Here is a 72089-nt window from a genome sequence, read left to right as displayed (position 1 = left end):
GCCGTGAGGGAAGGAAAACAGAAGAAAAAATAGCAGAGGAGCTAAGTTAAAAAATTGCGAACAAGAGCTCGTGTTAATACTCAGTTTTTAATTGAAATTCCATAAAGTAAGCCCAGAGCCGTCTCTACAGCGCCATAGTTTTCTGACCCCCCCCCCCCTCCTTCATCTTGCTATAAATGCCTGCCCACAAATTCCACGCTTTCTCTCCAACATTTTAACCACATAGAATTGTCACATGAGGCCTCAACGGCACTTGAAGCTCACGAGCAGTGGCATCTGAGTCCTCGAGCAAAATGATTTTTCGGCCCGCCCCCTCCCGACCTAAAAATACCTGCCTACCACTTACCATAGATATTATCGAAAATTGCAAACAGACCTAATAATTGTTATAAGACCCCAGGTCACGCGTAAGGGTTAAAAGTGAAAGGGACGGGGAGAAGAACAAAAATCCCTTGAATGCTTAGTGCAGGGCCACACAGGGACGTAGCCAGAAATTTCGTTCGGAGGGGACCACTTTCATTTCGGGGGGGGGGGGAGGGGACCAAAGTGATAGAGCAATAGATTTGGCCATCTTTTTCCTTTTTTCGGTCATTTTCTCACATTTCGGGGAACCAGGACCTCAGTCCCCCCCCCCTCGCTATGCCCTTGCGGCCGCAACTAGGGGTAGGGGGCGCAGGCGGATCTCGTGCCCCGGTCACTGGACCAGAGGAGGCGCAAATTTTATTCTCAAACCTCTCCTTCAACATTATAAGGGGGCGTCAAAATGCGCACTTGCCCCGGGTGATCGAACATCTAGTTGCGGTCCTGGTTTAGGGCCTTCGTATAGGTTAATCCGGCCCTGAGTATAGAGAGAAAAATCTGCATTTTCCCACAAAATCTGACAAACAACCCCTTCCATTGTTGATGCATTGATTACATTGCTTTCATTATTTTTGAAATTGACTGTATTATATTTATTTATATTATTGATGGATGAAATTTCGATATGGTGGATAATGCATCACCATCAGTGCGCACTATACTGTGATTTTTTTCTCCGCGAAGTAGCAGAAATCGCATCTACATATTACGAGCAGGAAATCACGGTGTGTGTGCAAGGATTAATTACTTTAACAAACTCGTGTTCACACTTCAGCCATGCATTGGCAGCATTCGCGATGCCATATAAAATATATTAAATCCACCAATCACTTCAAGGAGAGTGAAAGGACATTACACTCATTGTGTTGTACAATAAGACAAGATAACCATAAGTATCCTTTATGGGCATTGTATATAATATTCTAACATGTATACATGATTGTTTGTAATTGCATTTTTAATTGGGTTGCTGTATTTTTGAAATTTATGACCCATCCGTATTTATTATGGGCATCTTTTTCTCAGTCACCTTGTTGGGCATTTGCCTGTTGGGGCGTTGTATTTGTATTTGTACGAAAAGGGAGGGTTTTTGAGTTCTAGCCCCCGTCCCCCCAGCCGAGATTATAACGTTATTTCGCAGGAAAAAACGTATACCTCCCCCCTACCCTCTTAAGGAATTTTTTTTTAATTTCCCCCTCGTGAAAATTCTGGTGTACGCCTATTATTACAGTATTCAAAAACTACTTTTATGGCTCTTAACACCAACTAAATGAAATTTCAGATTTTTCATCACATTCTGGTCGTTCTTCATTCCTTTGAAAACCAAGTCATTGCGCATAAAATAGTTGTGCAAACTATTGTGCTTTTCCCGTTACTGGTTTCATGGAAATATCAGGGAAATTTGCTATTAAAATCGAAAATTCGAAGTAATAAAGGTAGGGATCAAACAAGAGTTGGTCTGGTTTGACAGAAAAATATCATGACAATAGCTGTCCAGCAGCAATGAAAGCAATCGTTAGAATTATTATAATCCAGCTTCTATCCGTATTTCAAATGCACTCAAGTGCTCATGTGCGCGTTAACTATCAGAGACATGGACATGAAGGAAACATTGGTGCGAGGGGGAGGACTGAAAGTTGCTAATCGTCCTGCATATATGGGACTCGAACGCGTACGCAGGAGAAGGAGGGTGCATTGCATTGTTTTTTTCAGAAATTATCGAAGGAAGGGGCTCTCAAATGGCCTCAGCGCCCTAGGTTTCGGCGCCTATGTTAACTATATTCCCAGCGATGCTTTTTTTTTTTTTGGGGGGGGGGGCAGACTCTTTCATCCCATAACACACATTAAAGAAATATGCAATCTCATTGTGTATTCTTATCAATATAGGGGAAGAGGGATTGGGCCTCCTGCATCCCCCTTCCACTTTCTACACCCCTGCACATTCGATGTAAGTTTATATTTTTGTGAGTGGGGTAAGTTGCATAGCATTCCCTTATATGTAATGGTTCACGACATGTTTTCAAAATATACCTCGTTTCAAAACGTTTTCCTTTGAATTAGCGTACTCCACGAACACCACCTATAGAACAAGGCCTCCGCACGAAGCTTGTGATGTCAATGAAGGCCATTTGTCCTGTTGCTATTGGATATACTGCAAAAAAATGGCCTTCAGTTATGTGACGAGCTTCGTGCGGAGGCCTTGTTCTGTAGGGGGTATTGACTCCACACCTGTTTTTTTCCACCTGTGATCCATGGAACCCTGGGAGTCCGTGAGCACCTTATTGGGGGGGGGGGAATTTTCACGGGATCTTATTTTTTTTTTCATTCACTACCATTGCATGCAAGACACATTTGGTGCTACGAAATTGTAACTTGGTACTACAATTTTTTATGACATGCGAACTGTAAAAAACACTAAATTTTGGATTTAATGGGAGGTGGGCGTCGAAATTAATCTTCGGATTCTACGGGGAGTCGGCGGTGCATTGACCTTCACGACAAGAAACGTGATAACAAACAGTTTTGGAAACACGTCTCTGCACGTTCTAGTTGGTTTCTTTTTACTCTGCAGACCATTTTTTCCAAAATAGAATTCACAGAAACATAAGTTAATTCGCGACCGGTGAACAATGTGTTTATAAAAGTGAATTGAGTCTTAATGGACACCTACTAGTCGGGCTGGGTTTATCTCATTAAACGCAAATCCCACAGTTAACCAACACAATACAACCTTTCAATACACAGTTTCGGTTAATAATTGAATAGTAATGGTTTAAATTGGGTATGGTTTTGTAATATTTGTATTTTTCTGCCCAAAATGAATTCACAAGTGTATCAATAAGCAACTCTCATTTGAAGCTCCGTTTTCCGTATGTTTTAAAATGAAAATTTAACGACAATATCATAAAACTAATCATGAAATATAAATGTTAATGAACACATTTATTAAAAGGCTTTTGATAAATCTGTATGCTGGAGGTAAAGGGCACTACGTGCATTTCCGCCAATTTTAAAATAACGCCGTTAATGATTGGCAGTACTTTTGTAACGATAAACATAGGTACAGGGCACTAAGTTCTATTTTAATTAATAACAGAGCTATAATATTCTATTTTAATTAATAACAGAGCTATAATATTCTATTTTAATTAATAACAGAGCTATAATATTCTATTTTAATTAATAACAGAGCTATAATATTCTATTTTAATTAATAACAGAGCTATAATATTCTATTTTAATTAATAACAGAGCTATAATATTCTATTTTAATTAATAACAGCCTTCATAAAACAAACGATCTCCATATAAAGACACACTAAAAAAACTTTAAAGGGCTCTTCTGCAAAATTCCCCTTTTATGTGAGTGTGACATGGTGCCCTTTACCTCCGGCATACCGAAATAACAATGACATTTTACCCAAGTTTTTTTTTTTTTTGGTTCGCCAATGGTTATCTGCAATTGAAATTTACCAAGTTAATACTTATCCTGAATTCATATTAATTAGCGAATAAAGGGCATTTCTAATGATCAACAATTAGTAATAAACATACAGCCAACGTTGTACGTGCACATAATTACGTCGAATCTCGATTTAAACGCGTCAATGCACTGCTATGTACATGTGCGAAGAATTTTTAAAAATCGTATTACTGTTAATATTTTTAGTTGAATTTATAATTTTACTCATATTTTCGAGGGGTACTTTCGATACCGGTACTTTCATATCATGAATATATATATATATGTACATATATATTTACAGTTTCTCTTTTACCAGTTATTAAGTTTTACCTCTTAATGGATTTATCCTCTTTTATCTCTTTAATGGAAAGAATAATGATAGAATAGAGAAATGAAATAAATATTTGAGCATTTAAGAGATAATTGCAGAAGCTTGTTCGCAGAACTAGTGCGCTAAAAAGTGTTTGACGGTATATCGAATAATGAGTAATCGAATTTCAATCTCTGTACAGTATACAAGAAAAATGTGTTTCCTGAAATGTTATGGAACTGAGTGGGGTTTGCGCTATTTCGAGGTTCGACTGCATTTGTACGATATGAAACTAATAAACGAGGGTACTTACCATTTCAGAAGAATCTTGTCCCAGCAACCTGATCTGCTCTTCTTCGTCCAGCACAAGCTAAGCAACTCCTAGGACACTACTTCTACAACGTTAGTATGAGAAAAAGACCGACTTTATATACCCCCATTTGTTATTGTCGGTGCTCCATAGAAGAATTTGTCAAGTATGTGACAACTTATCGGCATCACCATACTACTACTTCTGTAGTTGAACGGGTTTTCGGAGCCTATCAAAAGACTTTCTAGGAAGGTGGAAGTTCGATCAGCTATATAGTGTCTAGACATGTGTGCGTTTTTGCCATGTATATGTCACTAATGTATGTATAATTCAGCTTATATTTAATGCCATCTGCAACGTTATGTATCTTCTGGAAAAAAAATACTCTCTTGGAAATCCACAAACACATTAAATAATTCGAAGATACATATAAAATATATGCTATTGCCAAAGCTCCAAGTTGGCCACCTCGTGAACTGGCCGGCCCAGTTGATCTGGCCAATGTCCGAAAATCGAGCTTTCGCCGGCGCTTATAATATAAGCGATATATTATATCGAGCCCTATACATCCCTACATATGGATCACTGACATATCGATATTCAGATTCTTTGATATTTTGGGTTGTCACAGCTACCCATAATAAATATTGTTAGCTATGGCTTATTACAAATAGCCGTAATCATCACAAAAAATAAGTCAATGCGGTGATTACCCCGAATTATATAAATACTCCGATATGTAGGGCTGGCCAAAGACCCAATTTCGGGCATTGGCTGGGTTAACTGGGCTGGCCAGTTAGCGAAGTTGCTAACTTCGAGCTCTGGCAGTAACATATATCAGCGTAGGTTTACAATTATCTGATTTTGAATGATTTCAAAATTTTATCGTTTTAGTAGTCATGTTTACACATTGCAGAATAAAAGGTTATTAGTAGAGCCTGGATTATAAGCAAATGCATATGCACATATGCATTTGCATATTTTGGCCTTTTTGAGCATTTATGCACATACGGTGTAAATGCATAAAATCAAAGAATTTTCAGTATAAGTTCATATTTCGGAAGGTTTATTTAAGCTCACTCATTTTCGTATAATCTTTCAAATAAATATTGTTAATAATATTTTCAAAATATCGTTTTTTTTCCCCGCTGGTTAAATTTAGTGAATTAATACATATTTATAAAGTATTTTACGAATATTAATCGTTTTATTGTAAGTCTATTTCTAGAGATGTATCAGTGTTAAATTTTTTTTTATAAATAGTGTCGAAATTCTTTTGTTACTGGTATTTTTTGTTATTGAGCAGCTACAACAAACTGAAAATTAAAAAATGCCTGAATAAAAAATATGTAGAAGTTATTTGCATATGCGGTATATATATATATGAGGGGATATTTTTTTGTAAATGAAATACATACGCACGAAGAAATAGAAAAGATGCATTTTCTGTACACATCTGTTTTTTTTTTTTTTTTTGCATGGTAATTTTTTTATGCGTATTTTCTCATTTTTTGTACATATTTCGGAATTTTTAACTTTTCAAGATTTTTAGTTTAAATGCATATTTTGGCATTTTAAGAGCTTAAGTGCATGCACATTTTGGTATTTTAAGTGCACTATTTGTATTGTACGCGCTTAATTTTGCATTTTTAAGTGCATATTTGCATATTTTTAGAACATATTTGGCCACTTTTTTAGTGCATATAATCCGGGCTCTAGTTATTAGCCTTTTGCATGGAGGTAGTGAGGCGAAAACTACATCAGGTTTTTTCTTTTTTTTAACACGTTAACTGGTGAAGTTTTTTACCACACCAGTAAAGAGAAAAAATGTTCATTCATGAGCTGTGACCAGTTGTTTGTTTTAGGCAATCATTCCACACTGTTGGACACCAATTCTTCAAAGTGGCCAACTAGTTTGAATTTCTTATAAAATGGCCTGAACTACATGTCTCTCATTCATACAAGCAACTGTAAAAAACAATTTATACATATTAAGATAGCAATTTCAGCAAAATTCGTCAAAAGTTCTATGATAGAGTTATTTGATAGCGTATGATGCGAAAATAAACGCTGTATATTAATGAAGATACATTCGTAATTAGCATAATGCAAGGGCCGTCGTCAGAAATTTCGTTAGGAGAGCAACAATTAATGTTTCGTGTGGGGGGGGGGGGGATAAAAGTGATAAAAAATCGGCCTAACCATGTTCTTTCATGTATATCAATCATTTTTTCTCATTCCGGGGGCGCCGGCACTGCGGCATTGGTACTGCATAATGCATATAGGCATATTCACGCCACATACAACATGCCCAATGCCTTTTAAACATTTTGGTTGCCTAAAAAATTTCCATGCATTCATGGGAGAGAGCACCAGAGTCGCCATTCGAACAGGGAGTGCAACATGTAGCCGTTGAAATGCCCAAGCAAACATTGGCCCAGCGTGAATTCAACCAACTTGAGTTCCAAACCCATTAAATCTCAAACCCATCCTATTCAGGGGGGCAGGGCTGCAACTGGGAGCAGGCGGTTCTGGGGCCCCGGGTGATGAACCAGAAGGGGGCGTTGAATTCCTCCTTTAACTGCTTTTCTGCATTACAAGGGGCGCCAAAATGCCGACTTGCCCCGGGTGACAAAATATCTAGTTATGGCCCTGGGGGGGGGGACTATTGTCGTGGGTGGGAGCTAGAGAGGGTGGCCAATTTTAAAGGAAACAAAAAATCCCTGTCTTATAACATGACTGACCATATACGAAAAAATAACGTTTGCCTTCCCTGAAATAATGTTCTAGTTAAGGTCTGACCTGTCATCCACAAATATATTTAACTTCCGATAATACCCGACAGACCAGACAAGACCCAGGCTCTGTCCCTCCCGGGATATAAGCCTTTTACCCTTGCGGGTTGGGTCGCGCTGGGGAGAATAATACCCGGCGCTGCCCGGGTTTTCTTCAATGAGGCTTTTTGTATCACGTGATACCTTTCTGAGGGGCATACAAACCGTATCGAAAATAACCAATACGGCGTCCTCCGCGACTCATGAAATACAGAAATCTAGATTTAAAGAAATGGCGCGTACCATTGAATATTCGTAAATTTTTGGGAGGACTCTTCCCCCCCCCCCCCCCACAAAAATTTATTGGTAGAAGGCTGAAATGACATCAGCTCCCAGATTTCAGTGCCTATGTATTTTATCATTGTTCCATGAAATTTATATTTACATATACCAGTGAGAGAATAAAATCAAGTTGGTATACCAAAGCCATGTTTTATATCAGTCGTTCTCAACCGGGGGTCATATGGCTCCCCTAGTGGTACTGGGATACTTCAAGGTGGCCACGGAAGAAAATTTAGAAAGGGGCCGTGACAGGTGGTTTGGAGGGCTGCAGAGAGCTGAGAATAAAAATTAAAGTGTGAAGAAATAATGCTTTTATATTGACTATACACTTATATACAGAATCCAACAAAACCAGGGCCGTCTTAGGGCATGGACCCACCCGGGTCTCACCGCCCACATTTTGCAGCAGGTTCCCTAGGATGGGGTTTTTCGTAGGCCCCGGCTAGATTTTTCACAGCCCCCTCCTCTATATTAAATTTAGTGGGAAAAACTAAAAATTATGGAAACCATATCAGGCCCCGGGCTGCAGCTCTGTCAGTCCCACTCTTGTCAGGGGTCATGCCCGGGGGTCTCATGTCCACAATTGACTCCACCTTATGATATTTTGTATAGTACAATCAATTTTGAAAATAAGTAGGAAATATATAGGCTGTTTATTTCCGGCTAAGTATAGGACTACCATAGCATCACTTTGCCTGAGGGGTCCATGATGTTGAGACGGTCCTGAATAGAACTCGGATTAGTGGGCAGCTCAATAAATTCTAGGCCAGTGGTCTGGAGGCCAATCTTATTTGCAAAAATTTTCATTCAGTATAAATTCACTGAAAAAATCAATTCAATACGTATAAAGGATCTTGCTTCTAGATGAGGGTCGAAGACTCAGGGGAGCCACGAGAAAAAAATATGCTTCAAAGGGGGTCACAGGCAAAAAAAGGAAAAAGAAACACTGCTTTATATAATAACATGCGCACAAAAAGTGCATAACCAGTAAGAGTTCTTTTGTGTAGCTTATATAGAGTGTAGAAAGAGTAGCTTTTTGTTTGCAGGCCTTTATGTTTTTTGTTAGGTTTTTTACAGTTCACCACGGCAACTTTACTCACAACAGAACCATTCAGTGCTTAAAAACAGTTTTAATCGCCCTATGTTGTTTGTTCACTACATCTTTACCGCGGGATCTTTATTATATACCGCGGGATATGTGATTGTGGTATTTCTCATGTGGGCAATTTCTCGGACACAAGACCAGACGCATGGAAACGCAAAGGTGTCAAAAAAGAAAAAGAAAACGCTCCTCTGTGCCTGCCACCCGTGTTTTTGTGCACTCATTCGCCATATGAATATGCATCTTCTTTGCGTCGTCACTCGTCATATTCCCACAATAAGCCGGAGAGCTTTCATGTCGTTTTCTTCGTCCCCACATAAGTAGTTAAATATACTGTGTCAAGTATCTCATCACAACAGTTAAAAATCCCTGGGAACCTTTCATTAGTCTAGACTAGCGTCCCTCAGTCGGCATCTACACAAGCACCCCATGTTAAAACCTCCATGGGATAAAGAACTACTGAAGGTAGGACAAAAGCAAATATTTACAATGGCTCCGTACCAGGGACCATTCCTATGCTCTTTCCCCCTTTGAAGCCAGTTTTTGATTTTTACAAAAGGCTTCGAGTTTGAAGTCTGGTCGGTTCCCCAAGGGGTTTCGTCGATTAATTTGTCTCGAGAGAATTCCCAAAATATAAACGTCTTGATCAGAAATTTAAGCTCATCTGTCCCTAAGTAAAAAAATACATTAAACCAATATGCAGTGTCTGTTAGGGTAAATTTCATATATGCGTTGATTATGCATAATCGCCGACCATTTTGATGAGTTTGATAAATTTCGTTCAAACATGTATTCTGAATTTATCACATTCACCGTAACACATACATCAGGGGCATAGCCAGAAATTTCGTTCGCGGGGAGGACCACTTTCATTTCGGAGGGGGGACCAAAGCGACAGAACAATGGATTTGGCCATCTTCTTCCCTTTTTTCGGTCATTTTCTCACATTTTTTCACATTGGGGGGGGGGGGAAACCAGACCCCCCAAGTCCCCCCCCCTCGCTACGCCCTTGACATACATACTGTAACATTTTAACTTTAAACGTTCCTATTCAGCACGGATGGAATATATTAGAATTCTACATCAACAACAAGAACTACACTTAGTCGAAAATTCCAATTCATTGCTTCAAATGTAATTTGCTAAATACTGCTAAAATTGCTGAATGGTGTGGAAATAAAGGGCTGCTGCAAATCACAGTAAACAAAAATGTATTTCACGATAAATACATAAATCAAATCAAATCATAAAATAGATCAAATACATATTTGAATAAAAAAATATTCAAATATGACCTGATGATCATATTTCATTGAGAAAAATAAAATTCGGTATAAACTGGCATCTTAAATAATAATCTGTACAAAACGGGACATCATCAATTGCCATCAGAAACATTGTCCGAAGTAGGCATAATCATCGATCGTAATTAAAATTCCAAAAACATTGCTACAAAAAATTAAACCTGATTTATGTCGGCATTACACTATAAACGTTTTGTAAAAGTGCTTGTATAAAACTCGAAAAATACAACGAATAAGCTGATCGATTACATTCGAGCAAATGCAATCGATCAGTTTATTGGTTGTATTTTTCAAGTTTTATAAAAGCACTTTTACAAAACTTTTATAGTGTAATACTGGCCTTTTATGTATAAACCTGACAAATATGTCAGACATGGCAAGGCTCCAGCCCTGGGGCCCGGGATGATTTTCATTATTTTTTTTTGTTTCTCACGCTATAAATCCACCATAAAAGGAGAAAAAGCCCGTGAAAGTCTGGTCGGGGGGCCCGCAAAAGATCCCAGCCTAGGGGCCCTACTCTAGGATGTGGGGGCCATGATGTAAGATAAATATTTACAAGTTTTTTCCATAATTATCGTAATATAGTTTAATATAATGAAAACACTGTGTGTGTGTGTCCACGACTTTAGTAAATATTAAAAATTCAAATTAGTATCGTTGATAAAAACGGGACAAATGTATAACGAAAAATCTAAACAAAGAGAATTACAGAGATGTCCCATAGTACGGGACACAATTGGTCCGTAAATTTGTTTCGGACATTTTACTGGTCCTTGTTTTCAGAAAGGTTGGAAAAAAACTGCGATGGAGAATATTTTCTGTGGGATCGTTCCAAACGTTTCAAACCTAACCAGAATGAAATTTTGCCTCCCGGTACTGGCCCTTACGGGTCAACCGTGGGCTTACAAATTGTAGCTTCGTGGAGACTACGTGTGAGGAGAAAGGCAAGTGAGTACTTGTGTGTGTGTGTTTTGTGAGTGCGGTTGTGTAAATGAGAAAAATTTTGTCAAATCCGGGTAACTGTCTGGTACTGTTACTTTTTAACACAATTTTGCAGATAAAACGTTCCACAACCTTCTGTTAAAAATGTTTACACTTGGAAGAGAATAGAGAAAAAAGCTGTCGAAAAGACAATTGGAGACAGTTTCTATCATTTACTCACTAATGCGAGCTTCAACAAGTTTTTTTTCTGGTCATTTTCAGGAAATAGAAGAAAAAGTGGGAGGTGGGTGGATATATAGGAGGAAAATTTGGTTAGTTATTGTTAGTGGGGGAAGATGATGTCAAGGGAGGGGGTGAAAATTTTGCCAGTGACAAATCAAAAGTAACAAAAAATTATGCGCTTTTGCTTCAAAAATATTTAATGAAGTAGAAATTTATGATATCATGGTTCAATGATGTCGGCCTTTTGGGGCAATATTGTTTAACAGAATAAAAAATTTTATATACATGTTGAGCAAAATTAAACAAATTCCTGGATAAAATAATTTCAATCTTGATTAAGCATATATTTACAATAGGAGAGAACTGTTTCTCATTCTGCAGCGTCCTCTGACGCGGAAGAGTGCTTGAATTGTTGGTCTCGGTGGGAGAGCCATCCACGGATGACAACATTACAACTTAAGCCTTTTTACTTAAGCCTTTTTTGGTGCATCGAGGGAAAGCCATGGATACTGTCATGCCTAGGGGTCTTACAAGAAAGAACTGATCGAGAAAAAAGAGACTGCGGGGGAGTGAATTCTTGTTGGGGGGCCCGGAGAAACAGAAAAGAAGAGACGTAGGGGGGGGGCGCATCTCTGGTGACGAAGTGCCGGAAGGTTTTTCTTTTTTATGTATTATGTGTGTGCTCGAGAGAGAGAGAATGTGGTTTTCTTGTACTCTCAGTTGGTAATTAAATATATTGTTTGTTTTCACAAATATGAGTGGAGTTATATGAGTGGAGTTACTTTCATTCGAGGAGATGTTGGTAGTTGATGGAGAAAGGGAGTTCTCATAGATACTATTGTTGTAAACTAAATAATGCTGTATTGTAAACTAATAAGGAGAGATATCGATGATTCCATAATGGAAGAGAGATTTTGGTGATTCCATGACAGAGGAGAAATAATGGCAATTCCATAATGGAGGGAAGATATCGGTAATTCCATAATGAAGAGGAGATATCGGTGATTCCATAATCGAGGAGAAATAATAATTCATGATTGCAATTTTTTTGCATTCTCCCTCGATGATGTGGGGGAACCTCGGTACGAAGGTATAATTTTATTTGAAGCCGTATTATTATTATTAACGTCTATTTCAAAGGGTGAATAATTTTATCGAGTGTCCATGCTGACCACTTATGCCATCGTCGCGGACCAGAGGTTGAGAAATACTGCTATATTGTATTCGTAGCTATGAACACCCCACTGATACGTTTCATAACCCCCCCCCCCTCCCGTCACTTCATGGGAAGGGGGTATCATCCACTCATGGAGAAACTGGTCAAAAATGCCAACAAAAATAAGAATATAAAAAGATAGAGTGAATCTGCGGAAAAATTCCTGAAAAATAAAAAAATGCAGTCGATCCCGCTTATACCATTCCAACTTACAATTTTCTACCGCTTCGTACGACTTATTTTCGTGGTATTAACATTAAGTAATTCTCGTGAAGATTTTTCCTGTTTAAAGCGTTTCTTCACTTACAACGTTTTCTCATGACGGTTTTTTGAAAAACGTTATAAGCGGGATCAACTGTAAAAACAAATTCTGAATGATTTGACGACTTGTAAAATGGAATAAAATTCAAGTTATGAAAGAAATTTCAATAGAAAAAAACAAATATGTGAGATATTGTAGGGGTGAAATGGGATATTGTGTAAAACTGTGATTTTAAAAATTGTGAGTGAAATATAAGTATAATTAAGCATGAAACTTGAAGACAATGACAGAAATTTCATTGAAAATTATATGTGGAATTGTGACTAAAAAAATTATGAGTATGAAATTGTAATACAAATTATATATATACATATGAAATTTCAATTAAAAATCACGATTAAAATTTCAATTAAAAAAATCACGATTCAAATTTCAATTTAAAAAAATCACGATTCAAATTTCAATTAAAAAAATCACGATTCAAATTTCAATTAAAAAAATCACGATTCAAATTTCAATTAAAAAAAATCACGATTCAAATTTCAATTAAAAAAAATCACGATTCAAATTTCAATTAAAAATTATGCAAGGGCCGCTGGGTTGCACAACCGTACGACCACAGGAGGCGCCGCTCTAAGAGGACGCCAAATCAGAGGTGAAAGAGCGAAAAAAAATTCATATTGATCAAGAGAAAAATTAGGGAAAACGATTTCTGTCAGCTCTCTAAGAGGGGCAACAAAACCGAGGTGAAGAGCAGGGCCGTTTTGAGAGCATCTTGGTACTCCCACCCCAATGCAGAGCAATAACTAGATACCTTTTGAGCCGGGACAAGCTCACATTTCTGTGCCTCCGTGTAATGTAGAAGGAGCAGTTAAAAGGTGGATTCGGCTTCCCCACTAATCTAGCACCCGGGCACCACACCCGCCTACTCCCCCTCCCCTTTGTTGCGGCCCTTCGCTTGCCTACGCCTACTCTTAAAAAATGTAACATCTCATTTTCATGAGACTTCCTCTGAGGGACCTCACAACACCCCCCTCGGCGACGTTCCCGGGTAGGCCCGTGCGTAAGACTGCACTGGTGAATAGGCAAATAATAATAAGGAAAAAGATTTTGTGTCCCCTCCAAAAGGCGCACCATATCCAAGGTGAGAGGGAATATTTAAAAAAAAACAAAAAAGAAGAAAATGATCTCTGTCCACTCTAGGAGGGGCGCCGAAATCGTGAAGAAAGAGCAAAAAAAAGTTTATTGACTGCAAAAAAAATTAGGGAAAATTGTTTCTGTCCGCTTAGGTGGGGCACCAAATCCGAGGTGCAAGGGTGCAATTTTAAAGAACGACGCAAAAAATTTGGGGAAATGATTTCTGTCCGCTGTAAGGGGAGGGGGGGGGGAGACAAAACCGAGGTGGAAGAATGGAAAAAAAATTAAAGAACCACAAAAAATGAAGGAAAACGATTTCTGTCTGTTCTTAGGAAAGGCATCAAATCCGAAGTGAAAAAGTCGAAAAAAATTAGGGAAATGATTTTTTGAGGGGCGAAAAATCCGTGATGAGAGATAGGGCAAAATAAAGAAAATCTTATTATTCAAAGAAAAGTTAGGGAAAATGGATTCACTCCGCTCTAGGACAAAGGCCACATCTCTCCGAGGTGAGAAGGCGAGAAAAAAATTTTTAAATTACCAAAGAAAGAAAAATTTAAAGAAAATTATTTCTATCCTTTCGAGGAGGGGCGCCAAATCCGCGGTGGAAGAGCTAAAAAAAAAATTAATATTGATCAAAAGGGAGAAAAATTGGGGAAAATGATTTCTATCAGCTCAAGAAGGGTAACAAATACGAGGTGAACAGCAGGGCCATATTGACAGCAATCCTGGGACCCCCACCCCAATCCAGGGACGCAATTAGAACTTTTTGAGCCGGGTCAAGCTCGCATTTCTGCGCCCCCGTGTAATGTAGAAGGAGCAGTTAAAAGGGTGCATCCGCCTCCCTCACTAGTCCAGCGCCCGGGCACCAGACCCACCTACTGCCCCGCCTAGTTGCGGCCCGGCTCTATCGGGCTAAAAATTCCTCAAAACTTTTGCAAATTTTATTATCTCATTCTCACGAGGCCTGTACTTCTGAGATCCTCCGGGGATCGCCCCATAAGACTGCACTGGTTAACAATTAAAATAACAATAATAATAAGGAAAATAATTCCGTCCCCTTTCCAACAGGTTTCACCCAGTCCGAGGTGAAAGAGCAAAAAAAAAGAAAAACGTAAAAAAATAAAAATGTAACAAGCAAAAGGGGGGGGGGGGGGAGAAAGAGTCGCCAACGCGTTCTTACTTCTTAGAGGGGAAGGTGTGGCACATGCATGGAGGAAAGAATAACCTCCATGTGGTTCTAACAATTACAGAAGGCCTTTTAACAAGACACAGCTCATTTGAATTTTCACGGTTCATTTGTAGCCAATAGCAGCAGGCAACACAAGCGAAAAAAGAAGCGATTCACGGCTCATTTTCGACCAATTACAGGAGGCGTTTTAACGGGCAACGGTTCACTTTCATTTCTGCGGCTCACGGCTCTTCACGGTTCATTTGTAGCCAATAGGAGCAGGCAACACATGCGAAAAAAGAAGCGATTCACGGGTCATTTCTGACCAATTACGAGAAGCGTTTCAACAGGAAACGGTTCACTTTCATTTCTGCGGCTCTCGGCTTGTCACGGTTCGTTTGTAGCCAATAGGAGTCGGCAATATGAGCCGTCAGCCGTCACGGTTCTTTTCACAACGTTTTCAAAAGCCTGCTTGTTCTTGGTAGTTTCTTGTATGCGATGGAAGTGTAAGAGCCGCGGCTCTTTTTTCAAGAACCGTGGCTCACTCACTCTTTGAAAAGAGCCGCTCTTCTGGACGGTTCATGAGCGGATCGCCCATCTCTACCCCCCAACATCTCCGTCGGAAGATCACGTGAGTTGGTGAAAACAAACACGATCCCCATAGAGATCAATGTTAAAATTGCCGATTTTAGCGTAGAAATGCGGAAATTTAGTGGGGTTTTCCACCACATCAATAATTTTAAAAATTGAGTTGGATTTTTTTTATTTTCGAAATATTGAGTTCGCTTAGAAATACGAAGCCCAGAAAGTTAAATATAAAATAACGAGCCAGACCCACTTTTGAGGTGGATATCCATGCATTAATTAATGTTCTCGAGCACGAAAATGAAAATTAATGTCTCCGTATTGTCTTGCATCAATCCATATAGTTTGGGATGTTTGAAATTAATTATGGGCCCATATAAATTACATCGAAGAAATTCCGCAGCTTTCATCAAGCATTTTTTGATGCAAAAACAGGCAGATCGATTCATTTCTATGTTTCTTTAATTTAGATTTGTTCATTGTGATGAGTCACATGTGGCATTTCTTTCATGAGAGCAATTAAAGGTAATTCCAAAATTAACGAAAGAGATATTTTCAGCTTTGACGAAATTGATAATTTAAAAATTAATGAAAGTGATAATTCCGGAATTAATAAAAGATAATTCTGGAATTAATGAATGAAAATTCAAGAATTGATGAAAGAAATTTTTCAGCATTAACGGTAAAAAATATTCCAGCATTAATGAAAAAAATAATTTAATCTTTTTTCATCTTTAGATGAGTTCTCTACATCTTTTTTAAAACTCTTTCTGAAGCGCATTTCTATGGGAAAACGAGCTTTGTTTTCACCGAGTCACGTGATTTCCTTTCATTTGATGTCTAAAACCGGGTTTTATTAGGAGCAGGTTATCTGCACCCGGCGCTAAAATTCTATTTCTAGGAAAACCCGGCTTAAGCCGTCGCTGCAGTTGGATGCAGTCGAATGACACGGAGAGATGAATTTTTGAAAGGAAAATTCTACAGGCCCCTCTTGCGGGAAATTGAATAACTGAGCCTCGCGATCAGGGGATCGAGTGTTATGCCTTGAAAAACTTTTTCCTTTAAGAGATAACGTGAAACAAAATGCGTTTCACATTGCCGTACGACGATATTTCCATATTGATCGAGTTATTAAATTCTAAAGTTTTAGAAAATATTCAGAAGTGGTTCACAAATGAAACAGCAAAACAGTTGAATTTTTTAGTAAATTGTTTACCGTATAATGAGACACCGGTTTTAAACAAATATTTGCTGACGATATGTTGAATGACTGCGATTGATGTTCCACTGTTTCGAAAAAGATTTCGTCAACAAAGTTTGATAAATTACTTCCTTGCAAACACTTAATTAATTTTAGTCATTAATTTCGGCGTACAAAATATACAGTAAAATTATTAGAAATTTTTTCACTTACTAGTAAGTCACAAACCACCGGGTGACATTAGCCTTTTAAGTGCCATTGACGAGATATCTTGCCTCCTTCAAAGCCTCTTATTTTAACATTAACAAGCCCAGATATTTTGTAAAAGTGATTTCTCAGTGGAACACTTTTCCATAAACCCCATAGTTTGCACCTGCTGAAAATCAGAAGAGAGACTTCATTAAAAAGATATGGCATTTTTTAAAAGGGCTTTAGTGTTTTCTGCTTTTGTTAAAGGGAAAAAGTCAACCCAAAATTATTCCAATTTATGTTTTTGCAACCACCCTCAATGACAGCTGAAAAAATGTCTTCTCAGCACAAAAAAATTATAAGGAAAAAATCAAACTTGGAAATTGAATGTCTCGCTCAATTTTGGTATCACGGTGATAAAAATTGTTTTGTTTCTCATATTGCAAGGAAAAACATTCTTGAGTCAGGGGCGTAGGGATCTGGGAAAAATATTTGGGATTTTTTGAAATAATAAATTTATTCATGCAAAAGTACCAATTATTAATATTTAATTCATTTGAAACATTTATGCAGTTGGAAGTTTTTGACTATGACGAAGGTTGAGAAAAAATGCTTGGGTTAGGACTTCTTGGACACACTGTATAACTTACTAGGGATATGTAGTGTGTTGCGTGTTTTAAATATGTGAATTACTTCATTCCTAAATCGATTCCATTTCATCTAAAATTACTATGAATGTTATTACTACGATTTTTTATCTTCATCGCTCACCCTTTCCAGTCATATCCCCACTATAGAGCAACTTTCTGCCGATTGAATAGAGTAGAAATTATTTTTCTGTTTAGACTCTAGAGAAAGCATCTCTGTATGGAGTAGCAAATCTAGGACTGCTGGCAATCGTTATAAGTGAGCAAGCAGCATCAATTATTATTGTATATAAAGGGGAGTTCCTCACTTTTCCTCTCTTCCAGATGCATTTCTTTATCGAAACTTATCACTTCCACGAGAGTATAAATTACGTAACTCATGGTTATCTAAAAACTCTGATGCCTGCAGTCATTATTCATTTTCCATTGTTCAGAAACATTATTTTCCGTTATCATTCATTCTTTCATTCCTTTTTACGTTATCTTTGTAAAACAATGATCTTCAAAATCTTATCGAAACGTGAATCGTTAGATTCACTAGGCACAGGCCACAAAACAACTGTATTTTCATAAAACTCTTATTAGTTCTAGTCATCGAAGCAGATCTTATTCTGTTACGTATCAGTGTAACGTATGTAAAAAAAAAAATCTTCTCAAACCCCTCAATGTATGGCGGACCTAAATATTCGACTTACTTCAGCATCTTAATTTGGAAACTCTCAATCGTGATGTTTTGATCTGATAAGTTTTATTTTAGATTAGGATATTTTTGAAACAAGTATGGAAAACGTCGAGCGTTCAAATCCGTTGGGTTCGAATTTTGTCAATTTTGGTGAAGAACAAAACGTAGGGGCAACACTAGATGACTCGGAGCTTGAAGCTAGTTCAGTCCAAAGTATGGAAATAAACTTGGAAAAAGAGACAGGAAAAGAAGTCAGTATGCGAAGTCTTACTTCAGAGAAGTCATCCCGCGATGGCAAAACGTATGCGATTAAAAGAATCAGAAGAATGTACTGGGTAGCACTGGCCGCATTGATGAACGCCTTTTGCATGGGATTCGGTGGTACATATACGGCTACCGCAACTAGTGATATGGAGAGACGCGAAAGCATCATTCGACCGAATTCGGATCAAATCGGCTGGATAGGAAGCCTCTTGCCATTAGGTGCTCTATTCGGAGGACTAATTGCAGGTAAGATATTACAAAGCGTATGTATAATCAGAGGCGGCTCGTAGCCGAACATTTAGGGGCGGGTTCAAATCATTGTAACATTCATACGGCCAGCACATACGGCCTATACATTTAGCCAATGGCGTAGCCGAGGGATCAATGGCTTCCCCAATCAAAATTTTGCCTACATTGACGCCTATTCTCCTAAGTGCTTTTTGATCTCTCTCAAAGAAAAAAAAAAAATAAATAATATTGGATATTCATGCGCTTAATTTTCTGTTTTCATCAATTAAAAGAAGTGAAAAATAAAATCAAGAACTACCCTTTATATGCGCCTTTTGGGGCCAACTGTGGCCACTGCTGCGCAAATGAAAAGTTTCAGCTGAACAGATGTTTGATCAAAAACCTTACTCAATGTAGCAAGCCTTTTTTTAACACGTTGAAGAGGAAAAATGTTCCCTCGTGGGCTATGACCTATTGTTTTTCTGTCAACGATAATGACTCCCACCACGATACTGGTTGCCCTTTCTTAGAAGTAGCCCACCAGTTTGAATTTTACATAAAATGACCTTCAATGCAGCCTGGATCCTAGACTCTTCCACAAAGCTGGGCTGGGAGAGATCTCGGCAACGGTGTAAGTTCGGCATTCCTTTATTCAGCATAGATGCAGGGCCATCAAAAAAGCAAAATTAGCCTCCGGCCAAATAATGTGTTTGGGATCCTACCTGGCGAGAAGTTTCTATTTAGTACGAATTTCACTTCCACTCACTAAAAAAATCTTACCACATCACATTACCACGAGGTCACGGTTCGTGTCCGAGTTATGGACCTATACGTCAAGCTGGCACTGCCCGGGAAAACTACTCGGGGCCTATGTGATGACCCCTGTCTTCTTGGTTTTGGAAAGGTTCCTCTCCGGCAAGTGTTTTCAAACAGAGAAAGAATTATAATAAAGGTCCAGATCTTAGGTTAATTATGTATTCGTACTTTCATTATTATTGTTTCCCCACTTTGTTGTGCAATTTAGCGGTTGCGGTCTTGGAGCTTGTAATACAGTATATACACGAAATATTATTTAAACTTTTGAAATTTTTAAAAAAGTTAAAATTAATCAAATAATTTAATTTCTACAGAGCAACTGAAAATGGGAAATAAATTTATTTTTTATCGAAATTTCAAGTACTTTATAAATTTGCTCGCAAACAGGGGCAGAAAGAAGGCTTCTTTCCCAATTCCGCTCCCCCACTCACAACCACTGCATTTAGCCCGATGGGGTCATTCATGACCGATCCAATTCCCCGAGCTAGGCCATTACCTCCTAGAAATGCAAAGCCAGTCAACCATCACCTCGTAGAAATAGAAAGTCTTTGCGCACGGGTTGCCAAGTTCATCTGTAACGTCATTAAGACTGCCTAGCAAGTTTGCCACATTTTGAACCACGCCATGCTATATAGGAATCGTCAATTCTGAGCCTGATCATTTCTTTTCCGCACAACGATGATACTGGCACGAGCAGGGAATTTTTTTCCCGGAATGTTCTGATGAAAACTGGACTAGTTGCTTGCTGGTGCTCAGTCAACCAGCACCCCCTAGAGGTAGAAGACCTCCATAAGCTGCTCGTGACGTCAGCAAGTAGTCCGTTTTCCCTCAGATTATTCGGAGGAAAAAATTCCCCGCTAGTTCCACGTGGAAAAGAAATGATCGGGCTCAGAGTTGACGATGCCCTATCACGATGCGGTATTTGTGAGCCAACGAAGATGCTGTGATTCAAAATGTGGAAAACTTGCTAGGCAGTCTTGATGACGTCACAGACGAACTTGGCAACCAGTAACGAGTTCTTCTATCTCTAGGAGGTGCTGAATCAACACCTATTTGTGACGTCACTATATTAGGTGGTTCTTCGTCAGTGAACCCCCTGTACGTTTTTTTTCTTCATACAAGTGTTTGGGGAACAAGCATAGCTTCCTTTTCTTATCAATTCGGATTTGTAATTGATATATTCGTCAGCGGATTATCACAACTGATTAGAATTTTTTTTATGTAATTTTCAAAATAAAAGCAAATTTATTTCTGAGAAATTGAATTTCTTCGATGTTATGTATATATATCCTCGATACTGATATTTGGAAAGAACAGTGATTTTTCTCGTCTGGGAATCGGACCCGAGTCCCCTTGCATACCGGGCAAGTGAGCTAACCCATACACAAGAGAGTAATATTTCAATTCCTTATAACATGCATTAGTAGCGTTAAGCGCTGAGTGGAGACAACAGACCCCCCCCCCCCTTTAACTACTTTACTCGCTTTTCTTTCCAAATATTAGTTTCGGCATAACATCCAGAAAATTCAATTTCTCTGTATATTTCGGGCCGAAAAAAACCATCTCTTGATACAAATTTATTTCATTATGAAATTTGGACCGATTTTTCGTTCCCTGGTGACACTTCTATTTATGCGAGTGCTGCTTTCACTGATAAGACAATTTCTCCAGCTGCTTTTCTTGTTTCAATTTTTTTTCAGGCTTCATTTTGATAGAATTCACCCGACCCTTATTTTTCATCATGCGAAAATGATTCAGGTTCGAATCCCTGAAAAATTAAAAGAAATCTAAAACAAAGAAAAAAAGTGAGAGGTGATGATTTTTACATACCGTATATACTCGTGTATAAGCCGACTCCCCACTTCAGGACCACCAAAACCGTGTACTGTATAAGCCGACCCCATAAAATCCACAAATTTGAGAGAAAAAAAAAATTCTTATATTTTCATGCAAAATGAATAGCTTGCAGAAATTTACAATAGAAAACGATTCAAACTTATTAATCTGTTTCTTCTGAGTCTGCAAGCACATCTTAATCCATCAGATCATCATAGGGGGTGCGGCATCTTCGTTTTTGTCCTCATCTGGGCTGTCATCGCCATTGTCACTTTCAAAGAGCATATCGCGTTCAGTTCCGTCCATCTTTTGAAGGATCGGATGATAATTTCGGCGGAAACAGAATTCCACGCCTCATGTACCCATTGGCACACTAAGCCAATGTCAAGTTTCTTCAAGGCATCACTTTTTGTAGTTTCTTTATCATCGGAACTCATCCATTCGGTCCACAAATTCCTTAAATAGGCTTTGAGAGGCTTGTAGATGCTCATATCTAAAGGCTGTACAATCGACGTTAGCCCACCTGGTTTCGATTTCTTTGCCTCGGTTGACATTATCGGTTCTGTGGGGTTTGAACATATCCCATACCAATAATGCCGGTTTCTCGAACTCTGCTACAAAAATGACTACTGATTTCGGGGGTCAATATTTTTTCATCGAAACCTGACCCGAGTATAAGCCGATCCCCCTACTTTGGGAACAAATTTTTCCGCAAAAAAACTCGGCTTATACACGAGTATATACGGTATATGTTTTGATTCCAACCTTTGTGTTTCTCTTTGAATATTAATGGTACACAATATTTAAGTAAATGACCAATTTCAAATCGAATTTTTTGAATTTCAGTGAAAGAAAATCAATTTTTCTGAACAATCTTTTTCTGTAATTAAATATTCAACGAATGCCTAGAAAACAGATTGTTTATTTTTCTTCAGCCATCCAAAAAAAAACCAAAAAACATTAAGCATCTGCAATCCTTGTCAAACAATGTTTTGGACGCTAACATTGATATCGTATCTCGAGATAAGCATTTCTGTTTCTTTACAATGAAGAAAATAACAAATGACACACAATAAAAACTGAATTTTCTTTTATTTAACAAAAGATATCCTCTTGATCTAATTTGAGCCATGGTTTGAAACAATGAAAAATTTAGAAATGAATGCGAAAACATACAATATCTTCTGTACAACAGCTTTAATTACTTCGGCAAAGTTTTTCATTTCCTTTCTTTAGCTTTCGTATGAGCTAAATGAGAAATTTGATCGTTTCTTTTCTTACAGTAATTGTTGAGAAGAACATTAGAGTCATTTTTTCAGCAATCAGCCGAAACAGAATTTGGGTGAAGAAAAACATCGAAGTCCTCTGTTGAGAAAAAAACTTTTGGTACAAGTTGTCCGGATTATATCTAATATATTAGTACTGCCAAAGCCCGAAGTTGGCCAGTTCGTGAACTGGCCGGCCCAGTTGATCCGGCCAATGTCCGAAATTCGGTCTTTAGCCGGACCCTATATGTCGATTACTATGATTCGGGGTGATCGCCGCGTTGGCGTATTTTTTGTGAAAATTATGGCCATTTATGGTAGATTAGTCATTGCTAACCATAATTATTATGTATATTTATGGCAACTCTAATGATAGAAGGAATCTATAAGGATATATGGGGATGACATATAGGGGCCAGCGAAAGGCCAAAATTCGGACATTGACCGGATCAACTTTGGTGAGGTCACTCACAAAGTGGCAAACTTCGAGCTTTGCCAGTAACACATATAGTACATGCATACTTCTATTTTGATTTTGATGGGCATTTTTGTTTTGTTTTTTGGAAATAACATGTTTTGTTCGAACAAGTGAGCATTTGTCTCTCAAAAATTCCTCATATTTTTAGTTGTTTTGTTTATCTTTTTGTTGTTAATTTTGTTGAATATGCAACACATTCTTTTAACACATTTATTGCAGGTCATTTAACTCAGTCGCTTGGAAGGAAAGAAACTCTCCTATTGTGCAATGTACCGTTCACGGCCGGATGGTTGTTGATAGCTTATGCAACATCTTTACCGTATATATACATTGGTCGATTCATCATAGGTTGCTGTTGTGGAATTGTTTCTGTGACTACACCTATGTATTTAGTTGAGATCTCCACTCCTGATGTAAGAGGTTCGCTGGGAGCATCGTTTCAGCTTTTTGTTACGATAGGCATCTTAGTGGTTGCTTGTTTAGGATCTTCGCAGCATTGGATGTGGTTAGCATTTATTGGAGCTGGTTTTTCAGTTCTTACAATCATTGTCATTACACTTATTCCAGAATCACCGAGATGGCTTTTGGCGAAAAACAAAAGAAAAGAAGCCGTTTATGCTTTTAAATATATCCAAGGCGATTTTTTAGATGCCGAACAGGAGTGCCAATCTATACAAGATGATATAAAGAAACAGCCAACCGGAAACTTTCAATTGCTTGAACTCGGTGCTCCAGAAGCATATAAGCCCGCTATCATCTCATTTTCACTAATGTTCTTTCAACAGTGTAGTGGCGTCAATGCTATATTATTTTATTCAGGCGATATATTCAAGAATGCTGGAAGTACGATATCCTCTAACCTATGCACTATAATAGTGGCTCTCATGCAAATGTTTGCAACCGCAATAAGTAACATTCTGATAGATAAAACTGGTCGAAAAATACTTTTATTAGTGTCTGGAATTTTTATGGGCATCAGTCTTTCTATTTTTGCTATATTTGACTTGGTTGCAGTAAAAAATGGAGATATGGAAAAAGATATCCGTACCAATTATGGTTGGTTATCACTTTTTTCGTTAATTATGTTTATAGTAGCTTTCTCCTTAGGATTTGGGCCGATTCCATGGTTAATGGTATCGGAAATGACCACACCAAGACTCCGAAGTGCAACGAGTGGTGCGGCCACAGCTCTCAACTGGTTGTTTGCATTTGCCGTAACAAACTCTTATAATAATTTAGTCGGTGGAATGGAAGTCTACGGAACTTATTTATTTTACTCTTCAATTTGTTTTGCAAGCTGTCTGTTCACGTTTTACTTTGTTCCTGAAACAAAAGGTAAAGACATGGAAGATATACGAGAATATTTCCTGCAAAAGAAACATGGTTCAATTAGAATGGTAGAAGAAGCATTTCACGAACCTAAGAAACAAATAAAAATTGAAAAACAATCAAAACGTTATTAGTCGGAACTGATTTTCAACAGCAGTGGAACTATTTTTGAATTTACGTTTGAATTGTGTATGTTGTGGAAGCTGCTTGCAACATTGCTCTTTTGTATACTTAGGGCATTAAAAAGATCAATATAACACACACACAATGTTTCTTCTCAACATTTTTTTTCAAGATTCGCAGACTTTTGTATTTCTTTATAAACACAGCACAGAAACATGCAATCAAACCAACTGAGAAAAAACACAAAATGACATAACGATGACACTTGTGACCCCCGGGTACTGAGAGCCTTTCCAATGATTCAATATGAATTTAATTAAAGAGTTAATTAGATTATGCAACAGACTTATTAAAGAACTAATTGGTTAATATTTTGTAAAATCACATATAAATATTTTTCTTAACATTTTCAACTGAACGAAGAAAACATGCATATACATATTTAACTACAATCATATAAAATTAGGTTGTTGACAAAATTCACGACAATCGTTTTAATCACATTTTCAGTTGATTTACAGGAACGCGGTTAAATTTTTGAAATTTTTAGAATGAATTTGTTGTTTTTGTGTCCCTTTAAGATCTGTTATTTTTGCTGTAATACGGATTCTAGACTAGTGTTTATTGAGAATTTTTTATAAAATTGCGATTTGATCTTAACATTATGTTGCTAAAGGTCTACGTACTTTTTTTAGTTTAGACATTTCCTCGAATTTCTAGAAAAATACTGGGTAAATCGTTCTGAAATTTCGGTCGTGTGAACCTTATGCTTGTAGTCACAATCTCCAGTAAAAGTTTAGTCACACGTGCATTTAGGACACCAAAGAAAATTAAATAAAAAAAGGTTTTTGATTAACATTGTTTGATAAAAACTGCAAATTATTTGTAACTTTCATAAAATATTGTACTAACTTTGTGCGATACTTCTATGCATTTTCGTGGGAATAGCACGTATATTCGCGAAGATATAAAGGTTTCTTATAAAAATTCCAGTTTTTATCTCTTGCGGTTTCCAACAATTTTACGAAATTCACAGAAAACATGACGCTAAACATGAGACATTCTGTGTCGAAATTTAAAATGTGACAATTCATTATTCAATAAAATATGAGTATATTTAGTAAATGACTATTAATTGCGCTTCTGCAACGAATATAAATTTTATTCTTTCATAATTTGATTCCCAGATAATACTTAGTGCAACTTATATGAAGGTTCCAGCTGACTGTCATAAAAATTCAGAACACGATATTGTAAGCTGTAATTTCGAAACTTGCTGAAAGTAACTGAATGATTAAGGATTTTAGACAAATATTGGTACACGATTATTTTCTGTTATTTCATTTTTGACTTTAGTTTGTTTATTTTGATATCATAGACGTGTTATGCTAAAATACTTCTCTTGCATTGCATCAGACGCGAGTCTTTGCTCATTTGCGTAACGCTGTGCGCTTATTCTCGAAATAATCAAATAACAGATAATAATCGTGTACCAATTTGTGGAAAACCCGTTATTTTTCAGCACGTTTTGAAATTACAGTTCACAATATTACGTATATCTTTCTCAATTCCCATGGCATTCAGCTGGAATTTTCATATAAGTTGCACTATGTATTTGGAAATCAAATTATGAGAAATAGAACGCATTTCTTGCGCGTGGGGAATTAATAATCATTTAGTAAAAATACTCATATCTTATTTTAAAATACTCGTAACGTGTCACGTTTTAAATTTCTACACTGTATGTTTCATGTATAGCGTTACGTGTTCTGTGTGAATTTCGTAAAAATCAGTTGGAAACTCCGCATGTTATGAGCGAAAAACATGCGGAGAAAATTGGAATATTTATTAGAAAACATTTATATCTTCTCGTTAATATAACGCGCTATTTTTGTAAAGTTGCAAATCATTTGCAGGTATTTCTTATACAGGTTTGATCAAAAACGTTTTTCCCTTATTTAATTTTTTGTAGATCCCCTAAATGCACTCGTTACTGAATTTTTACTGTAAATTATGAACACAGAAGCATAGAGTTCACGCGACCGAAATTTCAGAAGTATTTGCCCAATATTTTTCTAGTAATTGGAAAAAATGTCTAAACTCCAAAAAGGACACCGACTTTTGGCAATATAGTGTATTCGAATGATTAATTGCGTGATACAGTATATCTATCACTCTTTTTGGAATGGCGTTTTACTTGTTTTCTCTCTCGGTTAGTTATTTAATATAGATCAGGTTCTATTTTGTTTCGTTTCCAACTATTTATTGTTCAAAGAATGAAAATTTTACCTACTCTGTAATTATGAAATCACAAACTCGAAATGCCAAACTCGTTGCCTCTCCACGCAACGGAAATTGGTTAAGATTTTGGTTAAAATTTTAATTTCACTCCTGAATATATCGGGAACCGTTTAACCCATCAGGACCAAGTTATGTATATGTACCGAGAGGTATGTGCATGTAAATATCACCAGTACACTCTCAACACACGGGGTCCGGGTACCCAGGGTCGGACATTGGACAGATACCTTCATGAGGAAGTTGACAGGTTTCATTTCGAGGCGTCCCTCACTAATATTGCTTATCAAAATGAATTTCATATTTACATACTCTCCAGGTCATTCTCGTGGTCACTCACTCACCTGGCTCCTCTCTCTCTCTCTCTCTCTATGTCATTCACATACTGTATTTTGATGGACGTGGGTGATTATTGCTTTGCTTCATTTATTTTATATATATATATATATATATATATATATATGTATATAATTTTATGATAATATAATTATATCATCGAGAAATATACCGTGAAAAAAAATCTCGCGAAAAAATATAGCTGTAGTTTGAATTATCGTTATATCGAGTATCGTTAGAGCGAGGTTTCACTGTATACTACACTTGGATTTCTAATTGAATCCAATTGATTGGTTGGAAGCCGACGAAATTGCATTGTTTTCTTTCAAGGAAAAACGCCACTCAAGTCATCTCGTAATGTGAATTTTCAAGTCCAACAAATAAATTTTTCATTTTTCGTATTTTCTACTCGTAATGGCGAGTAAAAAATACGATCATCCGATGCTTAAGAAGTGGGTCTCCCCTATCCGTCATCCGAATATTCGGAGAAATACGATGCTTGTTTTCGGAGGGAGAATGGCGCTAGTACGGAAATTTCCCTTTCATGCTTATATTGTCATAATCGGCGCGGATACGGATCGGATTCCTGATAAGCATGAGGAGATAGTACAGCCCCAGGTTCTTTGAACGAAGTGGTGGAGGGAGCGAATCACCGAAGGTGTGTCTAGTGAACGGGGGTGAGGAGGAGAATGTTGTTCATCTCTATAATAATTTTAATTTTTATGAGCAGGGGGGGGGGGTATTGCCCTGTACAAGAACAATATTCTGAATTCTGTGGTTAGTGCTTAAAATTGAGTGGACAGTAACTCAGGTTTGGCTAGAGCAGCGGTTCTCTTTTCTGACTTGCGGAGCCTTTGTTAGTGAATAATTTCCATGGCGAAGGCCTGCTTAACTGGAGGAGCCCTTTTTAGTATATTATTTATATGGCGGTATCTTTTAGGCCTCTTTTTTTTTTTTGTTTATCATATTTATTGATTTATATTTTATTCTCGAGTGGCCGCGGAGCCCCTGTGAAGTGCACATGGAGCCCCAAGGGCTCCGCGGAGCACCTGTTGAGAACCGCTGATTTAGGGAAAGGGAGGTCCTCAAATTTGAACGAAATGTTTCCACTTCGACCCTATTCATGTAGGCCAATGGTCATTGCCAACGCCTCGTCAAGCGAGAGTTAGGAATCGAATTTCAGTGTTTTCTGTCGCTGCTGCCTCTTTTGTTGGCAAATGAAAAATAATAAAATTTCAAATAATCAACATTTGTTTGTTTCTCAAGAGAGTAAGAGTGACTGCATGATGATGATGATGATGCCATTGTTGAGAGGTATAAAAGCGACAGACGTAATAGAGTTCCTTGAAGAGTTCGGGAGGTTGGTTGGGAATTTTGAAGTTGGGTGCCGAGTAGAGTTTGAAATCTCTTTGGCCCCTCTTTCTTTTTCAAGTACCCACCTTTTAACCAAATGATCTTTACTTACGATGGAGAGTAGTCTGTAGTAAGTAGGGTGACCATATATTTCTCGTATTTTTACTAAAATGCCATTTTTTTTTCTATGAAGATCGCTTTAATGATAATTATGACTGTAATTATAAATAATCATCGCAAATTTTTTTTTATATTTTTGAAATATACGCTCTAAATCAGAATTCAACCTTTTTTTATTCGTGAGCCTTGTTCGTAGCCATCATAAGAAAAAGAGCACCCTTACGGCAAATTTGACATACGACTGCGTGAAATCAGTATTTCAATCTTTCAATACAATTTGTATAGGTTTTTAATTGGAACTCGCGAGCTCGAAATCGGACACGCACACAAGCATCGCCATCACCTTCTCTGCTTTAGAAGGTGTTGGCACTGCTGTCGTAGCTCTGTGGGTGTGGAATCGACTTCTATACTGACAGCTTCACGATTTAGTTACCTTATATAAAGATGCCCATAGATAAAAAGATAAAAAGATGCCCATAAAAATATGGATGTCACATATTTTAAAAAAAAAACAGCAACCCAATTAAAAATGCAATTAACACAAATTATAAACAATATATACACGTGATAAAATATTATACAATGCCCATAGAGAATACCTATGGTTGTCTTATTCTAAGAATGGATAGCTTCTCGATTTACCCCAACATGTTTATCGTATTTTAATACATTATGCGATTTTTTTTTTTTTTTTTTTTTTTTTGCGTGTTTAACATTATAGACATTTGACAACTACTTGTAAATCATTTCTTATAGTGAGATTCTCGTGTAAGCCGTATTCGTTTCAAATGTTTTTTACTGTATGCAGATGTCCAAACGTTTAGCATAAGTATGATTTGAGTAGATCGGTGTTGGTTATGGAGAACAGGCATTGGAGGGAAAAAAACCAGAATGTATATATAAAGGGAGAAACATTTACAAAGATAGGATTTTACGCAAAAAAGCACATTCGACGCCGTAGAGGAAGGACGTGCATTTTTGTACTCCTGACTAGGTAGCTAGCGTGAATTCTTGCTCTCTTTCCAGGACGATGAAAAGTCAAATCCTGAAATGCTGTTACTACCACACCAAGGTGATCCAGAATTTCAAAGAAAAGGTGATTACTATAGGAAAGAAGCTGGACAAGTATGTCAACGAAGGAGACGCCGACGAAGAAAGCGAATCCAACAAGATAGAATTTAAGGAAGTTGCTGATCATTCTCTTACTCTCCTGTACAAGATGGAAAAAGATTGCAAAGATATCCTGGACTTCCCTCAAACCAAGCAGTCCTGCAAGGACGATTTTCTTTTCAGATCTATGAGGACCTCAAGGGAATGACGGAGAAAAAGAAAATACTGGCTTACGGTACACAGATGTATGAAATTCAGTGTCTGTCTTTTTAATGAGCACGTCGAGAAAAGGCAGCATATTATTTTTTTCTATTTCATAGGTGAATTCAATATGTGGGTCAATTGTGAGTTATTCAATTTTATGAATTCTATTGACCCACATATTGAATTCACCTATGAAATAGAAAAAAAAAATAATAATAATATGCTGCCTTTTCTCGACGTGCTCATTAAAAAGACAGACACTGAATTTTATACATCTGTGTACCGTAAGCCATTCGCTATCTCCATGCCACCTCATGCGAAATCCTTTCATCCTCCCAATCAGAAACGTTCGGCATTTTCTTCTTTTGTTCATCGAGCACTAAAACTTTGCAGTGATTCAGTCTCTCTCCAGAATGAACTCAATATCCTTCGTGACATCGCTTCTAATCGGGGTTTCTCCACCTTTTATCATCGACAAGATCCTCAGAAAAATGACCCAGACATGCACCACGAACTTGCTCCCAGCTGACTCAAAACAGTTTTCTAATACCGTTGTTCTTCCATTCGATTCTTCAAGTTTCATGATCTCTTCTATCTACAAGAAATTTGACTTCCATACAATATTCCAGCCAACAAATATACTCACCTTTTCCCATCTGAAAGATCCTATCTCACCCTCCAAAGAATCTGGTATCTACTTCATCCCATGCAAGAATTGCGAAAATGGATATATTGGCCAAACTAGAAGAAATCTAAATATTCGAGTTCTCGAACACCGAAAGCATGTTGAGAAGGGACGGATGGATAATTCGGCTATTGCCCAACACTGTTGGCAACGTTCACATTATTTTGATTTTGATAAAGCGTTTGTTTTTTAAAAAATCAACACACAATTCTGAATTGAATTTTCTCGAGGGATACTTCATCAGAACATGCCAGAATTTCCTCGTTAATGATGGAAGAAACACGCCACCTATTTCGTCAGCTTGGACAGGCTTTATTAACCTCAACTTTCAACACTTTGCAACAGATGGCTCCCAATTCGCATCCAAAGACCACTCGGACGCAGCAAATACAAAGGCGAACTCTTCGGACGACCAGACGTAAACATCATCCCTCCACGACTGATTCGTGTGAATTCTGACCACGAGGTCCTGATGACGGCTCTCCATTGAAGAGCCGAAACGCGTCGACCATTCGACCAATTGAATTTATTTGTTTAAAAACGTGGCAATTTTTGTATAAATTAAAACCAGGCAAAGTTGCTCATTTTTGTGACGCTGTTATCAGTTATTTCTTCTTCCTCCTCTAATCCTTCCTCTCTCATCTCCCTGAGCTCCTTTTTTTTCCCTTTCGCCGAGCTTGGCTCGGTTTCTTTTCTCCTCTCGCTAGAAGGGGCGTTTCCTTTTCTCGCTGGCGCGGTTACGTCACTGTTTTCTTCTTGTTGGCGTTGGTCAGGGTCGCCGATAAATATTTTAGTCATAAGGGTGTCATGCATCAAAAGTTTGCGTAAATGACAATAGATGGCGAGTGTGCTCCGAAAATATAGAAATATTGAACTACTGCCATCTGTTGGAGGACTTTATAACCTACTGTTATATCATGATGATGTGTTATGATTCATGGGCACTGTTATAGAAGATTTGATCAACATTGCCCAAGAATATTAGGAAGACACCAACGAATAAGGCAAATACACGGAAATACAATTTTCTAAAATTTGAAAATACAAATTTTTTGTATTTCGTATATTTGCCTTATTCGCTGGTGTCTTTTTTTTTTTTAATAATATTGTTGGTTGATGTTTTGATAAAGTAAGTGTGTATGAGTAATATTTCGATCAGGGCAGACGGCGACTTTTTATTGCAGATTTATTTCAATCTGTCCCTACTTCACTGGTGGGACGGATATTTTCATTCGATTAAGAATAATAGAAAGTTACAGGAAAAACCGTAATTTTTTTTCTTTAATTTAAACGGCAACGTGTCGTAAACTGGTTAGAAGAAAAAACCAGAGATGCTTTTTTTTTAAAATATATTTAATCAAATTAACCGACTTAAATTTGGATTATCGAAAATCACCAGTGAAAGTGAAACATATTCACTCATTGAATTTACCGAGGCAATCGATATTGATTGGTAATGGTGATATCGATTTACCAATTTTCCTGTAACATTTATGGGTAAAAAATGGTTTAGTATGAAATATTCTAGAGACATTCAATATCTTAGTAATAAAAAAAAAAGAAAAGTTTAATTTTAACAATGTGAATACAGCCCCTGTACAGAGCTGATTCACTTATAGGAGGGACTAAAGAAAGTAGAAATACGAGGGGCATGGTTATACGTAAATGTCCACAAAATTGCACTGCTGAGGAAATCAGGTTTTGCGTATCGGTTACCAAACCATGTTGATGAGCGACGTACTTGAAAAATTATCACTTTAGATATATATGTAGTTGACGCACTACTATGCGAAATTTTTTGTGCTCTCAAGATTTTGGATTGCTGGCATGTTTTTGACTTTTTCTTGCTTCTACTTCCAATGTGACTTCCTGACGACCTTTCGTTCTAATGACACTAAAATTCACACATATAGAACTAAACATTTTGAACTTGATCTCGGACTGAGGAGAATATTCTCATTCAATTTCTTAGTGGCCAACGTAACAAGTCCTATTTTGGGTGCCGATGTTTTGGAGAGATTCGGTTTACTTGTTGATGTCAAGAATCGCTAGTTGGTTGGTAATTTGACAACTCTATACTCTCTTGGTGTAGTAACTAGTGGTCCTTCTCTCGGTCTAACGACAGTTTCTGGTGCCTCTACATACCAAAATTTTGACCAAGTTTCCAAATCTCACTGGTTCGGTCTTAAATTCTCAACCCAAACCACATGCCATAACCCACTTCATCGAAACTTCAGGGCCTCCCGTCTTCGCAAAGGCTAGCCGTCTTTCTCCTGAAAAGCTGTTGGCCGTCAAGAAAGCGGCATATGCGGTGATTTTCGTCGGTTGAATGCTGTAACTATTCCCGACCGCTATCCTATTTCCAATATTCAAGACTTTTCTTTCAGTCTGGCTGGGAAAACAATATTTTCTAAACTTGATCTTGTAAAGGCATACCACCAGATTCCCGTGAAAGAAAGCGATATTCCCAAGACGGCTGTGATCACACCGCACGGTTTCTTTGAATATGTTTACATGACCTTTGGCCTCAGGAACGCAGCACAAACATTTCAACGATTCGTTGACAGTATTCTTTCGGATCTCGACTTCTGCTATGTTTACTTAGATGACATTCTTGTTACGTCAGCTGATGAGAAGTCGCATGAACATGATTTTGATGTGTTGTTCAAGAGACTAATGGACTTTCTGGACTAATAAATTTTTATCATCGTTTCATGAAAAACGCTGCCTCTACGCAAGTATATTTACATGATCTGGTTAAAGGCAAGCGAAAACGGGATAAAACAAAAATCGCCTGGTCTGAGGAAGCAAAATATGCATTCGAGTCATGCAAGGAAATGATTCCCAATGCTGCTATATGTGTTCATCTTATTCCAAGGGCGCAACTTCTTCTAGTTGTCGACGCATCTGATTTCACGATTGGTGTAGTTTTGAATCAAGCAATTAATGATTAAATTCAGCCATTAGGTTTCTTCTCGCGTAAGCTAACTTGAGCTGAACGCAGTTACAGTGCTTACGATCGAGAACTGCTCACGATATATTCAGCAATTAAATATTTTCGACACATGCTAGAATGATCTGACTTCGAAATCCTCACAGGCCACAAACCATTGGTCTATGCATTTTCCAAAAAAAGTGAAAAATGTTCACTTAGGCAGATTCGTCATCTGGAATTCATCAGCCTATTTTCAACCGGTATCAAGCACATTTCAGGCGATCGAAATACAGTAGCCGATATATTTTCAAGAATATCGGAAATTGAAATACCTCCAAGTATCGCTTTCACCGAGATGGCTTGCGCGAGGAAGAACTGCGATTACTTCCTGAAACGGGCTCAGGTCTCGAGTTAAAACCAATAACTTTCGGTTCTCCTGAAGTCACTCTGCAGTGTGATGTTTCCACTGGTTCAATTACACCTTACGTACCGTCAACGTTTCGCCGCGCTATTTTCGATGCAGTGCACAACCTCTCCCACCCTGGCGCCAAAGCTACTACTGAAATGGTTCGCAGACGATTCATCTGGAAATTTTTAGAAAGAGACTGCAAACAGTGGTGCAAAACTTGCATCCCTTGCCAGCGATCCAAAGTTTGTCATCATACACATTCTCCTATAAGTGCATTCGGATTACCTTCCGCAAGGTTCTCGCATTTCCATATTGACATCGTGGGTCCACTGCCACCAAGTAAAGGAAATCGCTACGTTGTGACTTGCAGTGACCGATTCACCGGATGGCCGGAAGCTATTCCTGTACCCGATCAGACTGCTGAAACTGTGGCATTTGCTTTCCTATCAAATTGGATCTTTTGTTTTGGCGTTCCAGAACGCATTATTACGGACAGGGGTTCTCAGTTTGAATCAACTGTTCCGATCCCTTGCGAAGTTGCTGGGTGTGGACAGGGTGCGTACTACTGCTTACCACCCACCAAGCAATGGAGCCATCGAGAGATTCCACAGGGACTTGAAAGCTGCCATCATGTGTCACGCCACTAAAAGCTGGGTTGACGTTCTTCCTACCATTCTACTCGGAATACGTTCAAGTTTCAAACCTGATTTTGGTGCTACGCTGGCGGACATGGTCTACGAAACATCTCTGAGGTTGTCAGGAGACTTCTTCGAAGATTCCGGTAAGCACATCTCAAAATTTGATTATGTCACGAACTTGCGTATGTCTGTCTCAAAGCTTCGTCCTTCGCCTTTGTCCAATCATTCCTCAAAAAACATTTTTGTGCACAAGGACTTGGCCAAATCTACTCACGTTTTTGTGAGGGTTGACACTGTAAGGCGTTCGCTACAGCAGCCTTACCAACGACCTTATGAAGTATTGAACAGGACTGATAAATTTTTCACTTTGCGTATCAATAATGAATCTAAGTGTATTTCTTTTGATCGTTGAAAACCTGCATTTTTGTTCAATTCTCTCGAATGTAAAGAATCTAATGTTTGCAAATCCTCTGTATGTATTGCTCCAGCCTCACCACAGGGCTTTGTCACGAGGACGGAAAGTTCCTTTTTGTAACACCTTATCAGGCTTAACGTCCTTCGGACTCGTGGGGGAGTACTGTGGCGTACTGTACCGTACAAGTGTGCGTAGGTGTTGGCATTCGAATATATCATAAATCTGCCATAGTTTTCTTGTGGCGAGTTTTCTTTACCTCTCTTTGGCTGTTTTCGAGAGAGAAGGCTTTCGTTTCTTGTAGAGTTAAGATGTTATTTCCCATGTGTCCGTCTGTTCTCGTTTCTGTTTCAATATGTGTAACGTGTGTTTCGTCAAATTTAATAAACTATATATTTAGCCGTTCTAAGGAATTTAAGTATATTTTGTGGAGTCAAATTTACGCTATCTATGGACAAGTCACTACTTGAATTGAAGTGTCAACACATTACCTTCATACTAGTGATAACAATCATAAGGTAAATCGGTGCAGTGTATTTCCAGCGGTTGTTATCCCAATCTTAAGGGTAAAAAAAAAACCTGTTTCAATTTTTATTCTTCTAGTGTTTAAGTTTTTCAAAAAAAGTCTTATTCACAGGTTTTTGCATAATATATTGCATTTTAGACTCCAACCTTTGACATTGCCCCCCCCCCCCATATATCCGTCCATGCAGCCTAGGTGCCCTGCTCCATTATATGGGGCCATGAAATTTGTATACAGTAATTATCTAGTAAGAAGGAAATAGATCCATCCAATATTTGAGGGAAAATGACATTCAAATTTGTGTAGAAAGATTTTTGGAAGAAGCTTAATATTTCGTTATATAAGTGTTATATCCAAGATATACGGAAGACTGGATGTTGTGAAGATATTTATTATTTGAGATGTTAATTTTTTTTTTTAAGGAAGTTTTTCCTTCCTTAAAAAAAAATTAACATCTCAGATTTCAAAAAACTCGGTCCGACCTCCTCATTGAGAGAGAGAGATGCATATATTTCCTATTTTTCCAATATATATATATATATATATAAACTCTCTCATGGAAGCACACCTTTACAACTGTCATATTCATAACTATCATATTCATAAGAAGACTTCTTCTCCATCTCATATAACATCTCCATCTGCGTTTGTTTCGTCTGGTTTGTGGTTTTTTTTTCCCCTTTCCCCCTTTTTTTTCTTTTTTTCTCCATACCCTTCTGAAGAAGAGGGAAGTATGGAAATTGCTGGAATTCCTATGTGTTCTGTGATTGATGGCAACTCTTTCATTAGTATATTTTTATAATCATGTTCTATGCTCTTGTGGAATGTTCTTTCTCTAACAGGGGATGGCCCGAAGGCATAAAGCCCTGTATAATTGAAGAAGAAGAAGAAGAAGATTACTCTTTCGTCTATGTTGATAGAAAAGGACATGCCGGAGTGTGTTCTAGTGGTTCGGTGTTAAAAAAAAAAAATTCTGCTTTATATTTTATATATTTTAATTTTTTTTTTCCTTCTCGCTTCAAAGTGAATTTTTATACAGTTAAGTCTATAAGTAAAGGCTTAGTTACCCCACGTGGTCATGTTGTTTGTAAGATCAATGATAAACTAATTCAATCTATGGTTGAAGGTGCCAAAGAGTTCCCATAAACCATGTGTTCTGCCATGGCGGATACCTTTTCTTCGGCCAACAAAGGTAAGGTGCCCAGCCTTTCTAATGTTTGGTCGTCCTCGATTTGTGATGCTGAAATCATCGATCTTATTGAACCTGCGTGTTTGTATACTATCAAATTTTCGGGTCCGGTAGCCGTTCCGAAAACAAGACCTATTGAACTGAAAAAATTTATATGTGGCCAAATCTCTAATTCCAAAGATATTCATGAAATCCGCTTCACACGTGCTGGTGAGCTTCTGATCACCACAGGTAATCCACAAATTGCGAAGGAGTTCTTAAACATTGAGAATATATTTGATATTCCGGTTAAACCTTTCCTTCTTACGGAATCCATCTCATCTAAGTTTGTGCTCAATAATGTTCCTACTGATATTCCAGTCAGCGATATTGCAGAAGAGCTTCTTGGTGAAAATCTCCAGGTTATCAGTGTTCGTCGTTTCATCAAAGACAATAATCCCTTACACACGGTATTAGTTACGATTCTTGGTAAAAGTATACCAAGTGAGGTAAAATTGTGGTTCTTGATTTTCCATCCCCGTCGTTTCATCGATCATCCAAAACAATGCCCTAGATGTTTTAGTTACTCGCACCGAAAAAAGTTTTGTAGAGCCCCTTTTCAATTTTGTAAAAAGTGTGGTGGTGATGACCATGTCTTTGAGCTATGTCAAAATTCAGTTTCTTGTATAAACTGCAAAGCTTCACACCTAGCCACTGACCGGAATTGTTCGTCATTTATTTTTGAAGCTAAAGTCCTCAAATACAAAGCTGAAAACCACGTCCCCATAAATATCGCACGCGCAAGGTGTAAATCAAATAATACGTCGTATGCTGGTCGTGCTAATATTTCAACGTCGTCGGACATTAACTCTTTGAAACTTGAGATCAGATCTCTGGTACATGAGGAAATAAATGCGCTTCGTGAAATCGTTCTCAAGGAGCTTAGCTCCAGTCTCCAAGAATCCCTTCATAACTCTATTAGATCCTTGATACCGGTGATCGTGAATTCAGTTAAATCATCTCTCCAAAACACGTGCATGCCACCTTCAGGTGTAAATGTGGCCATGGAGGCCTCAGGTTCTTCTGGTATAAACTTTAATGACCCCATTCCATCTGATGAAGATCCTGGTTCCAATATTTCTTGTGAATTCGATTGTACCGATTTTCTCATCTCGCCCGCGGCAAGAGCAAAGAAACGTCGAACATTCAAAAAAAAAAAAGGGTTTTTAAGCCCCATCTCAAAACTTGATGGTTCCCCCCCGATTGTTATCAAGTAGATAATGTTGCCTTTTTGTTTGTGTTTTCCCCCCCCCCCCTCTCGTTTTTCTTTCCGCTTTCAGTGAAAAGAGTTCATTATTATCTTGTTTAAATTTTTTTTTCCTCCCCTCAGTCTGGGTTATTTTTAACAGATGTATTTTTTTTCCTCTTTTTTTATTATTATTATTTATATATATATATATATATATTTTTTTTTTTACTTATTTCTCCTGATTGCTTCTAATGAATTATGAGACAGCAGTATTCAGGTTTTCTCATTGAATGTAAGGTACATCTCATTTAAATATTTACTGTTGTATTTTGATTCTTTGTTTTCGTAGTGTTTCGGCTAATGCTTCACTTGAATGCGTGCTACGTTTTCTTTTGTTACTTATTTGCATGTGTATATGTATATATATAATTTTTTTTTCTCTCCCTCTCTAGTTATTTCCATACTTTCTTTGTACTGTTATGATTTTTTTTTTCAGTATCTGTTAACTATGTGGCATTAGTAATGCTTTTGTTATTGTCATTTTTTGTGAAAATGCTTTATTTATGGTTCTTGTTATGATCGGGCATCTTCTTTCCTGTCAATTTTCTCCTCTATTTTTTCTAAAGATCAGGGTATGGTCCTAGTAGCCGGGAGCCCTGTATAATTATTATTGTATTGTATTGTTGTCTATGTTGATCGCTCAGTGGTCATAATTGGTTTGGTCATCAAGGGGATTTAATTAGGATCCTTCCTTGGCGTGGATTCACCAATTTCTCGGATGGATTATCTGTGCCCAAGTTCACATTCAATTACAGGTCAGTAGATGCATGTAGGGCCCTTTTGAGTGATCCTTCGCGAAACATTTAAAGGTTGCGAAGGATCCATCCGAGACGTCTCGCAGACCGCTTAAGCGCTCTGGAATTGTGCCACACATCACTCAATTGATCCATAAATATGCTGTGGATTGAGTGATGTATAACTGCCCTGTTAGCCGCTTATGTGCTCTGAAACTGTGCCACTTAAGGGGATCTCTAAATGTGGCGCGGACAGCTTAAATTCAGAGCTGATAAAACTTTGCTGACAAGGGGGTCAAAAGTGGCTAAAAATCTGCTGATGTAATACTTGAATGGCCCCTTAATGTAAAAATGCTCAGATTTATTTTTCATAATTTTGGCTGAGATTCCGTTAGTAGGGTTGCGCCAAGTTTGGTGATTTTTTTTTTCACCAAACTGATTTTCTTGCCACTAATTTTTCATTAGTGACATTAATGTGGGTTTTTTTTTTCAATCCAATGCGCTATCCTCATCTATTTTAGCTGCATTTTAATATAAAAAATTCCTGCCCAATTTTCTGTATTTGCAAGATTGATCCCGTTGCACAGAAAGTATTAGTACTTTGTCCATTAGAAACAACTTTGAGTTAGGGATTTCTGGCTACAACAGCATGTAACTGAGATTTATTTTTACGAATGGGCTTTTGAGTTTCTTGCCATTATCTGTGCAAGCGCAGGGCGTTTACTCTTTTTCACGCCATTCACTTGTTTTTTTCTCCTTTTTCGCATAAACATGGAAGCTGGAATTTAATAATTGCCATTCATAGGTTGTGATAGTAAGTGATTATATACAGGGTCATTCACACATAATTCCCTCCAAGGTGTCAGAATGCTATTGTGGGGAAGCTATGATGAGTGTAGTGGAGGGGAGCCTTGCGTTGAATACGAAAAAAATTCAAGTTTATTTACAGGCCTTACATATGTTGGATTTGTGAACCCTTGCTTACACGGCATACATCAATTTGATAATCCAATTCTTGCTATACTGTCCCCAACATGACACTATCCATGGTATTGACAGCACGTGTGATCTGTAAATGCAGTTCTACTAATTTGCTCAGCAAAGAGGGTACAAACACAACTATGTTGACATATCCCCACAAGAAAATGTCACACGATGTGAAGTCCGGTGAGCACAGGGGCCATGACAGAAGAGAAACATCATCTTTGGAAGCTTGTGCAATCCAATGTTGAGGCAATTCAGTATTAAGGTACTCACACGCAATGGGTTGATTTTGTCAGGCTCCTCGTAAATGCTTTCCACATATCACTTTCTGTCTCTGTAGATCGACGTGGCTGACCACTTTGTTTTGCATCACGCAGTCATCTTGTTTCTTTGAACTTGTTGTACCACACATGAATTGTCTTATCAGTTGGTGCCTCAGTTCTATATTTCATACAAAATTTCCGCTGCACCAACACTACTGACTGCAATTTAGTAAATTCTAACACACAGAAAGCTTTTTGTTTGCCCTTGAATGCCAATTTTGACTGCTTTAGTCGGATGCGTACTGCCATCTACCAGCAGCTGCTGTTATAAAAAACTTGAATTGTTTCTGTATTCAGTGCAAGGCTCCCCACCGCTGCACTCATCATAGCCATCATCCCCAATATGGCATTCTGAAACCCCGGTGGAAATGAAGAATCACCCTGTATTATTACTTATAAAACAAGGGCGTCTTCTCAGAGTTTGCGTAAGATGTCTCACAAAGTATGGACTTGATAAATTTTCCCAAAAATTTTAGTTTTTCAATACTTATTTGAGAATATTTAGCTAATATATAAAAATGCAAATGATCGGTGAATCCTTTGAGGCCAGATTCCCTACTCTCTATGTTCTAGCTTGCCAAAAAAAAAAAAATTGCCAAATTTCTTTTTTGTCGACCATCTTCATTTTCACGGTTTTGAAGATATTTAGAGAGCAAAAAATATGTATGTTGCCAAGGAGTAAAAACCTTTACAAAATTTTGGGAATTGCCATATTGGGCACAAGCTTTTGACAACCCCCTCCCCCCACCCCGTAAAATATTGGTTTTTTTTATAATGTGCATATCATAAGAAATTGAATGAATTACAATGCCACACCAAAAATTTGTGTCATTTGTGTAACGGTAGTAAATGAAGATGAATCCCACTGACCCCTTACACAGTACTAGCGGACCACGTACTGAGAAACAATAATTCAGAGCAAATTCCTCCCCCTCCACTTTGAAGAAAGTCTTAATTAAGGGTACGTAATGGAAACATTGAAAAAATTTCAAAGGGTGTAGGCAATATGAACCATAAGTTATGGTTCATATAAGACAGGGCTGGACAAATCAAAAAAAATATTTAGGCACAAGCCCAATTTCTTAGGAGCGAAGCGCGGTATTTTGCTCAAGAAAAAAACTGTCTTAAATAATGTTTTCTTTTACAAACATTCTTAATTTTGACAGCCCTCCTCCCTCCCATAAGATATTGTTTTTTATGATGTGTATATCATAAAAAATTGAATAAATTTCAATTTCATACATGAATTGCATTGTTCATGTAATGGTAGTAAATGAAGATGATCCCGCAGGTCCCTTACGCAGACCTCAAGTTGAAAATCACTGATGCAAATCAAATTCTCTATTTCATCAGGGTGGAGACGGGCACAATGGAAACATTCAAAATCTCGAAGGGTGTGCCTATATACATATGTTATGGTCCATAAGGAATTTATTTTTTTGTATAAACCAACAAGTTATCTAATGAGGGGACATGTAAATGCAATGTTTATCTATTTTTTTCATGGTAAATCTTGTCCACAGTTGCCCTCTAAATTTTCTTATTTAAAGTTGGAAAGTCATTTTATATACCCTGTATGCTTAAGAAAACACAAATTTCTTCAAAATCAACAAATTAACCATGTGGGATAATGCTTGTTATTTTTTATTATAAAAATTTACTGTGATTAAATATATTGCAATAAAAAAGCACAGCAGTCGAAATGACTGACAGCGGCCCTTTACAGGTATAACGTATTGTCCGGCCCTTTTAGTGTTAAAGCTAAAATTTTTTTTGATGGTTGATCAATGGGTTTGTAATTTGTATGTTAACATCTTGATGTGTTCTTTAAAAATTTTTTTGCCTTTTTGTTAACTTGTGGTCCGTCTAATACCACTATTGGTTGGTATTGGCAACCACGTAGTTAAGCCAATGCCGCTTAACCACTATTCTAGCCAATTCAGCCAGTTGCCCCCTATCCCAATCTCGTGTAAACGCTTCAAGAGTTTACCATGTTGGACCCGATCAAATGCCTTCTGGAAATCAAAGTAAACAACAACAAAATTTTTGCTCCCAAAGCCTTAGTCACGTGATCATAGAAGCAAAGGAGGTTAGTTACACGTGACTTCCCCTTCCTGAACCCATGCTGATTATCCGACAATACATTATTCTCGTCTATCCACTTCACAATCTGCCTTTTGATGATAATTTCCAAAATTTTCGAGAGGGAGCTTGTCAAACTCACTGGACGATAATTAGACACCACTTCTCTACTACCCTTCTTAAATATCGGAACAACGTTAGCCAGTTTCCAATCTCTCGGGACGATACCCTCAGCAACACTACTCCTGTATATCTGTGCGACTGGCCCCAACAATTCATTAGCACCTTCCCTGAGAACCCTGGGATAGATATCATCTGGTCCTGGTGCTTTGCTTGCACATACATTTCTTAGAAGATTTAGGACCTCCACGTCTTCCACTTGAATATCGTTGAGCGTTTTATTACCCCATGCAACACCCGTATATCGAATATCATTATCTCCATTAAAAACCGACGCGAAAAAGTCATTGAAAGCACTACACATGCCTACATTGCTCTCTACTTTTGAGCCTCCTATCGAGAGGGGGCCAACTGTCCCCTTACATCCATTATTGACGTATCGAAAAAATGATTTTGGGTCAGAGCCATTGTTATCTGCCAACCTAGATTCAACTTCTTTTTTACTATCCCTTATCGCTTTCTTCAACACTTTTATCAGTAAACAATGATAGGTCACCTCGTCCACTTTTATACTTTCTGAATGCTCTTTTCTTTTCAAGATAAAGGTTACGCGCGCTATCCGTGAACCATACAAAACTGTCTGAATCCTCCACGTCAAAATCATGCATGAATAGTAAGAGGTAAAGTAAAAATGATATTTGCATCGCAATGAAAGATTTTAGAACTTAAAGCTGTGTTTATATAATTACAGCAAGTTACGCGACTTATATTTTTAAGATGCTGGATTTTCAGCTCGAAACCACAAATTTGGCAAAGTTGTCAACAAAACACCACAGACAAAAACAGATTATAATTTCAGACAGATTTTATATTTACTGTTTCTCTTATCTGCTTGCATTTTTTTTAATGTGCAAGTATAGTTTATTCTAATGCATCATGTAGTATTTTAGCACAGAGATGGTTTTGGACATGTTGCAGATCCACTATTAATGAATTCTGATAGTTTTTTTTTTCTTTTACCCACAAAAGTTTTATATTTCTTTAGGCTTAATAAATGTGATTCTGTTTTAATAAATTATTAAAGAAAACAATTTGGCACTTTTATTGATATTTTAGCACTTTGAGTTTTCAGACATGACTTTTCATTCTTACTTTTCTGAAATGCAGCCGGTTTAGTCTAGTTTTAAAAACGTATTCACTTTCATGATTGAAACGCTTGAAAGGAATTGTTGTGTTGATGAAGTTTGATATGCGAATAGCTCAGAGCAGCTAGTCTTGAAATCATGACTCCCACATCCTAGAGCAGGACGCCCAGACCAGACTTTCACGTTCCCTTTATGATGAATTTATAGCATGAAAAAAAAAAATGATGAGAATCGTTCAGGGCCCCAAGGCTGTCAGCCCCACCCTTGTGAGAGGCCATGCTTAAAATACAGAGTACCATCATATCATGAAAAAAAGTTAAAACTGCTTTCTGGTAAAAAAAAAAACTGTCCGATGCGCTCGATAATGGATCTTCAAAAAGTGCCCCAAAACAGGTTTGCAACCTCAAAGTGACAAAATATGACATAAATACAGTAGCTTTTATTTTTCTGATAAAAAATCTTGAAAAAGAACCAGAAAAAAAAGAAAACAGGGTATAAATCGAAACTCAGCATAAAGTTTTTAACTATCTGATTGTCATTTGATTTTTGTCTTTGGTGTTTAGTTGGCTATTTTGTCAAGTTGATGGTTCCAAGCTGTGTTTCTGAGGTGGATGTTTTGGACAGCATGATAAATATACTGTACGCCCAAAAACCTTGCGAACCTTTATTAAAATAGATCTAGACTTTGTGATGATGATACTTTTCCTTTTGCAGATAATCCAAGATTCCTATCATAATCTGCAGGATAAAACAGTAAAATCTTCACAAGAGGATATATATTGAGAAAAGTTTTTGAAAAACATCAAACTTTTTTTACAAGAATCGTAGAGACTTTAATAGATTTGATTGTCTGCTCCACGTTTAAATATATATTCTACAGTATTGATGGATCTACAAGATTACATAAAGAGGATAATGTGGATTAAGACAATACCAGTTTTGTATCAATTTAATTAAGATCTACGGTTTCTGATGAATTTCTTTGTGAAGACAGCTCGTGAGTCTCGATGCTGCGAAAGAACATTGATAAAACGGAACGATTTAGACCAGTGTCCGTAAAGATATTAATCTGAAATGTCCACATTGTAGAAAATGCATATCAGTTTGATATCTTTGGTAAAACGCTTTCTAGCAGCAGCAATTTGAACATGAATAGAAGAGTTCAACTGAGAGAATCATAGAGACTATAACAGATTTGATTGTCTGCTCTACCTCCAAACACATCTTCAACAGTATGGATGAATCGCCTGCAAGATCACAAGAAGAGAATATTGTGGATAAAGGCAATGCCAGTTTTGTATCAAATCAAGTAACAATCTATGGTTTCTGATTGATTTCTTTGTGAAGGAAACTTGTGAGTGTCAGTGCTGTGAAAGAACATCAATTGATGAAAGGGAACGATTTAGACTGATGTTTATAAAGGTAATCTGAAATGTCCACGGTGTAGAAAATGCACATCAGTGTGATATCTTTGGTAAAATGGTTTCTAACAGCGGAAATTTGAACATGCACAGAAGAGTCCAATCGAGAGAGAATCCACATAAGTGTGAAATCTGTGGCAAAACATTTTCTCGAGTGGGTGATTTAAAATCACATAGCAGGGTCCATACTGGGGAGAAGCCATATAAGTGTGAAATATGTAGTAAAACGTTTTCTAACAGCAGCAATTTTAACATACATAAAAGAGTGCACACGGGAGAGAAGCCACTTAAGTGTGATATCTGTAGTAAAACATTTTCTCAAAGTAGCAGTTTAAAAATTCACAAAAGAGTCCACACGGGAGAGAAGCCACACAAATGTGGTATCTGTAGTAAAGTATTTTCGGACCTTAGTAGTTTTAACCGACACACTAAAGTCCACACTGGGGAGAAGCCACACCAATGTGATATCTGTGGTAAAACATTTTCTCGAGCAAGTGATTTAAACATTCACAAAAAAATTCACATGGGAGAGAAGCCACATGAGTGTCAAATCTGTGGCAAAACATTTTCTCGAGTAGACAGTTTGAAATCACATGGTAGAATCCATAGTGGAGAGAGGCCACACAAGTGTGATATTTGCAGTAAAGCATTTACTCAACTGGTCCATTTAAAATCACACAATAAGATCCATACCGGAGAGAAGCCACACGAATGTAACATTTGTCTTAAAACATTTTCTCATAGTACCAGTTTAAATATTCACAAAAGATCCCACACGGGAGAGAAGCCACACGAGTGTGACATCTGTAGTAAAGCATTTTCTAGTCGCAGCAGTTTGAATCTGCACAAAAGGATCCACACGGGAGAGAAGCCACACGAATGCGATTTTTGTTACCGGAAGTTTTCAACCAGTTCTTATTTGAAGAAGCACGAGTTGATTCATTTTCAAGGGAGTTAAAATGAAATTAGCATCTAGCATAAATACAGTAGCGTTCGTCTCTTAGGATAAGAGTATGTTTTACCATGCTATTTCAGAGGATGAATCTGCACCTCTTGTAAGTGATAGAAATGATGTTAAAATAAACTGATGTTAGAGTCAGAAAATGAAAGAATCCTAAATAAGAATTCCCAAAATCTATTTTGATAGAAAAAGAACGGATTTTTTATTTTATTTTGTGAAAAATTTGCATAGGTTTTTTTCAATCCATGAGGTTAAGTCTGGGAATCTTTTATCGATTGACGTGGAAACTAAATTATCTATGGAACTTTCTCAATATGATGTGTGTGATTTCTCAATCGAATGTGTCACGTGGCCCAGTAAAATGAAAGTATTAACTCAAAAATGTCTGTAAATAATGCTTAATAATCATATCTCTTGTGAGTAAATTTTTTTGACGAAATTTCTGTCTCCGCAGACAGACAGACCTGACCGCAAAGAATCGTGGGATGGTTTGCACTCTTTCCCAAAGGGATGGATCTGTCTCCACAGGTTATCAGACCAATAGCCGTAGTTTCAGTAAATCTTTGTGAACATGTGGTTAATTTAAAAAAAAAGCATTTCAGAATTGAGATATCTATTGATGACTTCAGAATTATTGAGACACTTTCCTTATTGTTGTATAACTATAGGGTATTTTTCATGTATGAAAGTGTTCTCATTGAATCTTAATTGCATGCTTCCTTGTTATTACAAGATAATGTATCACATCGGTGCACATAAGCGGATACAGGCGCTTCAAATGAGGGTGGGGATGGTTGTCTACTTCCACCCACCCGCCTATGACAACAATAGAAATTGTTTGGTAACTGTGATTTTTCCAGATGAACGTTCTTCATTTTTTGTATTTAAATGCAGTCAGCCCTCGGTTTACGAACTTATTCACTCCAGAAGTCTGTTCGTAAATGGGATTGTCCGAAAACCGAAATAATTTTTCGCATGGGAACAATGTCCTTTGGAAAATTACATGACGTCATACCCTTTGTTTGTCGTAACTTCCCTCCCTTTACAGAGAAAGTGCGTGATCTTTATCTGAAAAAAAGAAACTGGCATTTATAGAGTATAAAAGTAGAATAATTGTCCTGTCATCATTTACTGGAAAAACAAGGACATTGGAGAAAGTGATTAGGGAAAGTGAAACGGAAATTGAATCTAGGTTGGCGGATAACACTGGCACTGACCCAAAATCATTTTCAAGTGTGTAGACACTGGATGTAAGGGGACAGCTGGCTCCCACTCTCGATAGAAGGGTCTATGGTAGAGAGCAATGCAGGCATGTGTAGTGCTTTTATTTTTTCGCATCAGTTTTTGTTGGTGATGCCCAAAACAGGGATCAGTGCCATCTTAACGCATGGGCCCACCCGGCACTGTCCGGGGGGCCTCAAGAGAATAGGGGCCTCGGAAAAATAAGAAGTAGTTGCATTTTTCGAGAATTGGCCAGGTAGGGCCTCAGAAATATCACTTGGCCCGAGGGCCCACGATGCTCTTAAGATGGCCCTGGTAGGGATGTGTCATGGGTTTGATAATACCCACAACGATGTTCAAGTGGAAGATGTGTAAATCATAAAACGTCTAAAAAATATTTGTGCTTACAAAGCACAAGATGCAGATGGTATTTATCCTAGGCTCGTTAGGGAATGTGCTAATGAACTGGTGGGGTCAGTTGCGCAGATTTGCAGAAGTAGTGTTGCTGAGGGTATCGCCCCAAGAGATTGAAAGCTTGCTAATGTGGTTCCGTTATTTAAAAAGGGTAATAGAGAAGCTGTATCCAATTATCGTTCAGTGAGTTTGGATTTGAATTTTCTCCCACTCGAAAATTTTGGAAATTATTATCAAAAGGCAGTTGGTGAAGTGGATGGACGAGAATAATTTATTATTCAGCGGTGGTAAAAAAAAAAGTGAATAGAATGCTCGGTTTCATTCTTAGAAAGATCTCTCGCGTTCTCCTAAAGTCATTCTTCCTCTTTTTCAGGGAACTGCAGTCGTTCGTCCTGGACTAGAGTATGCCGTAAGGTTTTGGAGATCATACTTACAGAAGGGACGTAGACTTGGTTAAGGGAATACATAGAAGAGCTACGCGTACTCTTGTTTGCCTTGAGCACAAGACGTGATGAATATGTTTACATTGGAAGAACACAGGTGTCATATGGCCCCATCAAACCTAAATCCTCTGCTCGGGGTGGAAGAAGATAGATTTAGATGTGGGGAGGGGGTGCATAGGTGAGTTATTAAGAAACACCAATGTAAATTGTCTGTTCTCAAAATTTCTAGTTATCTGGTCCTTTATTGAGCTCTTAATGAGCGGATTTCGATTTCCTTGACTATTGTGGTGTCAATGTCATTTTATTTACTTCTGCAGGTATTTGAAGAACCTCGTCAAAATGATTTTGCTCCATTGTAAGATATGGCCTAAGAAGCATACAGCCACCATGGATGTGCAACACGCGTACAACAAGGTTTTCACTCGACACTTTCCACTGCGGTCAGGAGGACTATGAGAAATTCTTGTGATTCTCATTGCTGATGATCTTGCACTATCCACATTGTGAAAAGTCATGGATAGTTCACATTCCACGACTACAGATAGTCCAAAGAATGGCAACGACGAGGTTTATTTCAGTGATATTTCGTCCATGATAACGTTAGTTTCTTCTTCTTCAGGAGATGATGGATCATCTGTAAAAAAGCCAAGCACTGATAACGCAGCCAGTTCTAAGTCCCAACCTGAACGTTCCGATTCGAACAATAACTCCAAGAGGAAACGTTATGAGTGTGTTATATGCAACAAGAGATTTCCTTGGTTGTCGAATTTGAAACAGCACCAGATGACTCATACGGGAGAGAGGCCATACCAATGTGAGGCTTGCGACAAGAGTTTCGCTCGACGGAGTAATTTGGTCAGACATGAAAGGATCCACAGTGCAGAAAATCAGCGTCAGGGTGCTGCCACTGTGACTACTGTAGTTGATTCACAGGATGGCAATGATGTTAGTAGCTCTAGTGATATTTCCTTCCTGACTACATGGGCAACGAGTTCTGAAGATGAATCATATGTGCATGCGAGTAACTCGAAAAGTAATGGGATTCACAATGACAACAAATCCGATTCAGACAACCTCCATGGAATCACCGCGAAGAAAAAGCGTCATAGGTGTGATGTCTGCGGCAAGGCATTCTCCTATCTGTCGGTTCTGAAGCAGCACCAGATAGTCCATACCGGAGAGAAGCCTTACAAGTGTGACGTTTGCGGTAAGATGTTTTCGCGTAGCTCTCACCTGGCCGTGCATGGAATGACCCACACCGAAGAAAAGCCTCACGAGTGCATCATTTGTGGGGCAAAGTTCAAACAGATGCGTAATTTGAACATCCACAAGAGGATCCACACCGGCGAAAAACCATACGAGTGTGAGACCTGTGGCAAAACGTTCAAATCGAGTTCCGATTTGTGCTCGCACAGGGCTTCCCATTACCGTAAAAAGAGCCACAAATGCTTCTGCGGTAAAAGGTTCTCGTGGCGTTCCGACCTGGTCAAACATGGGCGGATCCACACAGAGGAAATTCCATATGCGTGTAGTTTCTGCAGTAAAAGGTTCAGGAAGATTCCGTGCTTGAACAGCCACGAGAGGACCCACACCAAAGAGAAGGCTTACGAGTGCGGTGTCTGTGACAAAAGATTCTCGTTAAAATCTAATTTGACCAAGCACGAGTTAATCCATACCGGAGAGAAGCGTCATGTATGCGATACTTGCGGTAAGAAATTCTTGAGACGCGCGGATTTGGTCAAGCATGTTTTGGTCCACGGCGGAGAGAAGCCATATGAGTGTGGTATCTGCGGCGCAAAGTTCAAGTAGCGTATCCAACTAAACGTCCATAACATGATCCACACTACGGAGAAGCCGCACGAATGTGATCTCTGCAAGAAGACGTTTTCGACGCTCGCTCTTTTGAAGAGACACGTCAGGACCCACACCAGAGAGAAGCCGTATGAGTGCAATGTTTGCGGTAAGAAATTCACGGATCGTTCCAATTTAACTGCCCACAATCGGATGCACAATGGGAAGTCAAAAGCACATTTCTCCGTGGAGGTGGCAGAATAGTATTGTTTGGTAATTCTAATAACGGCGTAGAACGCACGCAGTCAGCTGAGCAGGATAGAACGTTTAACAACAACGGGGTATGTTGTTGTTATGTCAAAGTGGGTGCAATTCAATTACTACGCAAAGAGGGCGCTTCAATGAGTGAAATATTGCTTAATGGTAAGCAGTATGTATATGGAACAGAGCACGTGGCATATGATGTAGCGTCTGTTTTAAACCGTCAACGGAGAGTATGATTCTTGAACGGAGATATCCTTCATCACCAAGGAAAGTCATCGCTTGGTCATGTTCACAATCTTCTATGATTGTCAATGTCCCTGTTAGCCTCGAAACTCAGCACATCAAGTGGAGAGTGCTTCGAAAAAATCTCCTATCAAAAGTGAGCCGTTCACAGGAAAATTTATTCGAAATGAACCACCGTGTCCAAATGATGTGTTGAGTTTAGGCGAAAAAGGATTGTGTGCTGACATTAAAGAAGATTTGAACTTGAAAGATACCCAGGTTAATTAATATTCCTTTGGGAACGTAAAGAAAAATCTAATCACATTAAGAAGCCTGCCAATTAAATCAGATGAATATCTCCATTCCAAACTCGTGCTCTATGTTGTCGGTTCGAAAAAATGGCACCAGGTTTCATTACAGGCCACACTTATATTTTCACGTTCATCAAGATTTCATTGGCTGAAGTTTACATCCTATTTACATGGGAATTTAATACTGGGGTGGCTCAAGACAAAATTATCACTCGCGTGCATCAAACATCCCGATTTTCTCTGGAAATTATTCCATTTAATACACTAATTAGTTAAATTTACAGACAAACATGTTTTCCAAATGTTTCTGCAATTACATGTATTTTTTTTCTCGCCACTGATTTTGTGCTCTGTGCGGCCATCCCTGTGAATCACCCTTCTTCGTACTAATTATTTGTTGGAATATATGCATCGGTCACACGCACCACAGTTCCTTAAACGTTTTCCTCTACTCAATTGACATGCTTCTCAGATTGGCAAACACGTTCTGTGCCGTTACCATAAACACCAAAAAATGCTGTTCCGCCCCTTTTGGTCTACATGCCTCTCATTTCTATGCAAAAAAAGTAGCTTTAACAGATGCAAGTAGTGTTCGGAGACAAATGTTGGTGATAAGGAATGAAACCTGATGCCACCATTTCGAACTGTCAACGAAGAGTACGAGACGAGTCCCGAATGGATACAAACAAGATCTCCATCTGGTTTGGCTGGCAAAATCCCGTTGACAGTCTTCTGTGGCTCTTGTTACACTTTGAGACTCTGCACCACCACTTAAACAATTCCTAACGTTGCTTGCATTTGGCGTCAGAGCGCGCTAGATTACCTTATTTACATAGGGATTGAATCGAGCCGACACTTGGTGGCGAAATACCAAACCACGTAGCTGCCGATGATTGATAATATAACGAGTCCGTTCAGGTGACCACGTGACTCGTCTATCTCCATTGCGGAGGATTATACCCACATGGAAAAATGTTTAGTGATACATAGTCGAATCGTATAACTTTTCACTCACGCCTTTGGGATATCATTCCCCCCTCCCCAGAACACGGCACGCATGCGTGCATCCGTCAATTACGAAAATTCTTTTATTGCAGCATAGCATCGGAAGTTTTATAAAATTTTCAATTAAAAATTTAAAGTTTGAATCATATTTTCAGAATTTTCATTATCAATATTGAATTTTGTAATCGGAAAAAAAATATATTATTTTTTCCCTGATTAAGTATTAGTATATTTATTATATTCTTTATGTACTGTGTACACTGTTCGATTTCAATTTTAGAATTTGTCGTTTTCCTCACATCTTAAGAGGAGACATAATTGGTCATTGATTTTTTTAACGAATAAAATAATTTATTTTTGACTCGTTCTTGTTTCATTTTATTCTTTCGTTTAAAATACAGTGAAACTCGATTTCAACGATATTGAAGAATCCATGAAGTTTTGTCGTTACAACAGAGATTGATGTGTTCAGGACAATTCATGGTGCATTTTGAATGGGAGAAAAATAAGCAAACTGGGACGCCTTCGGCGTCCAACCTCCTCCCCTCCAGCAATACCGCATGCGATGCACTACAATACGTAATGCATATCAGTATGCAATGCGTATAGTGAATCACTATTTAAAGTGCACCACAATAAAGCGCAATAAGCAATGCATCACCACCGGCAATACAACATAATAAGCAATGCACTACTACATACAGTGCACTACGATAAGTAATACATCACGATGAACAATGCACCATTGTATGCATGAATGAATGAATGAATGCCAGAACTTTGCCAGTGGACTTATCCAGGGCCGTCTCTATTCTACCGGGCCTGCTTGTGTGTTGCCAACTCGAGTTATGAGTCATTGATTGAGGCCGGCATGTTCGCCTTGCTTTCTTCTTTCAGATCAGGGATTTTATTTTGCAAAGATCGTGTACTTTGAATTTCGCTACGTAAATGTTTTAATGATTTTAAATTAATTTCTCCAATTCTTCATTTGTTAGGTGGTTCTTCCCATTTATTTTCACATGATCCATGTTGTTCCCATTTATTTCCGTGATTATTTTGAAATTTCAAGGTAAGCCTATGTTCAGCATTTGTATCATAATATGACTTCGATCCAAACATTCACATATTTTTTATTTCCAATTTATTTCTTCAAATGCATTTTTTTTTAAAATCGAATTTCTTTCATTTCTGGTTGTAATATTTTAATAGTCAGAATTTTTCTTTAACCCTTAACTGGAGTTGTGAAAATTCTGTGTTAAATTGCTATCATTGTGGGGTCATTTTTCACCCCAGCATTTAAAAAATGTATATGCCCATATTAATGCATTTAAAAAATCAACAAAAACAGTTTTCATAAAAGCAATGGGTTTTTTACATGCCTCCATTCATCTGTCAATTAGTTCACTAAATAATTTTTTAAATTTCTCTAATTATTTTCCCAAAAACTTTCTTTTATTAGGACACACACTCGGAAAAAATGGAGGGATGCATGACTTGTTAAAAAAATTTTTAATTATATATTAAATTTTTTGAACGCAATTTTCATGATTAAAAACTGAAGATATATGATTAAAATATACTCTGAAAATAAAATTCACAACAAAACTAAAATAATATTACTATATTAGTTTACTATATTTTTACAAGCACTAAAATTAGTCTTATTCTAAGTCGAAAACACAGTACTTGCAAACAACACTATGAAATATTGATCATACAGATCTTGCATACAATTCTCTAACGACACTATCCTCATGCTCATCTTGGATATCTGATGTTTCACCATTAATTTGAAACCGTTATTGACAAAACTGGTGCTCTTCAGAGATAACATTTCTATCTCAACACTATGGCCGTCAGACAAAAAATGTCTTTTGCAAATATTGAGTTGGAATCATTTTGACCCCACGGAAACTTTGACGAATAAAATAACGGAAAAAAAAATAGAACCTCATAAATTTATCAAGAACGTATGCAGTGATAACAGGATGCACCGGATGCATTTCTTTCTCGGAGTGCCATATTGAGCAATGTGTGGGGATGACCCCACTATGCCATTCTAGTGTTAGGTTGAAAAAATTACAATTGTGGTATTGAAGTTTTGTGAGCTATGCAGATTTCATTACATTTTGTTCTAAAGTATATTCTCTTATATTTCAGATGCCCATCCAGTCAAAACTACACACAAAGTGAATTGTGTAGGCCACTACAATCCTCCATGATCACTTAGCGACATGAATTTACTGTCATCCGCAGACACGAACGTAATTTTGTCTTCGTTTAAAATGACGTATCTAATAAGGCGCTAAATTCTTTCGATACTGGAGTGTTTTCTCAGTAACTGTTGCTTCCAAGTGGTGTAATTCTGTATCGTAGTAGAGCCAAAATGAAAGTCCTTGGTATACTCGCATGACGTAGCATAGTGAAAGACGGTTCCCTCTCCTCCACATTTACACATGCTAGAAAACATACTCTTATGAAAAAAGAAGTATGATAAACATACAATACTGATCACGCAGATGCTTTCCTTTGCAAGGATGCTTGCAATTTACAATTTCCCACCGTTGTTGCAAGTACTGAATGAAATCCTTGGTTTTGATAAAGTCAGCACCCAATTTAGGACTGTTCAATTCCAAGGAAAAAATATTGGAATCGTGAAAAATGCACATAGCATGGTTTACATTCTGCCTCTCTATTGATGATGGGAAAAGTACTTTCTAGTCAATTTGGGAGCGGTCTTGATAACGAGGTGTTTTTCTGCATCATATATTTGTCTTAGATGCAAGAGACTAGCAGTGTTTATTCGGGTGGTATCAGCTGGATCAGGATAAAAGAAAGTTTGATTGGTCAAGCTCTGATTTAACCAGTTGTTGCGTACAGTGGAGTGTTAAAGAGAAGAAATTTTTTTTTTATCTAGATAATGAGGATTTTATATGGAAGAAGTTAAATTTCCATTGCAAACAAATGTGAACATATTGCGATTAATTTTGTTGTCTCAAATTAAAGATGATATGATGTAGCCACAACCCTGTAACAAATTCATTAATTTCATTGTGTAAACATGAAGTTGATTACTAGTTAAATTCTTCACCGGTATCAAGGCTACAACATCTTTATTTTTTGAGAAAAAGGATGATATAAGTTTTCACAGTGCATGCAGCAATCAATTTATCACAATTATCCGCTACACCCACAACATTTCCCCCTTTATAGTCGATGGATGGATTTATATAAATTTCGTCCAGCATCAAATTCACAATTTTTTTTTGTTCTCTTCAAGAGCATTCAACTTCTGCCTCAGGTAACTGAAATGGTTTTGAGTGCAGCTTTCACCACTGAAATTAAGAGATGATGTTAAACTTCTTAAATATGACTGATGAGGAAGCGTCAGCATGGCATTTTCCTCATCATAGCGTATGCAGTTGGATAGCTGAAATAAAAGCGTGCAGCCCACAGGATTGTTTCACAACTATATCGGCATTGTTTGCTTCCAATCAAAGATATCTGATCTTTGATGAATTGAATCTTGGTCAATTCAGGGTCATCATCCGATATGCCATTTAAAAGTGCAATAGTTGAACTTACTTTTTAATTAGAAGTCATTTCTTCTATCTTGAAGGATTTTAAGTAACTGAGCACACTATCCAGCTTCTCCCATCTATCTAGCTTAGGTTCTTTTCCCAGGACAAAACCTAGAATATTATTGGGATAAAGATGTTGGTTTTCATAAAACAATTTTACTTGCAAGTCTTCTAAAACTTGAAAGACAACAGTCACTTGTGGACAATCAATCACTTCGATTCTGTATATAAATACAGAACTGTTTTGCTGCTCCAATGTCCAAAATTCACCTAGTCTACTTTTTAAGATGGGTTTCAAGTCTTCGAAACCCTCAATTCTGTCCTCTTCACACCACTTCAAAAAGTCATCCTCATCTTTTTGCTGAAGTGCTGCTCTTCGCTCAGATGGGGCCTTCCTCTCTTTCGCAATGGTCTTCGATAGATATGCTGGCTGATTTTGGAACATAGTTGGATATACATCATCTTTCAGTGTTATTTTTTTTCCGTGGTACAGTAATCACAGACCCGTCTTAAAGAATCTTGTTCTCAATGACAATAAAAGGTTAATCAAAATCATTTACACATACAACAGCAGATGAACCCGGAGCAAAGTCTTTTCTATTGATTGCTGCAATCCATTGCTTTCGCCTTTCTACATCTTTTGGAAACAGGAAAGCAAGGGGTGTAATTTCTGTGATTTATAAGTAGCCGCACACCCAGGTACACAGCATTTCCTGTTTTCCAAATTTTGATATCAGAGACTTATGAAGGTAAGTTTCTAAGACAAACAAGTTTAAAAGCCATTGTTACCAAAATAGCAATGGACAAAATCATTATCAGAAATGAAATTCCCATCAACATGTGTCCGTGTGGCATTTCTTCGGATGTTTTAGCAACGAAATGTTTGTTCGTTATTTCTAACATTCTGCTAAACAACTATTGTAAAGCCAAAAATGATTTGCTAACGAAATTTTATAACAAAGTTTTCGACTGTATGAAAGTGTGAATAAAATATTATATTATTGTAAATAAAGTGTTGTGTATAAAAGTGGTAATGAAATATTTATTTCACTGTAAATAATTTGTGTATATATCTGTGAAAGTGGGTAATATGCTTTTTTTTCACCTATTACAAATTCAGAATATATAGTTTGAATGTATTTCCCATAATACAAACCACCTATGGACCATGTTTCATAAATTTATGATTACTCTTAATATCGTGTATTCATTGGCAAATGAAGTGTGGTTATGATTAAAAATACATGTGCAGGCTATATGAAAAAGAAATAAGTATTTGTGTATGGGATTTGATCAAAATTTTATACAAGTTCGAGATCATAAATTCACTGTTATGAGGTGTTTGTTTTTTAATTCATGGGAAATACACTATTCTTTACGTTAATAAACTATTTTTTTTCAAAAAGTGTCTTTATTTTTGCTGAAATGCTTTATTTAAACGAAGAAAAAAACATGGAAAAAAATTAAGTTAGAATGTAACTTTTTTTAAAAAAAAAAAGGAAGGCACAGAGCTACGTGATATTTGCCTGTCAAAAAGAATGACAAATTTTATACTTAATATTACGGGGTAAAATGTAATCAAAGCATACAGGTTCAGGGATAGAGAGCGCGCAGACGATGCTCCGACCATCGGCCTCTTTGTATGACGTCATCGAAACTCACAAGCAGGCCCGGTAGAATAGAGACGGCCCTGACTTATATCGGACCATTGTATGCAGTATACAATAGGGTGGGCCGAAAAAGAAGTTTTTATTTTCAAATCGCTATATAGTGCGGAAAAGTTGCCTCTTTTTATAAGGAAAACGACGTAAAAATTTTTTAAAATCGGTCGATATACTGTATTCCGGTCAAAGTATACTTCCATAAACTTGAAGTTTATGGAAATGAACGAAATTGAACATTTTTCTTACATTTTTTTAATATTAGTTAAAATTCTGCAATCGACACGCAAAATTTTATTATGCTTATTGTATGAACCATACAATAAGCATATGGTTCATTGTTTGATAAACAGGAATTAACCAAATTTTTACAAGTTTCATTGAGTGTGAGGAAAACTTTTCGATGCCTCTGATGTGGTTAGTGTCGGAACTGATCAGCACCTCCTAGAGATAGAAGGCCTATGCACTGTTTGCCATAAACGTCATTCAAACTACCTTGCAAGTTTGCCATATTTTGAAACACAGCATCCTATTTCGTTTCTTATTTTGCCGTAGAATCTTCCTGAATGGCTCACAAATACCGCGTAGTGATTGGATGTGGGGCATAGAAATCGCCAATTTTGAGACCGATAATTTCTTTTCCTCACAACGATGATAATGGCACGAGCAGAGAATTTTTTTTCCCTAAATATTCTGGGGGGGAAATGGACTACTTACTGACATCACAAGCAGACTACGGAGGCCTTCCAACTCTAGGAGGTGCTGAATGCATAGAACAAGCAATCTTCGATTTCTTCTTGGAATCAGAAATATCTATGGAGCCTTTAGTGGCAGTTGGGTGTGACGTGTAACTAATGTAAACATTGGTAAATATGGAGGTGTCATACGTCTGCTTGAAAAAAGGTTAGATAAGCCGTTGCGGTGGATTATCTGTTTACTGCATATGAACGAATTACCCTTTCGACACTTGTTTCTACATATTGACGGCAACACATCGGGACCCAAAACATTTTCAGGGAGAATCGGCAAAGATATAGAAATAGAAGTCTGTTACGATTTTGTGTCAAATATTCATTTAACTGTAGCACATATCGGGACCCGTTTGACCCATCGGGACCATGCTATGTGCATGTACCGAGAAGCTCCTACATCTTACAGCAGAGCCCTTAGGCTGGAATTTAGATGGCGAGCCCCCAAACCAGCTTTTCAGGGGCCCCGCTGTGGTTAATTTATAGTGTGAAAAATCAAAAAGTGATAAGAATCGTTGTGACCCCTGTCATTGTGGGGGGGGGGGGGTCCTGCCGAGAGGTATGTAGATGTATAATATGCATACAACAGCAGTGCTCCCAACACACAGGGTCGGGGTACCCTGAGGGGATTGCACGTATAAGTTGAAAGTTTTCATTTCCAGGGGCCCTTGATGGATCTCATTGTTTTCTTGCTGCTTTAATGTTGAAAAATTTGTGATAGCGGAAGCAAAAGATATATCCAGTCTGGGGAGGGGGCATAAAATTTGTGAATTCGGTCACGGGTAGTTGCGTGGGTGGGCCTGGATTTTATTCGTTGGTGAAACGAATACAAATGAAAATATTTCATGGCACTCGCACCGGGGGATGACCGACAAGCTTCCAAGTCGGGGGGGCCCCCATGTTTGCAGGCTTCATTTTGGGGGCCCTGGATGAATCTCATTTTCTGTTGTAGAATTTGCAACAGCGGAAGCCCGAGATAAAGCCAGTCTGGGGCCCCACTAAAAGTATGCGAATTGGTGTCCCGGGTAATTGGTTGGGGGCCCTGGATTTTATTCGTTGGTAAAACGAATACAAAAGAAAATTTTTCATGGCACTCGCACCGGGGAATGACCGACAAGCTTCCAAGTCGGGTACCCCATGTTTACAGGTTTCATTTTGGGGACCCAGGATGAATCTCATTCTTTTCTGTTGTAGAATTTGCAACAGCGGAAGCCCGAGATAAAAAAAATCTGCGTATTGTGTCCCCGCTACTGGATGTGGGGCCCTGGATTTTATTCGTTGTAAAATTGATAAAATTGAAAATTTTTTGTGGCCACTCACAGGGGGGGTGTCTGACAAGCTTCCACGTCAGGGCTCCGTGGAAATGTTGACAGGTTCTAATTCGGTGCCCCTGGATGTATGTCATTGATTTTTGGTGTTTAACATTGTAAAATTTACAATACATCGGTAACCCGAGATATATCCAGTCTGGGGCCCCTCTAAAATTCAGCGAATTGAATCTGGGGGAATCTTCAGTAAGCTGGTGCTTTCACACGTCCCTTTCCATAGCACACTGATGAAGTTGGACGAAATAAACAAGATACGTTGTGAAGTGGGGGGGAGGGGGGAGTTGGCCGACAAAGGCGGCAGGGGCCCCCCCTAGTAAATAAATAATGTTAGTCAATCCGGAGGCAGAAGATAACCCATTCATTTATATGTGAGCTAAAGACATCATTTGGCACCCTTTTCGTGCTGTGCCGGATAGAAATTGAAAAACAAAAAATTTTTACATAGAACGGTGACCCACCGTAGAGTACATATAAAAAGTTTTTTTTTCAAACATTTTTATTTCAATAACTATACATCTCTCTTGAAACCTGAATGATATAGTATCACAGCATATGAAAAATATGTATCTCAGTATAACATTTATTGAAAATATAAATACAAGCAAGGCCGTAGAAAGGGGGGGGGGGCCTTGGGGGGTCTGGTTGTCCTCCGCAATGTGAGAAAATGACTGAGAAATATGGCCAAATTTATTGTTTGACTACTTTGGCCTTCCCCCAAATGCAAATGGTCCACCTCAGAATGAAATTTCTGGCTACGGGCCTGAATACAAGGCCACAACCAGCAAATTGCCCGACGAGGTGGCTGAGATAAAGATGCCCGTAGCAAATATGGATGTCATATGTTTCTAAAATACATAAATCCAATTAAAAATATAAAACTAGAAACACATAACAAATTTTATTGAAAAATTAACAACAGATAATTCTTAGCGAGCATTATTTCTGAACATTTTTGGATTAATCATTTATTTTTCTCGGGCCACTTGACACAATCACAAACAAATAAAGAATATGTTGGTCCAATGAAAAAAGTTTTCATCATGTGAAATACTTAGTGTCAATACATTCAATAAGCAACCTGTTGTGTGCCCAAATGGGATACCGAGAAAAATGAAATCCATCGGTGTAGCTATGCATTGAGAGTATTTCCCTAATAATTTAGTTTCCATGTAAATCCGTAAAATTTTCACAGATTACTTAACCTCGTCAATTGGAAAAAGCCTGTGTAAACTTCTCACACAATAGAAAAATTCATTTCGTTTCGGAATGAAGTGTATATGAATAGCTTTTGGAAGAGTTCTTATTGGATTTTTTTTCTTTTTGTGTTTATGCATTCTCTCTCTCTATAACTCTCATATTCATCATTTGAAAGAGGTGCAGAGGTTCTGTCAATGAAATATTTTGGTAAGACTAGGACTTGACAAATAGGGACGGAATTTTTTTTCCTGGTGCAAAACAATGTTTTTTTTTACTTTTAAAGGACATAGTGACTCCTTTCTATGTTCGTACATATGTAGATATAGATTCCAAAAAATTTATTCAGTTCTCAGACTTTGAAAGCCCAAAAAAAATTTGGGCACCAATACCAATTATTTAGTCACCATGGCAACCTGGTATTTTCAAGCCCTGGTTAGGACATGTTTTCATGTGCTAAGCTATTTGCTTGCCACTATAAATTTCATTTGAACTCCCTTCAAAATGAATCAACCTGTGCTTCTTCAGATGAGGAAATGGTTGGAAACTTCTGGTAACAAATATTCCACCGACGTGGCATCTTGCCAGTGTGAACTCTTTTGTGTCTGTAAATACTACTTTGGTCAGAAAATACTTTACCACATATGTCACACTTGTGTGGTTTCTCCCCTGTGTGCACTCTTCTGTGAGTGCTTAAATAGCTGCTTCTGGAAAATTTTTTACCGCAGATATTACATTCATGTGGCTTCTCTCCAGTATGGAGCCTATAGTGTAATTTTAAAGAGAAAAGTTGAGAAAATGTTTTATGACAGATTTCACACTCGTGTGGCTTCTCTCCTGTGTGAACTCTTTTGTGTTTGTTTAAAGTGTCTGCTCGAGAGAATGTTTTACCACAGATATCACACTCATGCGGCTTCTCTATAGTATGGACCCTGCTAGTGTGTGACTTCAAATCGAATGCTTGAGAAAAATGTTTACTACAGATATCACACTTATGTGGCTTCTCTCCAGTGTGGACTCTTTTGTGCCTATTTAAATCGCCTACTCGAGAAAATGTTTTACCACAAATTTCACACTTGTGTGGTTTCTCTCCTGTGTGAACTCTTTTGTGAATGTTTAAATGACTACTATGAGAAAATATTTTATAACAGACTTCACACTCATGTACCTTCGCTTTCGTTTGGACTCTTTTGTGCATATTCAAATTGCTGCTACTAGAAAATGTTTCACTACAAATATCACAACATGTGAATGTTTAAATTAACTATAAGAGAGAAAAGGTTTTACCACAGATTTCACACTCATGGGACTTCTCCACTAGATCCCCGCGTTTTGTTATTTCAATTCAAAAAATATTTTATCACAGAATTCCCAATTGTTCAGCTACTTCTATGCATGGACTCTTTTGCATCAGTTCAAATTACTGATGTCTCGAAAAACTTTTCATCACAATTATGGGCTTGCCTCATATGTGAAACGTTTTGTGTATATTTACGTTTGCTGTGATTTTTACGTATACTTTTTGAAGTGTTAATCTGATGAAAAGTTCTTCCACAGATGTAGCTTCTATTTGTACAGAATTAAATTGCTGATTTTTTAAAATGTTTTACCAGAGATATTCCTCTGATGTGCGTTTTCTACAGTGTGGACATTTCAGTCTAATATCTTCACTGACACTGGTCTAAATTATTCCTTTTCATCAATGTTCTTCAGTAACACTGTGATTCGTGCCAGTTTTTGAATAGATGAGAAGGTATAAATTGTGTCTAAATCAATATAAAACTGGCATTTTTTTTCATCCACATTATCTTCATTATGTAAGCTCGATGATTCACCCATACATACTCTTTAAGATGTATTTGAACAGACAGCGCAGGCAACCAAATCTGTTATAATTTCTGTAATTATTCTGAAGGCCGACGTTTTTCTTAATCTTTTCTCAGCATATCGTCTTGTAAAGCTTCTGCTGTGTTATCTCGCAAATTATGATGGGAATCTTTGATTATCTGCAAAAGAAAAAGTATCATCATCACAAAGTCTGAATCTATTACAATCAAGGATGGCAATGTTTTGATGAATACTGTAAATCCCTTGGTATTTACTGTACTGTTCAAAACACCTGCTTCCAAAACCATATATGAAAAATGAAGATCAAAGTAAAAATAATGGGCTGCATTAATAAAAAGAATGAGATGCTTACGAGGCTTAAAAAAGATCAAAGTAAAAGCAGGCGCGGTAGCCCAGGTCGATAAGATACTCGCCTAAAGTACCGAAGGATGTTTAGAGTCGCAAGTTTGATACCTGGTTCATCCTTGTCAGAAAGCTTTTCTGATGCAGGGGTACAACAGAAACTGCGACATGATCGCAGAAAAAATTGCTACCGCAGGGAGTCCCCCATCAAGGGGTTAGCGCACCAACCTCTTGATGAGTATAAAAAACAAGCCTGCCGTTCGGAATCGGCAATAAATTGTAGGTCCCAGTCTAATTAGCCCTCGTGAGCAGAAAATGACCATGGTGTGACAAAAATGATCAAGTAAAAGCAAAAACCTTCAATTTGTATTAATAATGATCACCTCTTACTTGCAAGTAAATCCCCCTAACCTATGAGTAAAAAGTGGATCGGAGCGACTCATGTTGATACTTGGAAATCTACTGATGATGCAGATTACACCGATATACTCACCAAATTTTTACTTTTTTTTGTTTTTTTATAATGAGTGAAATAAGTTTTTTCAGTCTAATTTTAAGGTGCTGCTAAATTTGAATATGATTTTAAGAAATCTCTATCACATAGTTCTTCTTTATCAATGATTGCCATTTTTTTGAAATATAAATACACAATGAAATACACCCCTAGATACAGTGCAGAAAGAAATATGTTCTATTTCTAGATTCTGTGCATGGAAAAAATTGCAGAAAAGTATACGGAGCTAAACTTAGGTACACTAAGTATTTTCAATGCATTACAATGTGACACCCAATTGCCGATTTAAAATAATAATAGATATTGTACCAACATAAATATGGTTAAGCTTTAGACTTCTTTACTTTTTGTTTAAAATTTTCGAGTTCGCTCATTTTTTTAAAATCAAAGCTCATTAAATCTATGAAAGAATAAAAGTGTGTAAATTATTGATCAACATCATGCAAGTTAGAAACACATCATAACAAATGCATCCATCAATTGTGCAAGAAACAATCTTGTCAATAGAATTTTTTTATTTAGTTCATGCTGAACGGCCATTTGGCTGTACATCGAGAGTGAATCGAGAAACCTGCATCATATGTGTGATACTGAGTTGCCGCCAGGCATTCACTTTGGGGGGGGGGGGTGGAAGCAGAGCCCTCATGAACAAAAGCATTTTTCTCTACAAGAAAGAAAAACATTAATCCATGGCGGTTAAATCAGGTTCGACAACCTTTCCTGTTACGTGAACACAGATTTTTTATGTTCACATTTTTTGCTTGTAGTCCATGTTTGCAGTTCATTCATCAATTCTGAATTAAATCTGAGAGATTAAGAAAAAAAAGCAGTTAAGTGATATGAAAATATGCATCATTAATGATTAACAAGATTTGTTTTAATTAAAATAATCACTCAGTTAAAAATAATAATTTTTTTTTTTTAAATTACAATTTTTCCCACATATATATCCACAATCATTTTCTCTATCGGCTTCTCATTTGGTAATGCTGGCCTTGAATCGGCCTAATTCTGCAAAACCACAAACACTTTATTTTTCAGATGAAATTGATTTAGTTTTTAAAACAATGCAGTTATTTAAACAGTAATTAAAATGGAGTAAAGCCAGATTTTCCTAGAACCATGTTTTTCTGTACCGCATGAACCAAATAGGGCCATTTTGTAGCGACATAAAAGTGTAACTTTATCATACTATCTGTTTATGTTTTCCAAATGTGGCACATCTGTTTTGCCATCTGGATATCCACGTATTTTTTGCCATTTCACACAATTAAAAAAGGGAGACAGAAAAGAAAGATTAAGAGAACAAAATGAAGAGAATATCGACAAAATGAGCGCCACACAACACATTTGACTCCTCCAGGAGAAGTTGGCCAATCACGTCAGATGTGAAGCACTGATGTGAGGAGTGTTGCACTAAAGGAAAACAGTCATACTACTTTACCTATTGGTGAGTGGACGCTTGTCAGCCTAGGTGATTGATGTTGCACATGGTACAAGAAAATTACTTCTAGGAAAACCCGGTTTTATTGCAACCAATTTTGAGAACCAGTTTTCGGACACAATACTTAGGCTATTGGTTATTTTACCTTTTTTCCATAAGTTATAAATGCTTTTTTAAGAGCCTTTTCTCTGCCTATTTTAAGCGTTTTTAGTGTTTAAACTTCTGGCTCTAATTACGATATTTATTTTATCATATTCATACATTGTTATACATGAAATAGCAATATGTATATGGGTCATTCCCAACAAAAATGGATGTTCCACATTTTGAAATGAAAAATTTTAAAGTGAATTTTCCAAATAAATTTGACTTATAGCAGGGCCGTAACTAGGATTTTTGCCACCCCCACAACTTTAAAATTTTATAATTGTGTTCTTTGTTCCCATCTGAAACTGTCGCCCCCCCCCTAAATTTAGCAAACCAGGGCACACACAGTCCCCCTTCTTCCCCCTTCAGTTCCAGCCCTGTTTATAGGCAATGACTTGAAGCTTGTTTCATAAATACCTTACACTTTTATATAGCAATACAGTGAAACCTGTCTAAGACGGGCACTGTATGAGACGGAAACCTGTCTTGAATGGAACAGAGTAGTAGTCTAGTGGATAATCAATGCTTTTTTCATCATCGGAAACCTATTTAAGACAGAAACTGTCTAATGCAGAAACGGGAGGCGTATTTGGTCTATTTTCAGATAAAATTGCTGCTGAAACGGAAAGAAGTTTTGGTGAAGTTCAAGTTTTTATCCTTAGAATGGGAAAAAGTTAGGTGGTACTGGTTTCCTTTTTGCCATGGAACTCTTTCTTCTTGGAAAAACAATGAATGCTTATACTATTGTATTTAAACTTGTTCTGGAAGTAAAGGATTGGGGTTGGACGGAAGCAGATTTATTAAAAGCCAGTTTAGAATTTCATTCATGATGAAAATGATGACTTTTGTTAGAAAACACTCCTGTTTCTTGGAGGAAATTTTAATAATTTCTATTTTAAACTGGTTTGTGAGTAGAGGAGGGGAGAGAGAAAGACTGAATCATTATTCTCAATTTTAGGATACTGTGGTTTTTTTAGCGTTCTATTCAGTATAGAGATGGCCACAAGAAACACGTCTTGGATTTGAATGTGAAACTGCAAGTCACAGAAACTAATGAAAAGCAAAATTTAAGAGTTACAACAGAGATGTAGAAATTTTCTTTCACAAATGATATTGCTTGTTAATCTCATGACGATTTTTGAAAAGTGATTTTTGTAATTTTTTTATTATATTGAAAATGTCTCACTTTTGACAAAAGTTCATTCTATTGCTATAAAGGAGAACCTTTTATATTGAATTTTAACAATTAACTAATTAAATATGAAGTTTCAAATGTATAATAACAAACAAACATAAAAAACATTCAAAGTAACAATATGCATGTCTTTGTTTGATCAGGGATGCAAGTGCCCCTCATCCATTTTGGAGTAGAAATTTTGAAAATGGAGCAGTAATTTTCTGTGAAATGCCAAAAGTTTTGCCAAAAATGGATGGAACGGATGATTGTAAATGAATTCCCTTCACAAATTAAAGTCCATTTAAAAGTTCTTCTGAAGTATCTTATCTGTCACTGCTAAAGCATTCATTACTAAAATGACAAATAAAAATTATTAGACTTTTTTCAAATTATAGGCCTACGCCATGCATGCTGGAAACCTAGGAAGCATGAACTTCTGCTGCTTTAACACCAAAATCTTATTCATCCTGATATAGCAAAAAGAAGTGCAGATTATAATAAGCGCTTCTGTGAGAAAAAGTTAGCTTCTCACATAATTTGAAGAAATGATTAGATTTAAAAGCGAAATGCAAAAATGAGAAAAATGTAAATACCTTATTTACTTAAACAATTTCTCAACATAATAGCATGTTAATAGATTAAAAGTGGTTTTTTTTTCTGCAGTTTTCTCAGCCTGAAGCCTGTTACAGTGTTTTCTATACAAATCATGAGTCACTTTCAGACGATCAGCATCTCAATGACAACTTCTTTCAAATTTTTCATACCCTTGAACATAAGATTTTGTGTATCTTATTCTATTAATGCATTGGATAGACAGATTTTTCGCTGTTCAAGGAGACTTTTGTTAACACTGAAATCACTTTCACAGTCTGCATTATCATGTGCTAAAGATAAAAGAGCCTTCACCAAAACTGGCAAAATTTTGAACTTTGTGCTGCTTTCAAGGTTACAGAGTTCAAATGTCTTCAAATATAGTCTGCCTAATATCTATCTATCTATTTATTCTCTGAACTGATGTCGCCACTTGCAATTCTATGCATTGTAGTGCAACCCATTCATCACACACAGTTGATAGTTCTGTTGGTGATACAATGCTAAGCAACAATTTTAATTGAAGATAAAGAACAATCCTCTGTGACAGAGGGAGTGCGAGTAACGAGATGAGAGGGTGGGAACGTTTTATTTTCTCAATGCTAAGCAACAATTTTAATTGAAGATAGAGAACAATCCTCTGTGAGAGAGGGAGTGCGAGTAACGATATGAGAGGGTGGGAACATTTTATTTTCTCTGACATGTTTTGGAAAGGTAGGACATTTATATATAATAGGTAAGCCTATCTCGTAGAAGTAAAATGAGCATGCTCCTAGTACAAACTTCTTTCTGTGACTATTATTAAGAGCAGGCAGTAGCATGACCTTCCCCAATGCAGGGGTGGTCTGCGGACTGTGCAGTCATATTGCCCAACCCTCTATAAGGGCACCAGATCCAAGTTGAAAGGGTGAAAAAAGCTTTGTCGACCAAAAAAAAAAAATGTGGTCAATAGCACCAAAAATATGTTCACCATGGATAGTTTCTTTTCCTCAAGTCACCCGTTTGCCAAATCCAGATTTTCATGATTAGAAATTGTTACGATCAATAACCACCAATAATAATCACATGACCGCATAGTGGCTAGATCACAAAACTGTGGATATTTTAGCTGGAATTTTTACAGATCCCATTTTTTATCAACGACCTCCAAAATTTTTGATATTCAAGTGAGTGAACCAATCCCCTTTTCGATTCTTCGCAAAGGCGCGAATGCAATCTTGTGGGAAATAAAGCAAATTTACGACATAGATACACTGTCTTTGAACATAGGAAGGCAGTAGTGAAATTACTGTTATTTTCAGCTTCAGGAGAAAAAACTCTGAAATCAGAAAATTCGGCATATAGCTTTCCATTCAGGAACTTCGATAGCCCACTGGTTATACCAATAAAAATAAAGGACTTTGCACTTCAAAGTAGTAGAACTACTTTCTAAGTTCAAGACATAGCGTGATTATGGTTGATGGTGGGAAGTAAAAAAAATTGTACAGAAGTTCTCCCACAAACACCATTTCCTTGTCTCGGAAAGAAAGGCTCCTATGAACAAAATTTCCATGCTTTCTCTCTTTTCCTAAATTCCAGATATTTCACGTGCTACAGTGCATCAGAGGCACCTCCATGTACTGCAAATTCACAGGGATTCGGTACCTTGGTGCACCATGTACAAGAGAACTATTTTCACGCAATGTGGTGCAATTGCCACAGCTCTTGTATCCTTGACTATTACATTGTTGCACTTTGTGTCATTTTGCTTTGATCCCTCGTTGTTGTATATTCTGCACACAGTCAGCACCAATTTTTTCCCTTTGTTGACCATGTTTAACGGCTTCTGTTGGGCTGAGGACTAGCAACTTCAAACCCAGCAGACTTTAGGGTCAAGTGGGGTAAAGTGGTCAGGTGGGGTAAAATGGTCATACTGAACATAAAATGGCATAACTTAAGAATTTCAATTGATATTACTACCAAATTTCTGTTTTAACTTTCACTTGCTAGTAGCAAAGTTTTTCACCTAAAATATAATGCCAAGCAACATTTTAGTGGAAATGAACATTTTTTTTGTTGTTGAAGCTCGGGTTCCATTTTTTGAGTGCCTGAATAACTTCTCTCTACCATTTTAGTTGCTAAAACTTTTTATAGATTGGCTGTACAGGGCACTTCAGAAGTATCTCAAGAACACTATTCCATGCACTGGTAAGTTGTAATCATTATACTTCATATTTTATAGTAATTTAAACAATGTGGGGTAAAGTGGTCATAGCATTAGGCTTAATTAACACTTAGTTGCTAGGAGCTATTTTGCTAACATATAATTGAACTTGTAAGATTTTTTTTACTCAATTTACTTTTTATTTAATGTAGTTTAATTTTTTTCTTTTCCAGAGCAAACATGCACTTGGAAAATAGGTGTTTGAACCTATATGTGAAAAGAATATACAACAGTACTCTGACATTCTTCCATTAGTATTGTTAGCTGTTGGAAAGAGCATTAGAGTATCATGTGAGCTGCAAGAACATGAGTTAAAGATTCCATATGACTTAAGGAAGATGGATCATTAACAAGTCAAGACAAAAGGATTCTAGAAGAAAATCACGGTTACCATGCAAAGGAGACTAGTATTGAAGGCTTGAAATCTCTTGCTCAATGTGAACAACCCCCCATCCCTTTTGTAGATGTTGAACTTCCACAATTCACAACCAAGGGAAGTAAAGATACAGAATCAACTGCATGAGTGGCTGACTTGAACTTAGAAAGTGTCAAAATTAGCTAATATCAGTGCTGTGTCTGATGAGAGACTTGAAACGAGCCATATACTGACTACCTTGCCCTCGTTAATCTCAGCTGTAAACGAAAGGGTAATACAGAGCTCAAGGGCAAAATGAAAACATGTTCAGGATAGAATAAGAGAAATCTTAATTAAGGAAATAGTTGAACTTTGACTGCCACAAAATAAATATGCAAAAATTACATTAAACTCCCATAGCCAAAAAAAAAATTTCTGGAAGATCTGACACAAATCTATAACTATTCAAACTTTATGAAAAATGTCAGAAGGCTGTGTGTGTGGGGTGCTGGTTTATTATGAAGAGAACAAAAACCAATAATGCAAATTATCAGACAAGTGATTAATAAGGATTTATTATCTGTTGAATATCTTGAAAAAGCTTAAATAATGAATTTTTATACCTTTCCAGAAAATAAGGACATAGATGAAATAAGAGAGCAGTTGTATTTGAAGATCCTAATGAAGCCGAGCTTTATAACCACAGAGTACATTAAAAGTTATAAATTTAAAAGTATAGAATGATTGTTTGATAAATGTGTTAAATAAAATTTCAATGCCCACTGATTATTTTCTTAAAATTTCATTATTATTTGGTATGACCATTTTACCCCATGCACTACTCATTTTACCCCACCCCATGGGGTAAAGTGGTCATAAAAGTGAGGTCTAAAAAGTTGCAGAAAAAAAACTGTTACACTCAAAAAATATTTTTGAAAAATGTGCTAATATACTCTCTAAGAATGTAATGTAAAATATCAGCCAAAAGATATCCTATTTTTGAAAAAGTCATATGGTTATACCTCTTCAAAGATGAAAACACCTCTTTTTATGACTATTTTTACCCCACCTGACCCTACTCTTCCGGTAAATTTTAATTTTTCATTTCATGAATTTTCTTTTCTAATTTGGTAGTACCAGCATTGGCATCTGCAAAAGAGGTGTTTCAGGTTCTACCCCCCCCCCCCTCAAGCCAACATTACAGTGCTATTTTGTAGGAAAAAACGTTAACCTCTTCCAGAAGATTCTGCAAATGCCTATGACTACGAGTGTACCATCCATTCAATTCCATCGAAGCATGTGTGGATTTTGGATTATTACATGTGTGTAGTACCTGCTGCAAGGATTATTCCGAATTCTAACTTGGAGGAAGGAAAAAAATATATAATAAGGGAGTGGTAGAAAAATCTTTTTAATTTCCTGATGCGCTAGGGTTGCAACACAAGGTCTTGACACCCATAAAAGTAGTTACACTTCATTTTCCCCTAGATTTTTTTCTAGATGTCAGAAAGCATAACTGAGTTTCACTCTGGGCGACATCTCGTCATGCTTTCTGATGTTTTTCTTCCCAAAAGAAAAAAATCCCCTACACATTGCCAAAACAATATGATACTACAGCTTTTTAATTTCTTCTGTACACACAAAAAAACTATGAAATTAATATAAATGAGTCAGATTAAACTCGTGACATATGGATCCCCAAAAGCCTCAGAGGGATTATTATGAGGATTGTCAAATGGCAAAAAAAGATTAGGGATACTCTCGGAACCTGAATGCGATAGTTAAGAAATTTCACCCTTCATTACGTAGAAAATGAACTCTTTGAAAAACATTATAATAATTAAATACTAACATTTCAATATTATATGATAAAACTTTCTTTTTTTGAAATGATCATAACTGACAGAGCAAAGTTAATGGATAATTGGCCTACAGCAAGACCTTGACCCAAACGAAAGCATCAAAAACCGCACAAAAAATAATTCTTGTTAATACATATACCATCTCTACAAGATTTCAACGAATTAATCTTGCTCAAGAGATCCTAAAAAATATTGGGGAGCGGGTTCCGAATTTGTTACAACGACCCCACGTGCATCTACTAACCTGCAGTCAAAGAGTTGCGACGAATGAATCAGGATGTCTAAAGAATTGGTGAATCAGTGAAAGGTGGAATCCTAACTGCGTATCTTGTACTTTTTGACACCTCACGATTGACGACAGCATTTACAACTTGACTTGATAAATGTCTTTTTGTACCAACCTAGGGCTCTAGAACGAGGGAAAATAAACATACAAAGTTAGCGTATTTAGATTGTTATAATGAGAAAGAATTTGATGCATCAGAAAAGATAAAAATCACAATATAAATGGACGATATTTGAAAGTAAAATCCCGTTATAACGAACTTCAGCAGACCAGAAAAATGACTTCGTTATAACGAAATTTCGTTTTAAAGGAATTCCAGGTTTCTATATTGATCCTATGTAAACTTATCTGAGGTTCGTTACATCGAAATTTTCGCTATATCGGTATTCGTCAAAACGGGATTCGACTTTGGGATATGATATGTTTACCATCATATATACATGAATACACACATTCATACAGAACTGTATACATATTTATATACATATCAAATTACTTAGGTGTGAAACTATTTAACAAAAAGCATTTACAACCACAATGAACGAGGAAACGGTAAATATTGTCGACTGTGACTGCACTCAACTCAAGACTCTTGAGTTGCCAGGTCCTTAAAAAATTTCCAGCCAAAATCCTCTTCAAAAGTAGCCCAAATTATTTGAACAGGCGCTGTCATCTATGAAGCAACAAGCGAGCTACAGCTTGACGATATTCTAGCCCAGTGGTTCTCAACCTGGGGCCATATGGCCCCCTTGCGGTCCTGGGATATTCTGGGGGGGCCACGGGAGGGAATCAGAAGAAAGGTGATCCACAACAGGTGGTGAAGGGAGTCATTGAGAGCTGTGAAGAGAAAAGCTTTAAAAGTGAAACATGGTTGAAAAATATTACTACTTTCAGAATTCATCAGATACGTCCATAGAACTAGGGGCATCTTAACCCTTGGGTCTATGTGGTCATGACCCGGGTCTTCATGTCTATAATGGAGGGAGGGGGACTGCACTATATGGGATTTGGTACTATGATTTTCTAGCTGTTAAGTAAAAGCTTACATGTGAAAATCATAGTACCAGCTAAGTATGGAGGGCCACCAGAGCAACAGTTGATGTGTTGGGAGGGTTGATTTATTGTGCATGTGCGTTGGATAGTCTCGTGTTTTATACAGACCCTTTTTTTACCATATAATTTGACTTCTAGGAGAGATGATAATCCATCAATTGAATCCGTGCCTAGCCAGGATTCTAGAGATTGGCCCGATTTATTAAAATTTAATTCATAATAAAAAATAGGAAGTATCTCACTCTTGGATGAGGG

The 72089-nt window shown here is 37.4% G+C and overlaps 2 protein-coding genes and 1 long non-coding RNA gene across 6 annotated transcripts; 2 read left to right on the top strand and 1 right to left on the bottom strand.

Moving 5' to 3' along the window:
* The first annotated feature begins 18089 nt into the window (after window positions 1-18089).
* Window positions 18090-24693, top strand: LOC149065061 (trehalose transporter 1-like protein). Its single transcript, XM_089254442.1, has 2 exons — window positions 18090-18729; window positions 23326-24693. The coding sequence occupies exons 1-2, from the start codon at window positions 18318-18320 to the stop codon at window positions 24567-24569; spliced, it is 1656 nt and encodes a 551-aa protein (XP_089110568.1). The 5' UTR covers window positions 18090-18317; the 3' UTR covers window positions 24570-24693.
* Window positions 24694-38670: 13977 nt separating this feature from the next.
* Window positions 38671-56480, top strand: LOC149065060 (uncharacterized). 4 transcript variants are annotated; one of them, XR_016195685.1, is made up of 3 exons: window positions 38672-38813; window positions 52495-52568; window positions 53660-56480. XR_016195685.1 is itself a non-coding variant. In XM_089254443.1 (2 exons), exon 2 carries the CDS (start codon window positions 48420-48422, stop codon window positions 49713-49715), a length of 1296 nt encoding a protein of 431 aa, XP_089110569.1. In that variant the 5' UTR covers window positions 38698-38813; window positions 48224-48419; the 3' UTR covers window positions 49716-52484. The 4 variants fall into 4 exon arrangements, 1 of the variants encoding a protein (XP_089110569.1); XR_016195687.1 differs by lacking the exons at window positions 52495-52568; window positions 53660-56480 and adding an exon at window positions 44161-47176 and having other exon boundaries at window positions 38671-38813; XR_016195686.1 differs by lacking the exon at window positions 52495-52568 and having other exon boundaries at window positions 38688-38813; window positions 53660-56438.
* A 2804-nt stretch (window positions 56481-59284) lies between these two features.
* Window positions 59285-71361, bottom strand: LOC149065059 (uncharacterized). The gene is made up of 3 exons (XR_016195691.1): window positions 71278-71361; window positions 70740-70904; window positions 59285-62018 (listed from the first exon to the last, which is right to left on the bottom strand). It is a non-coding gene; the product is annotated as an uncharacterized LOC149065059 (long non-coding RNA).
* Window positions 71362-72089: the final 728 nt, after the last annotated feature.

This window comes from Pholcus phalangioides, unplaced genomic scaffold (assembly GCF_987345545.1).
Source record: "Pholcus phalangioides strain wild (caught in Gottingen) unplaced genomic scaffold, Ppha-v1.0 ptg000041l_1, whole genome shotgun sequence".
Classification (NCBI taxonomy): Eukaryota; Metazoa; Arthropoda; class Arachnida; order Araneae; family Pholcidae; genus Pholcus; species Pholcus phalangioides.
The sequence above is the reverse complement of the archived record's forward strand: the minus strand, read 5'-3'. Positions and strand labels throughout refer to the sequence as shown.

Coding starts and splice junctions, on each gene's coding strand:
- LOC149065061 (XM_089254442.1), top strand. CDS start 18,318: ATGGAAAACGTCGAGCGTTCAAATCCGTTGGGTTCGAATTTTGTCAAT. Junction 18,730..23,325: donor ATTCGGAGGACTAATTGCAG/GTAAGATATTAC, acceptor CATTTATTGCAG/GTCATTTAACTCAGTCGCTT.
- LOC149065060 (XM_089254443.1), top strand. CDS start 48,420: ATGGATAGTTCACATTCCACGACTACAGATAGTCCAAAGAATGGCAAC.